Raw genomic sequence first — 62,162 nt, forward strand, 5'->3', positions numbered from 1 at the left:
CACCATATCGCCTGCCACAGTGACTGCGCGTGTTTACATGCCCATCAGCAGTGGATAAGGGTTCCTATCGTACCACACCCTCTCCAACATTTGCTGTTCTCCATTTTTTTAAGTTGGGCTACAATTATGGGTGTTAGGTGATACTTCATTGTGGTTTTGACTTGTATTTATTTCCTGGATGGCTAGTGACCAGCATCTTTCTTGTTTTTTTAATGACCTTTTGCTTTCTTCATGAATGATGTTCTTGATGTCCTCCCACAGCTCAGGTTTTCTGTCATTAGTGTTTAATGTCTGTTCTTGAGATGTTCTCAAAGTTCAGGTGGGATAAACTCAAGGTCTTATTTTGGCTATTGTGGGCTAATTTTCATTTTCTTTAGCCTCAACCTAAACTTACCTATGAGAAATTGATAGTCTGTTCCACAGTCAGCCCCTAGCCCCTTATTCAATCTGTATGCTGAAAACAAATACTGTACATACTTGTGTATAAGCCGAGTTTTTCAGCACAAAAAATATCCTGAAAAACTGGGGTTAGGCTTATACATGGGTCAGTGGTACCCCAGCGAGGTGTAACATCTCGCTGCCCCCTCCAACCCCCCCAGGTAAAGGGACAAGCACCCGTTATCTCACGGATGATTGCCGTTTCTCTGCTGTTCATTCAAAGCCCCACTGACACTGCAGGGTTTTGAATGTTTGTTTACTCACATCTAACCAATCAGAGCCGTCCTATGATGTGGACGGCTCCAATTCACAGAAGCACCTGTAGTGATTCTTACGCTGGCAGCTGAACTGGTTAAAGATGTGTCTGTGGCTGTGCTCCATCTCTCCCTTCAGGTCTCTGTGTTAATTCACATCCTGCATCCCCCACCCGCACGGACTCCCCTGCCTCCTCCCGGCTAACACGTCATGGGGGGGTGGGCGTTGGGGGGTGGGGCATTACCATGAAAGTTCTTTTTCAAAGTCTTGTTTTTTTATCCTATTAGAAATGGATACTCGAACCAAAACAAAAATGCCAGTCATATGAAGCTGGTTTCAAAATGAAAGTTGTGTTAAGAGCAGAAGAGAGCAATAACAGTATTGCAAGTAGGGAATTCTGTGTTGACGAAAAGCAAGTGAGGGAGTGCTGGAAAATGAAGGCTGACTTGGAACAGATTCCAAAAGCTAAAAAAGCTCGTTGTGGTTTGATGTCTTTTTATGGGGCTCTAGAGAGTGAATTGCATAAGTGAGTTATGGAGTGTCATCAAAAGGGTTACTGCGTAACACACATGGGAATCTGCATGCGTGCTCTACAAATGGCTAAGGATGACAAATATAAAGCACCAGGCATTGAAAAATTTGCTGCATCAGCAGGATGGTGTACCCGCTTCATGAATAGGTTTGGCCTACTATGTTTGAGACAAAGAACAAAGATTTCCCAGAAATTGCCACAAGACCTTGAAGAAAAAAGCATGTCATTCCAGTCATTTACTATAAAACAAAGAAGGATTTATAATTATGACCTGGCAGATATTGGGAATATGGATGAAACTGCCATGATTTTGATCTTCCAAGCACAGAACTGTAGCAAGTTTAGGAGAATAAAACCATTTTTCTCAAAACCACAGGAAATGAAAAAACAAATAAACCACTTTATAGTTGTTCTATCATGTTTGGCTAATGGAACTAAGCTGCGTCCTATCATTATTTTTAACAGAAAGACCTTGCCTAAAAAGATCAATTTCCCACCAAGAATTACTGTGCGTGCACATGTTAAAGGCTGGATGGATGAAGACGGGACAAAAAAATGTCTGGAAGAAATTTGGAACCAATGACTAGGAGCAGCCTTAAAGAAAAAGCCATCATTACTTGTTGGGATATGTTCAGAGACCACCTATTGGATGACATAAAAAAATTGGCAAAATCTAATAAAGTTACTGTAGCCGTTATTCCAGGTGGGCTTACATCTGTACTGCAGCCTCTGGATGTATCTTTGAATAAGCCTATTAAAGACCGTGTGTAAAGGATGTGGCATGAATGGCTGTCATCTGGTCAAGCCCGACTAACAAAAGGAGGAAATCTCATGAAGCCTGACATAGAGTTAACAGCAAAGTGGGTCCGAGATGGCAGAATGGGAAGACATTCCCGAAGACATGATGCAACATGCCTTCCAGAAATGTAGTATTAGTAATGCTATAGATGGCAGTGAAAATGTGCTTTATATGAAAATGACAGCAGTGATGGTGATGACGGCGATCTCAGTGAGGACAGCGCCTATGATGACCTCACACCAGCTCACGCTCTGCATTGGGATATGGATGATGATGATGAGTCCAGTTTTGAAGGATTTTAACTCTTTACATTTTAGCTTGGTTGCTGATTGAGCTCAGGGAATAGTACTCTTAAGGTATCATTGTTGATAACTTATTGTTTTTGTTGAACCTATTTTCTACTTACTGTGCTGGTTTACTAATGTTAAATGACTTGTCCTTTTATTTATGTTTTTTATTTAAAATAAACATTTAAATACATTACCCCACTGATGTCTCAATTTTTAGTAATTTTATTTTCATTTGTTTTGATTAGTGAAACTCACCAATAGCTTCTGCATTTTCCAGCCTAGGCTTATTATACTGGAGTCAATCAGTTTTTCTGGTTTCCCAGGTAATAATTAGGTACCTCAGCTTATACTCGAGTCGGCTTATATTTGAGTACACATGGTAACTAGAGAAGCTAGATTATTTGAAGAAAAAAGTGCCATTAGATTGGAGCAAAGTTTATTAAGAACATGTAATATGCAAATGACACCACCTTGCTCGCTGAAATTGAGGATTGAAGCCCTTGCTGATGAAGATCAAGGACTGCAGCCTTCCGTGTGGATTACGACTCAATGTAAAGAAGACCGATGCCTGCACAACTGGACCAACAGGTAACCTCAAGACAAGTGGAGAAAGATTGACGTGGTCAAGGATTTCATTTTGCTTGGACCCACAGTCAATGTTTATGGAAACAACAGCCAAGAGATAAAAAAATATGATGCATTAGGTAAATCTGCTGCACGAGACCTCTTTAAAGTGTTGAAAAGCAAGGCTATTACTTCAAGGACTAAGGTCTGTCTGACCAAGCGGTGGTATTTTCAATGTTTTCATTGTATGTGGAAGTTGGACATTGACTAAGTAAGGCCCAAGAAGAATCAGTGCATTTGAATTTTGGTGCTGGTAAAGAGTATCAAAAGTACAATGAACTGCCAGAAGAAGCAGCAACTTTGTCTTGGAAGAAGTGCAGCCAGAATGCGCCTTAGAAGCAAAGATGGCAAGACATTGTTTTGAATACTTTGTACGTGTTGTCAGGAGAGACCAGTCCCTAGAGAAGAACATCATGTTTTGTAACATAGAGCAGCAGCTGAAGAGAGGAAGACCCTTGACAAGACAGATTGACACAGTGGCTATAACAATGGGCTCGGACATCAGAACACTAGTGCGGTCGGTGCTACAGGACCAGGGCAAACGATTGTTCTGCAGCAAGTAGGTTTGCTATGAGTTGGAACCAATTCAAGTGACTTGAAAACAACAGCAATTATGTGAGCCATTTCCTTGAGATCTCTCTCTCTCTCTCTCTTTCTTTCACTGGTTTTGTTTCTTCAGAGAGCCCAGCATAAGGCATCATATGAAAAACCCTTTTTTCTATACTTTCTGAATTTTCAAGAGAAATAATAGATCCAATTTTAAAATTCCATCTTCTAATCTTGGTTGCAAGAATAAAAAAATCTTTATAATTCTGTACTAGTTAGAGAAGTCATAACTCTGGGATTGTTTGTCCTACTAGCTTCCAGCTTAGGTGTCTGCTCTACACTCCTAGAAGATACTATACTGAAAAGGTGTACTGTAAATAGGTGTAAACAGGAGGACTGTATCAGAGGTTTGAGAGAGAGAGGGTAGGACTTTGGGGATGCAATGGAAGGGAGGGGGGTCGTTTTCCCGGGGAGGGGAGTAATGGTCATAGCACCCTCTAAGAGTGGGAAGCCCTGCTCCTCTCCCTGTCTTTGAGGACATGCCCAGTTGGTAGCTAGGGTGGCAAAGTCCCACACCCCAGAAGGGCTGGGACTCACACCCCCTTCCCAGTTTGCATCAAAGTCCCAGTGAAGTTGCATTTGAAGGGATCTTACAGAGTAGGAGTGGGGAACATCCGGCTCCCATCAGATAGAAGTCTTGTCAACTCAACAACCTCAGCTCCTACTGCATACGTCTCCAAAGGGAAGCAGTTGCCGCCATCAGGCTAATTTTAAAGTGGACCATTTGGATGGCCTGCAAATGATATTATAAATATCAAATGACCCCTGGCAGGAAAAGGATCCCCCGCCCCTAATGGAGAGTCACACTGCAGGAACCCATGTGGACTGCAGAGACTTCCCAAATATCCTGGCGACCACAGTGCTGAAGGCTATAGACACCAATGGATTGCCCACCAACCTGGAGGGCGGGGGGCGCACAGTCACATTGCTTTTAAAGTAAATAAAGCGTGATGACAATTTTCATAAATCAAGCTTGTGTATTAATACTCTCTAATATTACTCAACCTTTAGTTTTGTCAGACAGGGAAGGGCTGCTGGAAAGAGTGGAGAGGGACATATAATGCCCAGACTTCACACCAATCCAGGCATCCCGGGTCCAGGTCTCCTTCCACTCTCCTGGCAGTGTCTCAGGTGACCCCATGCATGGTGAGAGTCCAGCTTGTCCCTCTTCCCTAGGAATTTTTCAGCCACAGTGCTTGCCACCTGTGCTTCTTCAGAAGCGATGAGGGAGGGACTCGGAGCCCTCAGAGGCTCAGGTGAAGGTCAAACCAAAGGCCCAACCTGTGTTGTGGAGTTGATTCTACCTCAGCGCTGTAAAGAGTGGAGCCGCCCCCCTAGGGTTTCCAAGGCTGTCGTCTCTGCAGAAGCAGAGGGTTACTTCTGCTTCCTCCAGCCGAGTCCCTGATGGGCTTAAACTGGCAACCTTTCAATCAGCAGTGGAGTGGACGTCCCAGATCTCTGCACATGGGAGGCAATCAAGACCAACTTTATTGCTAGGTCCCTGGCTGCGTCCTCAACAGCACTGGCTCATGAAGGGGAATTCCTCGGCACTGCTGACTTGGTCCTTTTTTGGAAAAGAAGAAGTAAATGCTTTCTGACTGTGTCCACTCTCAGCTCCTTTCTGGTCCCCAGCCATCTTCCCCCACTTCCCTCCCTGGAGAAGGCCCAGAGAGAAGGGAGCCAGCTGCCCGAAACTGGCAATCAGGGGCAGATTTTTGTGTGTGTGCACAGAAATTCCCACCAAGCAAGTGAGAGCCAGATGCAAGAGGTGGGATGGATGCCGCCACCCAGGAAGCTGACAGTTTCTTTTTGGCAGAGGTTTAAAGGGGCAGCTTCGAGGCGTACAGAAATGCCCACTGCCTGTGAGTTACAAGGGCGAAGGACTCATCCTGGGGGCGGGGTTTGCCTTATGTTTTCCATCTTCCCAAGGGAAGAACAAAGAGCTTCCTGCTTTTTTCGTGAAGACTGGCAAAAGTATAACATACACTGTCTCCTCGAGGGGTAGAAGGAAAAATATCCCCACAAGGGAATTCTGGCTCGTCCCTTCCTTCACAGCTCACCACCCTCTATCACCTCTTCTCTGTGAGTGCAAGCGTGAGGGGAGGGGTTAGGACAGAGAGACTAGGAAGAGAGAGGAGACATGTTAGAAGGGAGTTTAGAAGTGGGTTGGGGAGGAAAGGGGTGCGAGATTGGCCTCATGGGGACTTGAGATTTGGTCATGTCAGTCACTAGAGTGTTGTTGTTAAGTGCTGTGGATTTGGTTCTGACTCTTAGCAACGCTACGAAAACAGAACCAAACACTGCCCAGTCCACATCATCCTCATGACTGTTGTAATGTGTCAATCCGTCTCTTTGAGGATCGTCACTTTACCAAGCATGATGTCCTTTTCCAGGGACTCGTTTCTCCTGCTAACGTGTCCAAAGGACGAAAGGCCAAGTCTCACCATCCTTCTTTCTGAGGAAGGGTTTGGCTGTACTTCATCCCAAACAGATGGATGTGTTCTTTAGGCAGTCCACTTCAACATTCTTCGCCTGCACTGTAATCCATTCAAATGCATCAGGTCTTCTCTGGTCTTCCTTATTTATAAGGTAGGCTGTACCCAACCATAGAATTCAGCTATGCTACTAAACTGGCCCAGTCAGCCAGACAGGGATCCAGGAGCATCCAAGAAGAAAGATGGAAGCAGGAACCAAGCTTCACAATCTTGTCCTGGTGACGGTCCTAGACAATCCAGGGGGGAGATGATGGCACGAACCCAATGGCTGCCCCGCAGTTCTGTCCCAGCCCTGGCCCCATGCCTGAGGGAGAGAGGGCCTGGCTGTAAGCAGACACCAGGCTAACTCTTATCATGTAAAGTCCCCAAGGCAGACTCTAGCTCTTGCCAAAGATTCACACGCACTGGTTGCTATCAAACATTGGTGGATCCAGTCCACCCAGAGGCACGTTTTAGGGAAAACCTGGAGATCGCCTTCTAGATGGTGCCAGCGCATGAAAAGTGGGAGAACACTGTCATCCTGGGAACCATTAACAGCCAAGTGTTTTTGTGGCTGATGCAGATGGGCTCTGATCCAGTGTCAGAGGAACCCATGTAAGTGAGCTTCTGAGGACCCAGAATATTTGGGTAGAATTACAATAGACACATACTGGATGGGCCTTATATTCACATACACGTGCTCACTTGTCCCTCCGGCTATTGTTACTGTTAGGTGCCAGTGCCTCTGCTCTGACTCACAGTGACCCTGTGTTGAACAGAGCGAACCACTGCCCAGCCCGGAGCCATCCTCACAGCTGTTCTGTGTTTGAGTTCGTAGCTGTGGTCATCTTGTCGACCCAGCTGGAGGAGGGTCTTGCTCTTTTTCATGCCCCTTGACTTTACAAAGCATGATAACCTTCTCCAGGGACTGGTCTCTGCTGACAAAGCACACGAGACGAAGTCTTCTCTTCTCCCAGAGAGCAGGAGGATGTATAATAATCCTCCTTGGTACCAAGAGGAGTGGGGCAAGGCGACCTCTAAGACACCTCAGCACGGCCATTCCATGGTTCCTATGAGCTGTCTAAGGGCTCGCATGACAATTCCTTAGGTAGAGACACTTTAAAAGCTGTGGACTTACGGCTCTCTGTCTGTCTCTCTCTCTTTCTCTGTCTGTCTGTCTGTCTCTCTCTAGCTGCCATGGAGTTGAAGCTGACTACCCTACAGGACAGGGTAGAACTTTCCCTGTGAGTTTCCGAGACTAATTAATTACAAGAGTAGAAAGCCCCATCTTTCTCCCACAGAGAGGCTGGTGTTTTCAAACTACCGACCTTTCGGATAACAACCCAGTGTGTTTGACTGCTAACAGAACACAAACATGGGCAGATTCGCCTTCCCTGCCACGTGCACAGCCGGACATCAGAGCAAACCCGGGTCTGCTTGAGACTGTGAACAGACAGGGAGGACTGAGAGGAATAGGAAAAACAGGAGGGAAGAGCTGGACACGTCTGGTCACTCCAAATAATTTGACAAGCGGATGACTGAAGGATGGAGTCAGAGGTGTCCCACTCAGGGATGTCCCTCCAGGTAAAAGGAAGACAAGGGCTTGAGAAAAAGTGTCTCCGTGTGAGCATCCTGACGACACTGCGCTGACACCCCAGGCCAGGGGCTCTACACTGCCATGGCAGGGCCGGCTTGCCTCTCTGACTTGGTGGGGTTTGATCGCCTTTCTCTTTCTGCTCTGACGAAAGTCAGTATTTCACATAGATTTTTCATAGAGGGAAGTCAACTAATACTGCCACTTAGTGCAAACAGCTAGCTCCAAAGCCCCAATTTAAGATTTCTATGCAACTCTATATCTTAAAAAAAATCACATAATTTTACTTTTTGATTTATAATGCACCTGTCTTGCCTCATGAGAAACTTCAGAGGAAAACTGATATTTCAGGGAGAACTGTGGGGTGCCAGGTGAGCCGTGGACTCTTCTCCCGGGACACTGCAAGCTATGTGTGTGGGATTTGCACCCGGTTGAGACACGCAGGAAAAGGCCACAACAAAAAAGTGCAAGCCAGAAGGAGGCAAAGAACTGGCATTTTGTCGACCAGTTTACCCTCTCCGAACAGTCCCTGCAGAGGGTCAAGGGGGGGAGAGGGAGGGAAAAGGCAACGAAACCGAAACCCCGCATATCCATTTGTCTTGCTGTTGGCAAAAATGAAAGGGTTCCATTCAGAACCTTTTGTTTGGGCTTAAGCTTAAACAACCAAACCAAATCCAACCCCACTGCCATCTCCTCCATGCCAACTCATAGCGACTCGATGCGACAGGGACAGGGCAGAGCTGCCACCGGGGGTTTCTGAGACTGTACCTCTTTATAGGAAAAGAAAGTCTCATCTTCCCCCCAGAGGGCAGCTGGTGGTTTTGAACTGCTGGCCATGAAGATCACAGCCCAACAACTGGTAACCATTAGGCCTCCTTGAAGCTTAATGGAAGGACAATAATCATAACATTTCACCATTACTTTGTCGTTAGCCACTGTGGCGGTGTTCCCTGAATCCTGTGACTCCGTGTCCAATGGAGCCAAAGGGGCCTGCTCTAGAACCATCTCACGGTCACGGCAAACTAGCCCCCTGCAGTGCACAGGCTCATCGATGGCTGACTTTTGGAAGGAGGTTTCCAGCTCTTGCTTTCTAGTCACTTTTCCTCTGGAAGTTCTACTGAACATGGTCAACACCCGAGCCACGTGCAAGCCACCTCTAACCGATAGAGAGAGGCTGCTCACAAGGTTCGCTGGCCAGGAAGCAGACTGCGTCTCTGGGTCTCCAGGTCTCACCGCTGAGCTCCCACTGTCTCGCCTTTAGAGAGCACCTCCATATGACAAGGACTATCGGATGACTTATTTTGTCATTTAACTCACCCGAGCCTTATAACAACATGAAAGGTAAGGGATTTTAAAAATATCACATCCCGTTATATAGGGAGGACAACTGAGGCATACGCACAACTTGCTCAAGTCACACAACTAGTGACTTGAGTGTCGATAGTATGGCTTCAGGGTCCATGCTCTGAAGCGCAGTCACACAGGCTCCCCAGTGAGCTTACTATTTTGTAGGAAGCAAGGCTCCACAGACCTGGACCAAATGCCACAAGAGCCATCTGTGAACGTACTGAGCACGCCTCTGTGGTTCTGAGTGTGAGTTAGGACAGGGGACGGAGGCCTGGCCAAGTCTGCTTAGAGACCTGGGCATCGTCTGGATGCTACGCGTGGCACTGGGAAATAGACTGGAGCCCGCTGATGTCCCATCTCCTTGACTCTGGCCCGTGATTGAAAACAGCTCTGAGAAACAAAAGCACACCAGCGAAATGGAGAAAGACGATTCTCACACATTGGTCATTAGGAAACATGTGTACAAAGAAGTCAAGCAAAGGGCAGGTGTCAACATTTAGCTGCATTTGAAAATGCACTGCTTTGCCTTATTTTTGAGTACCGAGGGAATCAGACACTGTGGAGAAAACCCGAGATGATATATTTGCATTGGACAGGGCTGTGGCTTAGGAGAACAACCTTGGATGGCTGACTGCCGTGTGCCCTGAGACCGGGAGCCATGTCCCACGCTAGGGAGCTTGTGGGCTGAATACACAGCACCTGTCCCACAACGCACATGAATGGAGCAGTGTGGGAGAGGGCGAGGCTGGGTGTGGGGTGATGGGAGTCAGAAAACTGGTGGCTTAGAAGTCAGTGACTTGTATGTTCATATTTTGACCTTGGCTCTTAAAACAGGAGTGCAAAGGAACCTAGGTCAGTTGTAGGAGAGGAGCCAGCCTCGCAGTGACTTGCCCTGCCGATCTGCTTGGAGGAATCGGTCCCTCTTAAGCAAGTAATATAGTTGCTGTTCAGTATCATCAGTCAGTTCCAACCCATAGCGACCTCTGCACAGCAGAACGAAACACTGTCCTGCCTGAGCCCGCGGTGGTGACCACGGTGTCCGTCCATCTTGTCGAGGGCCTTGCTCTTCTTCACTGCCCCTCCTTTTTATTCATATCTGCACATCGCAAATTTTGACCTTAGCAGGTATTTGCAGCTGTTTCTTCTTATCTTCAGTCGTCCCTTATCAGCAAACAAAGATCTCAAAGACTCCCCTCCCAAAGGCTTTTCTCCACTCACGTCCCCAGGGTGGACTCCACTCTGAGAAAGCAGCACCTCACATGTCGCGGGCCTTCCAACCTGTCACCATCTCTGACAACGTTCTGCTTCCACCCATTAGGCCTTCAGTATCTGACAATGTGTCAAAGCTCTGCATACGATTTTCACCCCAAAGTGAGGGGCTGCGTCCTTCATCCTTCGTTGTCTCTGCTTGGTCTGGAAGCTCTGCTGAAACTTGTCCACTCTGGGTGACCCTGCTGACATTTGAAATACCCCTGACACAGCTTCCAGCATCGCAGCCACACACCAGCAAATAGCAAGTCTCTATTTCCCTTGTGGGGCCGAAGGATGTGTGTGGTGGAAGATGAAAGGCATCAGACCTCAGATCACTGGAATAAAAAACACTCAGGAAAGTGACATTCAGTTCCTGTTTCTCCCGCTGGCCCTTGGCGGCATTCTCTGGGTGGTCTGTTCTTTTCTACTATCTTCCTGGGCTACAACCAAAGAAGGGATTGGAGACCACGTTCTCCTAGGAGACAGAGTAGGGCGGTTCTCAGCCTGCTTCCTGTCCGTGGGTGTTTGGGAGTGCAAGAGACAGCGGTACCCTTGAGAGATCATGGTCCTTTCTGGTGGTTACGCCAGGGCTGTTTAGTGCAAACCTCAGTCGGTGCCTGAGCTAGTTGGCTCAAGTCAGATGTCCATGACCACGTCTCTCACCGTGGCTCTCTCTTTAGACTTACTGGGCAGCATGTAGCCCATCTTTCCTGCAAGAGCCGCATTCTCCATCCCCCTCTCCTGAGCCAGGAACTTCCTGCCCTTCCAGTGAGACGGCTCCACGCAGGGGGTAAGGCAGACTTTCTTGGCTGGGCTTGCGCCTAGAGACTGGAGTTTTATTCGGCCATTGTTGGTCAAATCACTTCTTAATGTTAGCTCCTACTGATTGATGTTGAGAAGAAAGTTTCTTTTCCAGCTCTAGAAGTCCTGGAATTTCCGGACATGTTCCCTTTTATTCCTGCTTGCCAAATGACCAATTCTTTTCTGAGCTTATCTCTCTCTGAGCCCCTGGTTTCCGTTTCCAGTCTGCTGGAAGGAACCAACATGTAAACAATCAGCCACAGAAGAAAGATGAATGAAGTAAGCGCTAAAGCATGGGTCTAGGTGCAGTGTGGTAAACAAAACAAAACAAAAACACGGGCTTTGAGGACAGAGAAACCGGGATTTACATCTTGGTTCTGTCACCAACTGTAACATCGGGAAGTTATGTCCATTTTTGTGCCTCTGTTGCCTCCCGTACAAAGCAGGGGTGTTATAATTTCTACCTCTAACGAGTTGTGGGGAGTAGCAAAATATCAATGCGAGGGCTTCAAAAGTTCAGGGAAAAGTGAAGGAAAAGAGAATGGAATTTTCTGAAATATTTTTTAAAGCCCTCTCATCTGAAGCGCTGAGCACAGAGTAAGTGCTCAGTAAATAGCAGTCCGCCTTACTACACATTTCACCTCTCTGCAGAGTGGCTTTTTACTGTTTCCTCGGGAGAACAGTGAGCTGCGAGACTGGAGCCCGACCGTGGTGCATCTCATTTCTGCCCCTACAGAGGAATGTGGGATCGGTCAGCAGCGACATCCTTTGACCCTGATCAGTCCTGGCGATCAGGAAGACTGAGATGTGAGAGGCACTCCAATAAGGGAGGGGGAGACCCATGTCTGTTGATTCACAGACTAAAGCTAAATCATGGAGATTCACCTAAGGAAATGGATCTTTGCCCCAAGTAAGACCTCACAGCGATCTGGTATCTGTGATCTGGTATCTGTGATCTGGTATCTGTGATCTGGTATCTGTGATCTGGTATCTGTGGACCATTCACGGAGTCATGCTTCTTCCTCTTCTTTATGCTTTAGAACAAATCTTCAATTTATCTGAAGCAATTCCATTCTGAAAACTTTTAAGTTATAGCAGACACAGGAAAAAACAGGGAATAGTCAGCAACAATAACAAAAAATGACTGAGGGAGCACTAAGACTGCGTGTGATCGCACAACTCATCTCGGAGGCGATTTAACCATGGGGGGGGAATGCTGTAAGAGAGATGCGGTCGTGATTGTGCAATTCCCCTCGATGTGATCGAACGATTGAACCACCCAATTGTATGATATGTAAATTATGTGCCAATAAAACTGTTGTGAAAAAAATGATTGAGAGTACTGGATTTTGGTTTGTTGTTTTTTTAACACTGTTGTGCTTTATTAAAAGCACAGTTACACAAAAATATTAGTCAACAGGTTCTAGAGGAGAGATTCTTGAGGAACCTAACACACTACGCACACACTGCCATACAAAGAACTTTTAAATATCACCCTGAACTTCCACAGCATATAAAACATACCTTTACTTCTTTGCATGAAACATTACCCACAAAGCAAAGTTTTAAAAGTTATCTGGTGGTTCTAAGTGTTATCTCTGAACCAATGAACTCTGTTTTGATTGCACAATAAGATGATTGATAAGAAAGTCAATATACAGATTTATAAAATAATGTTTACAGTCCAGCATACTATGTGATGAGCATTCTTAGAGATGAAAACAAGGCATTTCAATATTCTTTTGAAGATTCCAAACCCTTCATTAGACTGATCCCAAGAACTTCCTTCCAGTGAGTTGTACGACTTTCTACTTTCTCTACAAATAGCTTCATAATGAACCTCCGCAAAGCCCATGAACTCGATTGCTGGACAGAGCCTGGCGAGTCTGCTTCTACTGTCTGAGCAACTCTCGTGGCAAAGCAGCACATCAGCTATGATGGGAAGCAAGGACTCTGTCTTCGCACAAAGATCTCTGAGGACCGCCAGGAAAATAACCAACTCACCCTTCAGGAGCTGATTCCTCGTTCATATTACAGCCAACTGGGATTTCAGTCAGTTTATTAATAACTTTAAAACCTTGTGCACTATACTAATGTGCTATACTATTCCTGTGTGCAAGCTATTATGCTTTAATTATGGGCCAATCATGACTGATGCAGAGAGCATGAATTAGAAACAAGGTTCCAAATACGTTTTTATGGAGTTTCACAATGAGGGGAGGGGGAGTGGCAGTAAAAACATTTCTCTACATACAATATAATCATTAACAGACTGATAAATCTTATTTGGAATGATAAAAAGGCAAAAATAGTAAAACTACACTTTTTATATGAAAACTAACAATTAGTTCCTGTAAGGATAACTATGTGACAAGAAGAAACAATGATTCCTGAGATCACTTGTGGTAGTTATATAATTGTTTGTCAGTTTGAAAGGATTAAGAGTGAAGGGGTGGAGTTTAGCCTGTCAATCAGGTCATAGCCAATGAGACCTCTGTGTGGGCATGGCCTTCTCCTGAGGATTCCGGGAACTCCGGTATTCCACCTTAGAGGAGGGAGACACTCTAGCTTGGCTCACTCCCTGAGAGAAGCTCTACTGAGAAGACACATGGAGAGAGGCTGATGAAGCCAGATGTCTGGAGCTAGAGAAGCCATGTGGAGACCCCAGTCCGTGCTGAGATGCTTACACCACCACTGGATCCATACAACTTCCCAACCACTGGCCTGTGACCTTTCTGCATTCGGCATCATTGCATGTATTTCGTGAGTCTGAAGAGGACTTTACAGATTGGTATCAGACATATGGGCTAATATCGGACTTATTGACTTGATCTGGATTGGTCTGGGGTGTTTTCTCAACATTCAACTGCTCTTGCATATAAAGCTCTTTCTTATACGCATATGAGCGTCTCTATGAATTTGTGTCTCTAGTCTGCCCAGACTAACACAGATGGGAAGTTGAGCCAGTGAACTTAGTTGCATATCAGCCATGCGCAGAGACTCCAGCTCTTTAAAGGCCTCCTTCAGGCCCTCAATTGCCCCACTGACAATTATCAAGGACCAACTCTGTCACTTCCTCCAGGAATTTGTTCCTTAATTCTGGGTTCATCCTCTTTTTCATCTCTAAATCCTCCAGCTCCTCTTCTGCCACCAGTCTCCTCCCTTCCTCTATCTGCCTTTCACCACCCCCTCCCCCAAGCCTAAAATTCAAAAAGGTTTGAAAGTCAATGAAAAGAGACGCCAATAGAATGCCCGCCACCACCAGTGAGGCGTGGAAGAAAGCAAATGGAGTCCAAGGAGTGGGTACCCTAACTTGGCTGCCCCCACCTCCTTGTGCACACACTCAGGCACGCTCAGGCATACACACACACTCACAGTCCCTTCCCCTTCAACGCCTGCTCAGACGGCCCCTGCTGCTTCCTACATGGTTCTTGTATTGAAATCAAGCTAAGAAAGGCTTGCTTTTCACGACTACGTGCCAAGTGTCTGCTGTGTGCTATGTCCTGTAGTGTGGCGACACAGTAAGGGGTGGCCATGACATTTGTCCTCTGGGAACTTCAGCTCCAGCTGCGGATGGCAGAGCATAATGTGGTGATGTCATTAAAAAGATTTAGTGAAAGTGTTGTTACGGTCCAGAAGAAGGTAGAGCTCCTTCTGACTTGGAGGCCGGAGAAGGCTCTTTGGGAAAAGCAACATTTAAACTGTACTTTGACATGTGCATTTCGACAGTCGGAAACTACGGGAAATACTGCAGGCTGTGTAGTGTCTGAGGCAAGCCGGATCTTTTTGGAGTGTATTCTGTCTGTGTTAGAAATGAACGTGACAGAGGGGCTGTAGAAGATGGTTGTCGGGCTGAGGAGCAGAAAGAAACAGCGGAAGAGAAAATTGATTCTGGCAACATTGGTTAGAGTTACCTGGGAAGGGCATCTAGTGCTGTGCCAAGGAGGTAGGACTTCCTACGGAGGGTAGTGGGGAGTCATTGGCTGTTCTTGAGGAAACAAGTAGGAACGTGTGGACTTTTGAAAGATTACTCTGGGAATGCATAAAGAATTCATTGGAAGGTGGTCAAAGACCAGCACAAGAGCTTTGTTAAGAGCCGGATGAGGACGGAGCCATTGCAGGAGCATTGGAGACGTTGGTGAGGGAGCTTCTTTGAGAGAAGGTTTTTGATTTTTTGAAAATCACTTTATTACATGCTCGTCCAACTCTTATCACGATCCATCCATCCATCTATTGTATCAAACACATTTGTACATTTGTTGTCCTCATCATTCTCAACGTTTGCTTTTACTTGAGCCCTGGTAGCAGCTCCTCATTTTTCCCCTTCCCTCCCTGCTCCCCCTTCCCTCATAAACCCTTGATAATTTATAAATTATTATTATTTTGTCATGCCTTACACTGTCCAGCGTCTCCCTTCACCCACTTTTCTGTTGTCCATCCCCCAGGGAGGAAGTTATATGTAGATCCTTGTGATCAGTTCTCCCTTTCTCCCCCACCCTCCAGCTTTGAGAAGTTTTAGAGGCAGAACTTGGTACCAGATAGAATTGGCTGTGGTTGGTGTGGGAGGTGGTGAACCACAAGTTTATCTGTTTGCCTCTATTCGAACTTTCCCACCTCCACCTTGTGTCAGACACTACTCTTTGTCTCCTGTTTCTCCTTTGGCCTGTGGTCTGAGGGCTCATGGAGGCGTTGCGTCTTTGGGGCACCTTCTACTTCAGCACAGAGCTCTGACCAGGTGACTGCAACCATGAAGTATTTGTGACAATGGAGTCCCTCTGCCATGCAAACCACACCCGAGAGCGCTAGGGTGTGGGGGTGGGACATCTGCCACCAGAAGTGAAACTATCTGGGTTAAGTACACACAGGGGCCCAGGGAATCATGTGGGGAGTCCCTGCCTGACATCCACGAGGGCCCACCTTGTCTGGTGGTAAGGAGGAAGCTTATAACGAACCTGCCATATGTAGGCGGCACCATGTTGCTCGCTGGAAGTAAAGACGGTTTGAAGCGCTTCCTGCTAAAGATGAAAGCATGCAGCTTTCAGGGTGGATTTCAAGTGACGGTGAAGAAAACCAAATTTTCACAAGCGGACGGCCATACACCATCATGATCAACAGAGGAAACACGGACGTTGTGAAGGATGTCCTTTTCCTTGGCTCCACAATCAACGCTCCTGGATGTCGCAGCCACTGAAGTCTCTGGTCTCGCAGGAGTCTGTCCTGTGGTCTCTAGCTTTATTTCTGTCACCAAACCATCTGTCCCGACGCTGGCTCCTTCTCTGCTTTCACCTTTCACATTCCCACTCCCAGCAGTGAGCCGTGCATCCCGATTGCGTGTTTGATCGATTCTACCTGGACGAAGTTGCAGAATTATTCAATATCTTCATCATGGATGATGCTGATTGTTTTGTAAACTTATATAGCAGTTGTATTACCTGGTCTTATTTGTATGCATGCAGATATCATCCTGCTACACAGACAACGGTGTATTTCCAGATAGATCTTGAAATGTTCTTTTTGGTGATGAACACAGCACCATTCCTTTTGGGTTTTCAATTCCCAACAGAGAAAGCCACAGGATTGTCTGATTCAAAACAACCATTACCCGTCCATGTCTGCTCACTAAAACCTGTGCTATTGATCTCCATGTGTTTCATCTCATTTCTAATTTTCCTACATTCGCCCACCACCCATTAAGATTATGACTGGATGCCTGCAGCTGCGTATTCCCATTGAGACGTGGTCCTTCAGTGCACGAAGGCCCTGAACGCTTGGTTCCTTTCAAAACCTTAAGGTCAATTCTACGTTGAAGACGCTGCTCTCCCCTGTTGTATTCTGGGTGCTCATGGGACTCATCCTCTGGCCCTGTGCCTGACAGTGCTTGGTTGCTATTCATGAGGATTCTAGTGGCTAATCTTTCAGAAGTGCACTGCCTATTTTTTTTCTCCCTGGGGAGCCGTGGTGGTGTCGTGGTTATGCATTAGGCTGCAAGGTCACGGTTTCAAAACTACCAGTTGTTTTGAGGGAGAAAGATGACACTTTCTATTCCAAGAAATAGTGACAACTTCAGAAACCCACAGGGACAGTACTACCCTGTCCTATCAGGTCTCCGCGAGTCATAATTGACTCAATGGTAGTGAGTGAGTGAGTGAGTCTGCTCTTGGTCTGAAAACGCCACTGAGACCTGTACACCATAGATGTCCCGGGTGGTATTGGAAATGTGGGAGAGCTTTCAGCATGGCAGTAACACCTAATCCACCTCAGTATGACAAAATGACATGAATGGGGCAGTAAATGACAGCCAATGCCAAATCTTCATGATTGTAAGGCACTCGGTTCTGTGGTATCAAATGTATGCTTTACAATCTTCCCTCCATTGATCACAGGTGTCTTCCTCTGCCCATACTTTCAGAAAGTTCCGGATCTCATCTTGAGGCTCTCTGGTCTTCCTTTGTCTGTGAATATCAGTCTCACTCCGTCCAAGGGAGCAAGTCTGGCTTTCAGGTGCCTGGAGGAGACAAGAGACCTGTGCTTGATCCACAGTGGCGTGTAGTTCTTGCTGCCACCAGGTGTCATGTGGAAAGCGAGTCCTGTGAGGTCTGATACTTTCCAGGTGTACATTCGCATGACTGCAGGGAGGGGCCCTGTGCTTGGACTCTCAGGCTGCGCCTCTGTAAGGTATCACTATCAGGCACAAGTCCTGAATTATTATCGTGAGGGGGTGCAAGGGCCTCCCTGTATGGGCCCACACTACCCCAGGACCAGAGCAGGCCCACCCACACACTGTAGGGGAGAGCGCTGAGCTCAGCTCTCCAGCGTGGTTGGCGTCCCTCTGACCTATTTTTCGATGGGCCTTTGGAGCATTTTGAATCTCCTGCAAACTTGGAGGGCTCGTTCTCTTTAAGTTTACATCTTGGGGAACTGTGCTGAAGAGTCTAGTCTGTAGCCTTTCCGGAAGACAATGGATCTTTTTGGCAGGTTGATCCTCCTCGTCTCCAGCTTGGCATCTCGCAGAGTAGTTGCCAGGGTAACAAGGGCTTGATTACATTGTTCTCTAAGGAGCATGTCTCCAAACCCACATCTCCTCCCGGAGGTGAAGTAGGACAAACTCAGCAGGTGCAGAATGAAAGGCTCCCTGGCATGCTTACCTTAGGAGAGAGGCAAGAGGTCACTTTGCAGTGATATCACATGGAAACTTCTTTTTTTGGACAAAGTAAAATCCATGTATCTCCTTACACTAATTCTGTCCTGGCTACTCAGACTCTCTACACTGACGGAGTCCGCTTCTCGTGCCAAATCTTGCCTTTCAGGGCACTGATGAAGTAGCCGCCTCAGCTTTTCCAATTATCTTTTTATTTTAATGTTAATGTTTCTAAATCTCAGAGCTGAGGAAAAGATCTGAATAATAATTATATCAGTGCCATTGAGGAAGGAAGAGAGCTGAACAGAAGATGCCAAAGGGCAGCTTGTTGAAGACAAAGTATTATCAGGACATGTGCAAAGGCCTGGAGTTGGAGGACCAAAGTCAAAGAACATGCTCAGCAGCTCTCAGGCTGAAAACCCTGACGAGGGAAGTAAGCCTTGAGTTGCAATATTAAAGGAGTCCAAGGGCAAGGTATGAAATGAGGTAGAAAGCATCCAACGAAGATAAAAGGAATTTACAGAATCGCTGTACCAAAAAGAATTGGTCAGCATCTACTCATTTCAAGAGGTAGCACATGATTAAGAGCTGATGGTATTGAAGGAAGAAGTCTGAGTTACACTGAAGGCATTAATAAGGTTCCAGGAACTGATAAAGAGCATCTGAAATGCTTCAATAAACTGAGGCAGCCCTGGAAGCACATACTTGTAGTGTTAGTCTGGGTACATTATGAAACGATTCCACAGAAACTCATATGTATATAAGAGAGGGTTTTATATAAAGGGTAAGTGTACATTAAGAAAGCATCCCAATCCAGTCCAGTCCAAGTTTGTAAGTCCAACATTAGCCCACATGTCCGACACCAATCCACAAAGTCCTCCTCCATCTCACAAAACAGATGCAATGATGCCAACTGCAGGAGGAAAGCCGAGTCAGTGAATGTGTAAACATCTCAGCGCTGGCAGGGGTCTCCACACAGCTGCTCCAGCACCCAGGGCTGCATTGGGGTAGGTCCATGTGGCTTCTCCTCTGGGATGTCTTGCAAGACATCCAGCTGATGCAGGGAACTGGCTAAGGCAGTTGCACCCTGGTCCAAACATCAGAGAGCAAGAGACCGGAGAACTAGAAAGGCCAAGTTTACTGAGCCATTTATCTCTCCTCCCTTCAATTAATCCCACATGTGTTTATCGGCCAGGTTGGCACAATAAATCTTAACTATCTCACTTGTCTATGCCAAGAAATCTGGAAGACAGCTACCTGGCCAACTGGCTGGAAGAGATCCATGTGTATGATCATTCCAAAGAAAGGTGACCCAACGGAATGTGAAATGTATCAAACAGTATCATTAATGTCATATGCAAGCAAAATTTTGCTAAAGAGAATTCAAAACTGTTGTAGCGGTACAGCATCAGAAAACTGCCAGGAATTCAAGCCCATCCATAAAAAGACGTAGGTATTATTGTTGATATCAGGTGGATTTAGGCTGAACACAGAGAATACCAGAAATAGGTTTACTAATTTTTACTGACTATGCAAAGGCATTCAATTATGTGGATCATAATAAACTGTGGGTAACATTGTTGAGAAGAGGAATTCTAGAACACTTAATTGTGCTGAAATGTCACCTTTTTAAAGAGGAATCTTTTAAAATAGACACTGGCCCCTGCACACACTCCCCCTCCCATTGCAATACTCTTTGTCCTGGTTGCATGTCATGTTCCTCACCATTCTTACCACTAACTCAAAATGGTATTAGATTGGGACACAGATTGAACTGTGTTCCCCTAAAATACGTGTCAATTTGATGGGGCCATGAATCTTGGTGGTTTGGTAGTTATGGAATGACATAAATTGGAAGTTTTGTAGTTTTGTAACCCCCCACCCACACACACACCCTATGTGTTCTGGTGTGATCAGTCAAGGTAAGAGAGTTCGGGTAGAAAGCAAGAGCACGCTTACTCAGGTTACAGTGCTAATATATTGCCAGGGGATTTTTTTCCTCTTGGAGTGTGACTGGTATCCTCTCTTACAAGAGATAGGCAGAAAAAGAGGAGCACAATGAGAGACTAGTTAGGAGTAGAACACATCCTTTGGACCCAGGGTCCCTTTGCGGAGAACCTCTTAGACCTAGCAGAGGATGATGCCAAAACACAGGGAGATCTCCAGGAGCATCTGCGTTCATAGACGTTTCAAGACGACAAGGACCTTCCCTAAAGCCCACAGAGAGAATGCCTCTCTCAGAGCTGGTGCCCTGAACTTAGACTTCTAACACCCTAAACTTATCATATTTCTTTTAGGGAAGCAGTAGAGGACGGACTCACACTGTGTTGCTTTTTTTGCTTTAATTTCTTGTCTGTCTTCTTTGCAATAAAGTTGCAGTTCTTTGGGCTAGAACCAGGCCTGGATTACAGCAGAGCCGAATGAATGTGCTTCATTTGAGCGTTTGCTTCAAATTTAGCGAGCACTCTTCCCAAATTTGAAGATGGAGCACAAGATACGGTGTCAGTGGCCTCCGATGGTAAGATGATTTCTGGCTGCCTTCTTAGCGCAGTAAACACAGTACCTGCTTTCATCGACACACATTGCAGAAATGAAATGAGTAAACAGAAGAAGAATTGGGGCTTCTTTTCTGAAATTCAAACTGCAGTGTGAGGCAGCTCTCAGAGCCAGAACCTGCTCTCTCCTTGGGCGTTTTTCAGCTTTACAAAGAGCCCCATCTGCCATCGTTCAGGTAGGTTCTTCAGCAAAGGCTGGCCTGGAGAAAGCAGTCCTAGTTTCCGGCTGACCCACATCCCTTAGGGAGCCACCTAAGTACCTCTAAACAAGAATGCTGAGGAATTCTGGTAGGATTTACTTGAGTAGTTCTTATGTTCCCTATGAATTAGCTGGGGCCATTCACCCATTTACATTCAACTTGTGCACAGGTTCCAAGAAGGCTACATTCACAGTCTTGTTCATTGCCGCTTCTTTACAAGGTGTCCCCCTCTCTCCCCTTGCTAGCTGGGTTTCCGCACAGTATGGCAGACACAGCATCCTTGGACTTGCTTCATGGTCGCTGTTTTCTAGAGAAATCACCCGTTCAAGCCCTACATTCTTACTGTGGACTATTATTTATTAGCTTTGTGAAACTGGGTGAATGATTTTAATTATTCAACCGTAAGCATTCTCATCTTAAAATAGAATACATAGAGAATTGCTTGTAAGGGTCTAAAGTGAAATATGCATAATAGGAGAATCAAATCCTAGAACCTCATGATTCAGTTCTCTAGGGATAGGTTAAGAACAACTTATCTATTTCCTTCCTTTCATTGTGCAATACTTATTGATGGGAGGGGTTCTTGGTACAATGCAATCTGGAGCTCCTGGGGGCGGGGCTGTGGGGGAGAAGCAATTTCAAAGTTACTGGTAGTCTTTGTGTTGTCTCGGGTAGAGCCCGGAGTAGAAACTCCCACTAACGGGCCCTTGGTGCTTGCTGAAGGCCAAGCGCCAGGAGGAAGGGTGAGGCAAAGGGCCTTGGAGAGTGTCCGTCATAGCAAAGCAACAGTAATTGTTAGCAACCTGGAACTCTTAGAGGGGCAAGAGTGGGAGAGGGCTCACACTGAGTGGTTGTGAGTTCACTTATACGGCTGTCCTAGGCCTGGCCTTGAGAAGAGGAAGCTAGCAAGCTTCTGTGTGACCTGACATGTACTACGAAAGCTGACATGTGACCTGACATGTGTTACGAAAGCTGACATGTGCTATGAAACTTTCATCTTCTTTTTTTTTTTTTAAATCCTGGACCTTCCAGACAAACGTGGTGGCACTGCGGGTGGAGGCCTAGTGAGGGCCATCCCCACCCTCCATTAGGTGGTCCATCTTCTCATTCGGGAAGGAGGTGGTAAGAGGTGAGCTGGCAGCAAGAATTGAAGACCATTCAAGCTGCCACAGAAATCTTTAGAAATACTGGAAAATCCGAGATGTCCCTCATTTAATAGGTTTGGCGAGGGCTCTGAGTACTTTAATGGAGGAGACTGGCTCCAGACAGCTGGACAAGTTGGGACATTCTGATTACTCACATAAAAATTTCTTTAGGTGGTAGCGTCTTGTATAATTTGGTGTCGAAGTCACTTGCTCAAGGATATAAAGGCTGGCCTGGCAATGGCATTTAGACTTAATTCTAAAAGTAAGGTTTTCACTCTTTCCCCTATCCCACGTTTCAGTAAAGTGCTGTACCCACCACTAGCTCTGTAGAGTGTCAGAGTCAGAGGAAAGATCCAGAGGCAACCAGGCGCCACATTACATGGTGACTCCCCTGAGTCACCCAAGGCAAGCAAGTCAGGGACCTTCTTGGGACTGGTCCAAATGTACTTTCGCTTAATTATTTTGGGGCCAAATCTCCAGGGATTAGCAAGTTCAAGTCCTTTTCTGCTCCAGTTCTTTTAAAATCTTGTTTATATGCTAATTTTACTCCACCCTTTGCTGGGGTTCTGTCATCTGTCAAGTAAACAGTGACCATAATGAGAAAAGAAACCAGAAATGCAAATGAGCAGAGACAAAGAGCGTGCGTTAAGCAGGAACCAGGTTAGCGGAAATATGAATTCCTGCTCAGAGCCACCTTGTCTCATATCTAAACCCACACCTTTAGTGTTTATTGACTCTGGCATCAGACGCTTTCCTTGCATTAGTAATGATACTGTGAATGTTTTATGGGGTGTAGAAGTCATGGTCACATTGAAACTCGCCCTCTGTGGATGGGGGATTCTTACACTTAATGAAATATGCAGTGAGTTTGAATCAGACTCTCATCTACTCCTACCAAGGACCTGAAGATTCTTGGGGGACGTTGGGGACTTTGGGCCTCTTTCTATTGCTAACAAACACTCCTCTTTATAGCTCCAAAGAAGTTTTAGAAAGTCCTCACCATTTCCAGTTTTGAATCCGTCTCCTCTGAGTCCCAGCCTCCTCTGGGGTGCCCAGGCATAGAGGTTGCTCCTTCTACATTGCACGCAGCATCTTCCCAGGAGAGGGGCTGACGTTCTCCTGGTGCTCACCTCCTGCTTCAGATCCCTGCTTGTTGGTGATCTAAGCATCCTCCCACACACACGGTGCTTGTCTAGTCGATTGGACTCAGGGGAACCCTGAGTGTGTCGGGGTGGAACTGTATTCCAGAGGGGTCTCGGGGGCTAGTGTCAGCAGTGGATCGTCCGGCCTTGCTTCCAAGGTTCCTCTGGAAGGATTCGGGCCTCTACGCTTTTGGCTAGCAGATGAACAGGAGCATCGTTGGCATCACACAGTGACACCAGTTTTCAGGTAGAGGTTCCTTTTCCTTCCAAGTGATGCCACTCACTAAAATCTTGTTCGCTTCCTCGCTGTCACTGATATCTGCCTAGCTCCTGGTTGGTCGCTTCCTTTTGTTGGTGATTTGGGGATGGCTCTCAGCTGTTGCCTCCGAGAGAGTCAGGCACAATCCTAGGATGCTGTGACACTTGTGGAGGTAATCACCTCAACATCCTGGTCTCCAAGGTCCCGGGCATTGCTACCTTTAATGTCCTTCACTCCCTCCCACTTCTATTGACCTCGATTTGAGCAATTGTCCTTAGTATCTTTCTTTACGACCAAATATCCAGTCCATGCAATCAGGCTCATGTGAAACAGGAAAAGGTAAGAAGTGGTTTATTAGGAGCTCAGGCTAACAGAGCATCTTAGAGCAATAAAGGCTGTTTGGTGGGTGCTCGCTTCATTTCAGTTTACAAGTAACATTTATACAATATTTTCTAATGATATCAATTATGCAATCCATCTAGGTGAGTAATAATTCTTAGGATACACGACAGGTCACAAAAAGCTATAAAATAGAGTTAGGACATAAAATGAATTCTATTATCTATTGTAGTGATATCCATTTTTTTTCCCAGATAACTACCCTTATCAATCTCAGACAAGGACAAGAAAAAAATGGAGAGGTCACCGTGACCCTGGGCCTGGTTCAAACAGTCCAAAATCTTGTTTGAACTCTTGGGAAGTAGCTAAAACATACAATGATAAAATATATGAAACACTCAATGAAATTAATTGATGCAAAATCAAAATGGCTACAGTCTTTCTCACACAATCTCTTTTTTCATAATTGCATTTTGATCTCACATGCACATTTTCTGCCTTGACTACTCCATTTTCTCATTTTTAGCTGCACTTTCCCGGCTCTGCCTTTTCCCTGCACAATCTCAAAGGTACATGAGATGACACGGAGATTTGAACTCCTCTTTAAGGAGCATCTTTGATTTCTTTCTAGTCTTGACATTGTCAGCATCTCCACTTGGTCAACTTAGAATCATTGTTATGGAACTTCTTTGCTACTGTACTTGAGTGGGGGAATATAGTGGGGAAAAATAATACAGTGGTACAGGTGTACATGTTGACAAGATCATGGTCTCCTATTTCAGCTGGTTTTCAATCTTTTGCCTTGAGTGAACATTCCCATTTTCTTCAGTGATTTTCAAGACTTATATATTTCTTCAAAATGTGTACTCTCACAGGACCATCACGAAAACTGAGGACATGAATCATAGATCAACGTTTTCTCATTTACCCTCATGTGGCAGATATTTTAGGGTATCTACCCAACAGCCAGCCTGCCCATTCTTCTTTGATAACAGATCCCAGATTTGGCTTAGGTAGTCTTCAGAGGGCGGCCTTCTGCCTAGGCCTTATGGAGAATGGTCATTGTTGCCATTGTGTCGACCAGCGGTTCTCAACCTGTGGGTCGTGAACCTTTTGGGGGACCAATGACCCTCTCATAGGGGTTGCCCAATTCATAACAGTAGCAACATTACAGTTATGAAGTAGCAAGAAAAACAATGTTATGGTTGGGGGGTCCCCACAACCCGAGGCACTGTGGCATGAGGAAGGCTGAGAACTACTGGGGTTGACTCTGGAGCATGGTGCCCCACAGGTGCAGCGGAGAGAGGAGAACTGCTCCCTGGGGCTTCGAGGCTGTAACCTTTGGATAAATCTCCAGGTTTGTTCTTGGGGCACTTTTGTGTGTGTGCAAGGACCTTTCGGAGAAATATAATTCCATAGCTTAATCCTATTATGACCATTTTCACTTTCCTTGCTAGTAATGATTTAGCCAGGGGAAGCGATTCTGACCATGGAGGTGCGTTGAGGGACTTGTGGAAACATTTGCTCCCTCTCAGAATTGTGTCATCTCTCCTGCTCTTCTGTGTACAGCCTGAGGCTGCTATAGCGATCCTTGGACCATGAGGGAACAGCGACAGGCTGAGGTTCTCAGCACAAGGATAGAGAAATGAGTCTGCATCCTTGAGGACATTGTGAAACCACTTATTTAACCAATGTTCTGACTATCCTACTTCTTAACTTCTTGATACATCTTATACATTGTATAAGATCATAAAGTTTATTTATTATTTCAGCTTCTCTCGTTTGAAAGTTCTGTTACTTGCAGACAAAAGCACTACCAATGCTATACTAACCTTTTCTTGTAATCCGAGATGTCCTCTTTGCTTTATGATCAATCATTTTTAATCTGTGCTCTTGATTGTGTTGAAACCCACCCTGCCACCATTTATTACCCCATCTGCCCTGCATTTTCTGCCTCTCCTGCTCTAGGTCTATCAACTTGCTTAAATGTTTTCCCAGGTTCAAAACTAACCTTGATGCCACAATTCAGTTGACTTCTAAATAAACCGCTCTGCTTCCTTTTGATGCAAACTTTTTAGAGTAGCCTGTACTTTCTGTTTTCACTTCCCGTTTGCTTTTAGAGTCCTTCAGAATGGTGACAGTGAGTGATCTCCTAACTGCTATATCCCATGGCATGTTTAAAATCGTATCTTACTTTTGGCTGTACCTCTGGCTGCATTTGATCCAAGTTACTGAAGCTCTACTATTTTCCTTTCACGCAGCCGCAATCTTCTGGTTCTCCTTACTTCCATGACCCTTTCCCTAAGTATCTTATAGATGGACACACCTAGATCTTCTTGCATCTTACATCTCGATGCCCTTCAAGGTTCCCCCGTTGACTCAGCTCGCTTCTCTTTTATATATTCTCTCTGAGTCATTACATTCATTTTCACAGTCCAAATGGTCACCTTTCAGTTAATGACATGCCAAACTCAGACCTCTTACCTGACCTTCAGATCCTTTTATTGAATGATTTACGAGAAATTTGGAAGCCAGGGTTGGACAGTGATGAAGGACTTGGGTGCTAACTGAAAGGTGGGTGGTTCAAGCCTGCCAGCCTCTCTAAGGGAGAAGGATATGTGGCAGTCTGCTTTGTTAAGAAGATGCCCAGCTTTATGGGACAGCGAAACTCTCTCCTGTAGGGTCACCATGAGTCAGGTTTGACTTACAAGCAGTGTTTTGTTTTGTTTTAACTAGAAATCTATATCATCTACTAATCACCAAGAAACACCCTTAAAGAATGCATTAAAGATCGCCTTTCCTTCCCCTCTCATTTAATCTATCACCAAAATGCAATTGGTTTTGCCTCCCACGTAGTTCTCAGTTCTATTTCTGCTTCTTTCTCTCCACAGTAACTTCCCACTGTGAGCCCTGATCACCTCCCTTCTCACTGCTACAATAGTCTCCTAATTGGGCTGCTAACTATAAGGTTAGCAACTCAAACTCATCAGGGCTCTGAGAGAAAAAGACGAGGTTCTCTGCCCCCATAAATCTTTGCAGCCTCAAAAATTCTAGGGAGCAGCTCTACGGTCTGCTTTGTAGGGCCACTATGGACCAGAATAAACTCCATGGCAGCGGGTAATTGCTCTTTCCATCACCATAACTTATTTTTAAAGCAGTTCTAGTGTCATACAGTTTACATATCATACAATTCAATAGTTCAATCACATCGAGAAGAGTTGTACAATCATCACCACAATCAGATTTAGCACATTTTCTTCAAGCTTGTACTCATTGTTATTAGCTCCCCATTTTCCCCCAACCACCCCTGCCATCCTCCCAAGGACCCATTAATCCGGTTACTGTCCCTATAGATTTACATATCCTGGATTTCATATATAGAAAAATATTAAAAAACTAAATAACAATTAACAACAAAGTTAACAGATACAAATCTCAATTGGAAAGTCTGGTAGATTATTATACGTCAACCAGACACTCCCAGCTAAGGGTGAGTCAAACCTATCAATCAGGTCATAGCCTGATGCAGCATCCTTGATGGTGTGGCCTTCTCACAAGAAGGACCCGGACTCTGCCCCTCTCTCTCTGCCATGGACTCTGAGAGCTGCACCCAACACACAACTCTGCACCCACCAGCCTGTGACCCTCCTACATCATTGCATGTGGCTGTGTGAGTCTGAAGAGGGATTTATGGACTGATATTAGACTTGTGGATTCAAGTTGAACTGGGCTGGGATGCTGTCCTGATATATAATTACTTCTTGATATTGAGTTCTTTGTGATACATATGTGAGTGTCACTGGATTTGTTTCTCTCGTAAATCTGGCCTAACACAACAAGAATGAAGAAAATATTAAAAATGAACAGATTTAAATGGGTCACAAGGGAGATCAAATGATAGGGTGCTAAATGTTAACCTAACTCCATCTGCAACAATCCACTTTCCAGGGCATTCTGCATGTAACAAGGCCATTCACAGCCCTGGCCCAAGGTCAGAGGGGACATCCAGGTGTATGTCCTGTTAATTAAAAAACAAACCCCAAACCGAAACAAAATTGAAACAGTTTTAAACTGGGTCAGAAGGGAGACCATATGATATTACATTTTCCCTGTCTCTGCCCTAATTCTCTTTGTAATGCTCTCTGTCACATCCCTCAACTGCGATCAGAGGGGCTTCACCCAAGGCTTAATTCATGTGTGAAAATGGATTTTGGGCTTCCACGGTTATCCATAGCCTTCTGCACACCACGTGCTCATAATTTAATCTCTGACACCACTCCCTCCTTTAGATTTGGATTAGAATATTTATAATCCTTGAATCACACAGGCTGGTGTGCTTTTCCATGTGGACTTAGTTGATGTCTTACTTGGATGGTTGCTTGTTTGAAAACAAGTCTTTTAGACTCCAGATGCTATTCTTTCTGATTGCTGGGCACCATCTAGTTTCTTCACCACACTTTGCTATAGCACCCGCATCTTTAGTGATATCTTCCTGAGGGCATCAATTTCTACTTAATCTCCTTTAGCTCACCCTTCTGAGAGTCTGCAGAAGATGGTATCTTCATGCAAGTTTGACCAAGATCTGTCACTGACTGAATGCTTTCCATGGCTAAGTGATTTCCCCACCACACCCCAATGGGATGAAGTCTGTGTTCCTTAATATAGCATATGTTTTGATACAGAACAGATAGAAGATACAGAACAATTTCTTCATGATCGACCCCTACTTATCTTCTTGTATTCCACCCTGCAATTTATTCTCCAATACATATTGTTGCTAGTTCTCTATATGTCTTTAGGATCTATCAGCATGCACAGTACACACTTTACCTAATTAATTCTCTAAAAGTAGAGTCCATTTCTATCACGTCTACAGTAAGATTGCCATTTCTAGCAGGGCACTACCATATTCCATTGTAGTTTCTGGGCTGCCAATGATTAGCCCATAGTACAGTGGTCCTCAACCTTCCTAATGCCGCGACCTTTTAATACAGTTCCTTATGTAGTGGTGACCCGCAACCATAAAATTATTTTTGCTGTTACTTCATAACTGTCATTTTGCTACTGTTATGAATTGGGCGACCCCTGTGAAAGGGTCACTAGATCCCCAATGGGGCCGCGACCCACAGTTGAGAACTGCTGTCATAGTAGATATTCCTGGCCCATAGTCATATTTCCTCATTGCTTGGGGCATTTAATCTCCTGGATCTGAGAACTGCTTGTGTAGCTGCCCCGTCCCTCTCTTCCCATTCACCCTCTAGTTTTTCAACTCAAGGCTGGAAGCATGAACTAAGAAATGTGCCTCTCACTGACCCACCCAAGGGGAGGGTATTGTTTATGTCTCCACAGGGAAAGAGGGACCAGACTTCAACCCAGTGCTCCAAGATGTGAATGCAACATGTAGGCATGGAGTAGGGAACCAATGGCCCCAATCCCAACTATGTGGACACATGCCCCTCTCACCAGAAGAATTTACTTAAGAGGATGGCACTGAATCTGCAGCTCGGGAAAGGGACATATCTAATCAGAGAACATGGGAGCAGATGAAGGGAAAGGAAGACAGAGTGGAACACATCCTGGCCCACCAGACCTTGAGGATGATGTTCCAACTCAGAGCAGCCAGTCCATAGAGAAGACCACATGGCTGACCCCACTATGAGACACGACAACCCTTAGTGACCCAAAGCCCTACAGGGACCAACACTGGAGACAGTGTGGGAATTGCGAGTGATCTGATCCCACCACACCGAGACAAAACACTAAAGGGGTGCAACAGAACAGCAAGGGAATGGAGCAGTGATGTCCTCAGGGAATGCTGAATGGGACTTTGGGGCCAGGGCTTGGTGCCCCAACAGACTGGACTGGAAAACACCTCTAAAGGCCAACAAACAGTCCTTGAACTAACTATAAGCTTTTCTTTCTTATTGTGTTTTTTTTTGTCATTAGTTTGTTGTTGTTATATATTATTGCTTGGTTTTGCTCTGTCTTGTTTTTGTGCATGTTATTATCTCCGCAGGTCTGTCTAAATAAGATAGGCTGGGTGAACAATCTGGAAGAGATATCAATGGGACCGACAGCCCCGGGGGGATATGGGAGATGGGGAAGTGGGGGGAAAGGTAGTGGTGTTAACAAACCAAGGGACAAGGGAACAACAAGTGATCCAAATCAGTGGTGAGGAGTGTGTGAGAGGCTTGGTAGGGCTTAATCAAGGGTAAGGTAACCAAGAGGAATTACTGAAACCCAAATGAAGACTGAGCATGGTAGTGAGACAAGAGGAAAGTCAAAGGAAATAGAGGACAGAGCTAGGAGGCAAAGGGCATTTATAGAGGTCTAAATAAAGGCATGTACATATGTAAATATATTTATAAATGAAGATGGGGAAATAGATCTATATGCATATATTTATAGGTTTAACATTAAGGTAGGAGAAGGACACTGGGCCTCCACTCAAGTATTCCCTCAATGCAAGAATAATTTTTTCTATTAAACTGGCATGCTATAATGCTCACCTTCCTGACACAACCGCTGAAGACAAATGGGTGCATAAGCAAATGTGGTGAAGAAAGCTGATGGTGCCCAGCTATCAAAAGATATAGCTTCTGGGGTCTTAAAGGCTGGAAGGTAAACAAGCGGCCATCTAGCTCAGAAGCAACAAAGCCCACATGGAAGAAGTCCACCAGCCTGTGCGATCACAAGGGGTTGAAGGGATCAGGTATCAGGCATCATCAGAACAAAAAAATCGTATAATTGTGAATGAGGGGGGGAGTGCAGAGTGGAGACCCAAAGCCCATTTGTAGGCCACTGGACATCCCCTTATGGATGGGTTTCTGGGAGGAGAAGAGTCAGTCAGAGTGCGATATAGCAACGATGAAATATACAACTTTCCTCTAGTTCCTAAATGTTTTCTTCTCTACACCCCACCCCCTGCCCCACTATTATGATTCCAATTCTACCTTGCAAATCTGGCTAGACCAGAGGATGGGCACTGGTACAGATAGGAACTGGAAATATAGGGAATCCAGGGCAGATGATCCCTTCAGGACCAGAGGTGTGAGTGGTGATACTGGGAGGGTGGAGGAGGGTGTGTTGGAAAGGGGGAACCGATTATAAGGATCTACATATAACCTCCTCCCTGGGTGGGTGAAGGGAGACATCAGACAGTGCAAAATATGACAAAATAATAATTTATAAATTATCAAGGGTTCATGAGGGAGGGGGACTGAGGAGGAAGGGAAAAATGAGGAACTGATGCTAGGGGGTTGGGTGGAGAGCGGATGTTTTGAGAATGATGAGGACAATGAATGTACAAATGTGCTTTACACAACTGATGTATGTATGAATTGTGATAAGAGTTGTATGAGCCCCCAATAAAATGATAAAGAAAAGTAGAAATGTGCCTCTGAGACCACATTATCTTAGTTCCCACAGTTCCTACCCTTCTGTAGTCCTCACACTGCTTCATCTCTCCTCTGGTATTAGAATAACAGGAGGGTTTCTACATCAATACACACATAGGAAATCATGAAAGCTATGTATGATTCTGGGATTATTTGCATAAAATTTGCATGTACATAAGTAAACTATTATGTTTATTTTTCAATTACTACAGAAGGTTTGTTTTCTGCTTTTCTTTATTTGCCTACTTTCATTGCCTCAGAGTTTCTGATAAGACAAGAAAGAAGGTAATTAGTGGAACTGGAAGAGGTTGAGGAACGAGACAGCTCCCATCGAAAATTCTGCTTCTCCCGGGTGTTTGCAAGAGCCCCGGTGGCATAGTGGGTCAGCTAAGGCTCTTTCATAAACTTTCGATATAGTCTTTGACTTCATCTAACCAAAAAGAGTTCGCAGAGAAATTCAAGGGGAGGGCTTTGTTGTTGTTAGGTATTTTTTTCTTTCCTTTTTTTAGCCCAGTGCCCAGAAAACTAAATGCAGACATCCCTGAGTGAAATGGCAACACTAACCTGAGAAAGGCAGCACGCAAGGACAAGGGCAGAGGAGCACTTCCAGACTCCGTGCTTCCTCCCAACATTGCTGCAGCGACGGGAATCATGAGCACACCTCTCGGGAGGGGCAGGGAGCTCCGAGTCACCCTGCGTTGCTCCCGGGTATGCTGACACGTGCCGCCTCACATGGACCCAGTGTGACTGTGAGCTGTCCAAATGTGCGTCTCCACGTGGAAGCGAATGGAATGCACCATTCCACGGCTGTGCTGCAGCAGGGTCCTGGCCCTTTGGTACCAGAGGAAAGGAGGCGGGGGACTGCTAATGGCAGTGTGGGGTACAGGCAATGGGTAGGTGAAGGGCCTTGCAGATACCTGGAGCCTGACGCTGTAGGATGGGGAGCAGGGGGCTGAAAGGTCTGATGGGGGCATATTTTCCTATCTCTAACCCCAACCTTTTCTTACCCCATCCTGCTCCAGGGGCACCCAAAGTCTCACCGAGTGCAAATGTGGCTCCCTTTGTCTAAGAAAATCTTATTCTGTTTTTGATTTTAGGAAAGTATGTTGCTGCAAACTAGATTATCACCTAAAATCGTACAAATTACATATGAGCCACCAAATCCTTCACACAGGAGATTTAAAGTCTTAAAGTTAACAGCAAAACGCCTCAGTTCACTTCATGACGTAACCAAAATTACAACCCCCAAGTCCATCTACAGGATCTCCTGGAAAGGTGGCGGCTCCTGCTTTACAGGGACACACGATAGAGACACTCTCTTTTCTGCCTCTGCACTTGGCTGATTCCATGCAGTGGCTGGGCGCATGGAAGATCTTGGCAGCACACGCGGAGAGGGGCGGCACAGCGGGGGTAGTTGAAGATAACAAAGAAAAGACCCCGAGTCTGAGGAATGGCCCTGAACTGTTGAATCGACCATGCCCAGGACTGTTTTTCTGTTGAACTTTTAGCTGAGATTGCTTTTTCTTTTAACCTATTTTGGGGTCACACGGCAAAATGCAACACATGGGTGGGGGTTAGGCTGTGCAGAAAGAATAAAGAGCCATTCTTTCCCGGGAGCAGCACCTCATGGTTTCTTGAGTCTTGTGGGTGGACCTCGCTCAGTGCCCTGAGGGATTCTCTTGGGGAAGGTGTGCAGCAGCGGCCAGTCTATGTCCAGTTTCACAGTCAGCAAGGGTTGGGTAAGACTCCCGAGCAAGAAGGCTTTGGCAGAAATTCCAAGTAAAGAAGGTCATGTGAGGCTAAGGGCTTCCGTGGTTTGTGCACACCAGTACTTACCGTGAGCACGGCAGGCACAGAGCTGCGTAGACTCCTCGGCACGCTCCTTTCCCAACAGCTGACTTCCTCAATGGGACCGGGAGAGTGGCCCCTTCATAGGTGGGTCCATCTGTCTGTTCTGCAGCTCTCTGTCCACATAGATTTGTCCCTCTGTAACACAGCCAGTCAAGTCAGGAATGGGGTGAGGGACATCATCATTAGGCGTGGTAAGAATCTACCTTCTACTCAGCCAGGACATTCATACATTGTGGCTAGATCTGAATACATGTAACCTGGGAAACCGTGTGGACCAGGAGCTTCTCTGGCAGTTGAAACCTCTAAAGTGCTTCAGCATAAGATCTCATGTCTGGGAGCACAAGCACCCCACGCTTCTCATATAAGTAAGCAAGGGACTTGGCTGTGGTCAGAGCCAGGTGAGGAGTGATGATTCACTCGATGGTTGGCTCATTAGCCAAATTCCAAATGAGGCCCACAGTGTCCAGGGAGCACTTTTTTTCAAAGCCGGACTTGCAGAATCAGGCAGCTTCCATGTTTATACCCATAGCAGAAATATAATTGCAAAAATGTCTTCACTATAATCTACTACATATTTGGATTTCTTTACCAAACCAACCTGCCAACACATTTGAGCTGAAATTTCATTGTGTGGTAAATCAGCTACAGAAATGTTAAGAATTTTCTGCCACCCCCCCCCCCGTGCCCCCACCCAAGCAATGTTGTTCATGCCTGAGGTAGTTAGTTTATGGTGCCAACCTGGCTGATAAACTCATGTGGGGATAACTGAAGGGTGGAGAGATAAATGGCTCAGTGAGTCCCTTGCCTTTCTAGTTCTCGGGTCTCTTGCTTTCTGATGGTTGGACGAGGGTGCAGCTGCCTTGGCCAGTTCCCTGCTTTAGCTGGCAAAGCTCACTTCCTGCAAGATATCCCTGAGGAGAAGCCACATGGACCTACCTCGATGCAACCCTGGGTGCTGGAGCAGCCATGTGGAGACCCCTGCCAGTGCTGAGATGCTTACACATCTACTGACTCGGCTTTCCTTCTACAGTCAGCATCATTATGTGTGTTTTGTGAGATGGAAGGAGATTTTGTGGAGTGGTGTTGGATATATTGGTGAGTGTTGGACTTGTGGGCTTGGGCAGCACTGGGTTGCAATGTTTTCTTGAGAACACAGCTTTCCCCCAGATCCTGGATGCTTCCTCCTCCCAACTACCATGATCTGAATTCTAGCTTGCAGGCCTGGATAGGACAGAGGCTGTACACTGGTACATATGAGGGCTGGAGGTACAGGGAATCCAGGGTGGATGATACCTTCAGGACCAAGGGTGTGAGGGACGATGTTGGAAAGGGGGAACTGATTACAAGGATCCACATGTGACCTCTTCCCTGGGAGAGGGACAGCAGAGAAGGGGGGAAGGGAGACTCCGGATAGGGCAAGATATGACAAAATAACAATGTATAAATTACCAAGGGCACATGAAGGAGGGGGGGAAGGGGAGGGAGGGGAAAAAAAAAGAGGACCTGATGCAAGGGGCTTAAGTGGAGAGCAAATGCCTTGAGAATGATTGGGGCAGGGAATGTATGGATGTGCTTTATACAATTGATGTATGTATATGTATGGATTGTGATAAGAGTTGTATGAGGCCCTAATAAAATGTAAAAAAAGAAAAGAGAAAAAAATGATTAGGGCAAAGACTGTACAGATGTGCTTTATACAATTGATGTATGTATATGTATGAACTGTGATAAGAATTGTATGAGCCCCAATAAATTGTTAAAAAAAAACAAAAAGAATTGTACGAGCCCCAATAAAATGATTTTAAAATTTTTAAATTAATAAAAAAAACAACTTTCTCTTATACACGAGTTTCTGTGGCTTTGTTTCTCTAAAGTACCCAGACTAACACAATGTCCTCTGTGGGTGAAATGCCAGTCTGAATCATCTCCTCCTGGTAGATTCAACACTGAGGATTGACAGGCTGACACGTGATGGCAAGAAAGTCTTTAGCCAGCACAATAGGGCCTCCTGTTAATGAGTTTTCCAGATCCATTGAATACCAGACCAATCATGCCCTCAGACAGTGGTGTTCAGAAGCTTCATAGGACGTGTTGTTGGCATTTGTACCTGAAACATTGCTCTACAGTCACTAGCTTCTAGCACTTGCTCGCTTCTCTTTGTGTCATCTGCAGAGTCAATAGAGCAATCCCTGTACACTGGGGAAACTTAGCACAGTATAACATCACTAACGGATCCTTGACTCCTGATGCTGTCTTGTGTATGAGGGGAGCTAAGGAGAGGTAGTTCTGGCTAACTGCCAAGACCTGCTCCCAAGCACCTACCAGAAGCTGGTGCCCCTGGGTAGCTCAGGTGTGGCCCCATCTAGAATCCCCCGCATCACCTGCAGTGTCACCTTGTCTCTTCTTTCCCAAATGACCACCTGGGATTTCTTTCCTATGCATTCAAAAGCATCCCAGTGGACACAGAGTGACTGGCTGTTAGCCCTGCTCTACGTGGCCTCGAACAACCGAGGCTGGCATCCCTGCTGGATTAGCAACTAACTGTATGACTTTGGGCATGGCATGTTATCTCCAAGAGCTGAATTCCTTCAAAATATAGAGATCATAAAATACCTGACTTCACAAGGCGAAAGTTCTAACATCAGGTGTGAAAATATCTTCAAGTTCCTATTATTATTGTTGTTGTTGTTGTTATTAACATGACAACAATAGCATTAGGGACAGGTTGTATTGTAATCAGACAGCAGTGAGAAGACCCTAAAATCTTTCGATGTTTCCAGAACGGTCCCCGAATTTTGAGACATTTGTACCTCCCTTTCTCCTAAGAATGCAGGAGGAAAACCCTGTCTGATGAGTCTTGGGGCGGGGGGAGGTGTGGTATACAGACTATAAAGGCAACATCTTATGATGAACACAACGTGGCTTACCAGTTGGTGCTTCCGGGGCTAGTATTACAGTGTGCAGGGATGCGGATGCACATGGGGAGGTCAACCCCCAGCGTGATTTTCCTCCTCACTTTCCTTTGCATTGAGAAGTGGAGAACTCTGGGAGTTTCCGGGGAAAGGTCATGTATCTGATGTAGGGAAAAGAAATCCCACTGGGAGCCTGGCTGCACTACAGGAGTGAGAATGCAAGTGGGCCCACTGGAGATGTGTAAAAGGCCTCCTTCCATTCCATCATTTCCTAACCCCTCACTCTACCACTAAAACCACTTCTTCAAAAGTCCTCCACCACTGCAAGACTTTTTACAGCTCTAGCTACTTCAATTGTCTAGTTTGCTACAAGGATGAAGGCCAGGGAAGTTCTGCAGTTGAGCGTGTATGAGTGTGTGTGTGTGTGTGAAGAACTGCCTTTGCTTCGGCTGTGATCTGAGCTCTGGAGAGGAGCTGCCATCGGCTCGGCTGCATAATGAAGAGAAAGAACCCGGGGATTATTGCTTGGCACAGTTACAGCTCAGGGCTCACGATTTTTGCTGGGGAGGGGAGGTGGGCAGGTCAAGAAATGCGAAGCTGAGTCTATGGACATACGCCTGGAATGGTATATTCAAGTCCATCTTTCTCCTCTGGAGGCTTCGTCTTAAATTTAATTAACTAAGTAATGATGGTAAATTATCATAATTAATTGATGAATGCTACAGTGCTTTGGCTATACAAAACACTATATATGATCTCCAGGGCAGTTAGTGTCTAGTCTTACTTTGAGGACTAATCTAAACGAGAGTCATATATAATAACAATAATAATAATATTGTTCTTCTCATTACAAAAGTCCCTCACCTAGATTGTAATTCTCACTATCATTATTTTAAAATGGTTTGGATTGAGACCTTCCATTGGTCTGGACACTGCCTCAGGCAACCATTGCTCCTTTTCCACTGAGTGACAAGACTTCCTCTTTTGCCACAGGCCTCCCTGCAGGAAGAAGGCTTCGTGAGAGACCTGAGTGTTTTTACAGTCCAATGACCAAGGTAAACAGATAAACAAGCAAGTGTTACCTGGGAATATAAGCACTGTGGCTAAACCTGGAACTATGGGATCGGGGTGCCTGGCAGTTGGGAGTGCCTGGTGAAGAATGGGAAAGAGCTTCTCAGGCAGAGCTGGGGTAGGGATGTGGAATGGCCATCCAGGCTGAGGAAGCAGCATGTGAACGTGCGTGTGCGTGTGTGTGTGTGTGTGTGTGTGTGCGTGCGTGCCTGGGGGAGAGAGAGAATGTGTCTCATCTGTACATTTGAGGGCACATACGTGTATATATGCTGCTCTCTCTGCTTGGATTCTCATTCCGCTTTCCTACCATGCAAGAGTGGCAAACAAAGGGCTCAGACATAACAAGAACTGTGAGGGTGGAGCAGGACTGGGCGGTTATTTGTTCTGATGTACACGGGGATGCTGTGCGTTGAAACCAAGTCAACGGCACCTACCAACAACAAGCACGGTGAAAGAGTAGCAAGAGTGTAGTTAAAAGGCCATGCGTTTATATTTCCTCATTGACAACACTCCTAAAGGGGAATTAATGGGATGACGCCTAACAACAGCAACAGGACATTTCAATAAACCATGAGAATGGACCAAGAGACAATAGTAACAAAACCTTGGAATTTAGGCAGTAGATGGAAGAGTGAGTGGCTTTAGAAATACAGACTGGAGAAAGTCGAACTGTAGTCCAACGTAAGCAGTGAGAAGAACTATTTAGGAAGCTGGTCTGACCCAGCGACTGCCTCTCAAAGCCCCAGGAATTGGAGGTATCAGGCAATCAGGGTCTAGAGGTAAAAGAGGATTTAAAGCCAGGAGTTTTGGTTCAAATGCTTTTCAAGAAACAGTCGGACTCTCTCTTTCTGTCATTCCACATTTCCTCTTTAGTAACAGCAGATGGTGGCCCGGGTCTATTCTGGCAGAAGAATGGAGGTCATTCTTTCATGAGGTTAAACCAAGCAAGATGTAGAGCTGATCCTGGGGACACTCGTCTGGAGAATAAAATGACTCTGTGAAAGTTTGCATACTAAGCTTGAGCTGTTTTCCGTTTGCATGTCCTGCCAGGTTCTCTGAAGTTTTACAGCTGGGTATTTACCCCTTTCTGGAAGTCTTACCACACCAAGAGAAGGAACCTCAGGCCAGCGACGACAGGGTTTCCTCCAAGAGCTCAGGCAGGTTACCCAATAATAAAGACCAGCTTATCAACAGACTCAGAACGCCTCACCCTCTTCTCAGGTGCCAAGGATAATGAGATATCTGAGAGACAGCTATAAAGATAAGCAGACATATACGAACAAACAGAAACAAGCAACTTAGAAGAGACAGAGGCTATCATGGGAGAGAAAACCTTCAAAGCAGAAACTGTGTATCTCCCTGGAGAGATAAGCTATTACGTCCAAGAACAGGAATGTGATGCTATAAAAACATAAGCCCAGAGAAGAAAATGAGCACTTTCAGAAATGAGAATTTAGGAGGTATAAATTAAAATGACAATAAAAGGTTAGAAGATAAAGAAAAGAAAAAGAAGACGAAGGAAATAGATAAGAACACATTTTTGAAAAGTTATCTGACATCCAAACAATCAGAAATCCAGAAAGAGATCTAAGATGAATGGAGCGAAATGGTCCACAACTAAATGGAGAGAATTTCTCAGAATTGTGGGGCTGGAGTTGTAAGTTGCCAGGTTCCCATATAATGACCTATACAACTGAACCCATCATAGCTCACTGTGACGGTTCAGAATCGTAGGAACCAAAATGAGAGTGCGCACGCGTTGAGAGTTGGGAGGTATTACACAGAGGGGCAAGCATCAGAATGGCATCAGACTTGTTATAAACTCCAGAAGCTGGAAAGCAGAGGGATTATGCTTTCAAACTAGCGAGGGGATATGATACAACTTAGCACTTTGTTCTAGCCAAATTCCTAGTGAGAGTAAAGCAAAGACATGCTCAGGCTTGAAAGGTCTCTAAAATGTATCTGCCCTGCCTCCAGCACGAGGGATTAAATGCTGTGGCAGAGGAAGCCATGCCCTGCTGAAGACAAGGGTCCAGCACCAGAGGGAAGTGACTGGACCATCCCAGGGATGCGATGAGCACAGTTACCAGGAGCAGCCTGGTAGCAGACCCTGAGAGCCGCAATCCCAGTGGGAAGTAGATAAGGTGGCTTCAGGAAGTTTTCTTCAGAAAGGTGAAACGGATAGACTGTCTAATACATCAAAGGGTCTTCACAACTGATGTGGAGTTTGCAGCTGAACCATTTGGTAAAAATGAAACCACAGAAAAATATTAATGGTATGTGTTTACAGAGTCTAAGCAAATAAAATAACAAATGCAGGGCAACTTTTAACTCCAGAGAAAACAGAACATTGCACAGGAAAGGAAAATCCATTCTAGCATAGGCGTATCCACGGTTCAGTTATGAAATATGGTCACTTAGTCATAATAATATAAACTTGGAGTAGTTATGCTACCAAAATTACAAATTGCAAGTGGAGTGGGGTATGGTTAAGTGTATGTTGTAGGCAGGGACGCATTAGTGAGAGAACACTCTACTTTCATCTTCTGCATAGAAAAACCAAGAGAATATGCTTTGAAATTGAAAACTTCAAAATTAAAAACAAAAGAGGAAGTAGCAGTATAATGATTCATTATATCATGAAAGGAATTAGAAGAACAAATAGTAAGTTTGATTATGGAAATGTGATTTTTGAGACACCCGTGAGACAGTCAAATGCAGAATAGGCCATTGGCTCTAGGGATCCAATGCCAACCAGTCACGACAGGGGTTCTTAAGTGGGGAAAAAGTAAGTCCTACAGATAATTATTGAAATAATAACGTTATAAATTCTTCCCTGGAATGGTGGATAGGTACTACCACTTAAGATATATAGGTGGGAAGCTAGTCAATTACTTGCAATGGATGCTGTGTTAGACAGCGTTCTCTAGAGAAACAAAACCAGGACACTTATGATTACATATATACAACATAAAAAATAAGCAGCTAATTAGTCCACAGAGCAGTACAAATAGCTCAGTTCAACTCACTTCCATGAGACAGTTAATACACTGGCAGTTCTTCAACTCACGAGGGCTTCTGGATGCAAGTCAAGGAAGCAGACAGCTGAGTCTTCTATAGAGCAATACAGGCAGTCTGGCCACAGGCAGCAAACAGCAGGGCAGGTCACCAATAGTCAGCCAGATGACAGGGTCCAACAGACCCCAGCTCAAGTGATATATACACCAGCAGTGTGGTGAAGCAGGTCTCGAAGGAACCTCAAACTATAGCGACACAGTCCATGGGTTGGGTGTCCCACAGGTAGTGTAGCTTGTGAGTTGAGGCAGAGAACTAGCTAAGGTAACCACCACACCCTGGTCACCAGAGAGCAAGAGACAGAAGGCTCACCGAGCCATTTATCTCTTTGCCTTTCAATTAAACTACAACCTTATTAACCTCACATGTGCTTATTGGCCAGGTTGGCACAATAATCCTATCTATCACAGATGCCTTTGGGCACTAGCTTGATTCCCTTTTTACAAAGTAGCTGGGACGGACAGGGTCAGTGAAAGCAAAAGAGATTTGAAGTCAGTGTCAAGTGAACAGATGCAATCGAAGAGGGCCAAGGACGACCACCAGTGGGCACTGACAGTGTCGGGATGAGCCGGTCATAGAGAAGGACAGAAGAGCAAGATCACCAGTAGGAAGGCCATAGGAATATGGCACCTAGCAGCTGTAAGTCCTACAGGAGAGGAGAAGGGTTTTTGCAGGACAAGTTACACGTGAGGAGCAGAGTATGGGAAACGAGGGCTAACGAGGCCATTGATTCTACTGATACACAAGCTGTTGGTGACCTTAGCCAGAATCGTTTAGTGAAGTAGTTATTTCTTATTGCCTGCCTCCCTAACCCTCACAAGAACTTCCGTCATGCGCCACATCACATCTCTTAAGAGGCAACTGTTTTCCCCCACAAGACTACTTAGATACACAACATTGGGTTTCCATAACGACTTTGAGAGAACATTTCTTGGCATTCATGGGCCCTGGCCAATTCTATTATTGCATTCTTTAGATTAGTTATTTTTATGCTTTGTTTTTTTTATGTGAAACCTTAAATGAATAAAATGTTGAAACTGACCAAGGGAGTGTGTTGAATGACCTTGTCCTTCCAGTAATTTCACAACATGAGCCAAGAACTTTTCATTTGGAAAAATAAGAACCTACTCTAATGTAAAAGAAGACCCTGCTGCCTCGATCAGGGACCTGTGTGTCAAGTATCAGGCTGCTCACTTCAAGAACAATTCAAACCCGCCAGCCTCTCCGTAGGAAAAAGACAAGACTCTGTGCTCAGAAACCCTACAGAGGACTGCTACTCTACACTCTATGGAACCCCAGTGGTGTAGTAGTTACGAGTTGGGCTGTGATCCTCAGAGTCAGCAGTTCAAAGCCACCAGCTGCTCCTTGGAGAAGGATGAGGCTTCCCACTTCTGTAAGGGTCCCAGTCTCAGAAACTCACTGAGGCAGTTCTACTCTGTCCTATGGTCGCTATTGCCATCAACTTGATGGCAGTGAGTTTGGTTTTAAAGGAAGAAAGAAAACCTGATTTTCTTCCAAGGAAGGAGCTCATACTGCACCAGCTGCAGCAGTTTGTCATGCAAACCAACAGAGCAACCTTTTTGCTCCCAATTATGCCCAGTGTGGAAATGGTAAGAAATTTAAGACTTAATTCCGAGGGAAGAAAAGTGATGGCTCTTCTGAGGAACACTGACTGTTACAGAGAAAAACAAAACCGAAAAACCAAAGCTTTTTCACTTTATCATTATTTTTCCATTTACTGTGTTGTCCCCAGGAAATACGACACCCATGGATAACCAGAGCCCCACTGTGCTTCGAGACTACGCTGGTTAGAACACGGGGCTGAGAAAGGCACAGGTGTAAATCCTCATTTAAATTTCTGTTCAATGAGGACAGGATTTGTTTTCTGGTGTTTGCCTCCCACCCCCCGTTTTTGGTGCTGTATTCCCAGAATGTAGGGGAGCTGCACTATGAATATTTGTTGAATTGATGAAATCTGTCTTCTTAGCAAAGACGTAGTTTTGCTGGGCCTCACAGGCAGCCACTGAGCCTCTAATCAGCCCCTCAGCCTGGAAGACCGGTTGGTGTCTGTGTGAGCATGGAGGCAATTACACTCATATCTCTCCAAGTCCTCTTTGACAAATCATCCAGCCATACACTTGCTTTGTCTAGTTGAGTAGGAATTTGCTCTCGGTTGACTCATGATGGGCTTTTGTTGCTATGCTTGTTATCTCCGTGCTGTAACATACATGTTCAGAAAAATGCATAGCTGTTTCTGACAAGCCGATGGGTAGGAAACTCTGTTAGCCTTGTGGGCTACATGCTGAGGTGCTGACCTCAAGGTCAGTAGTTTGAACCCACCAGCTGCTCCTCAGGAGAAAGATGATGTTTTCTACTCCTGTAAAGAGACACAGTCTCAGAAACCCATGGGGCAGTTCTACTCGGCTCTATAGGGTCACTATGCACTGGAATCTACTTGGGGGCAGTGATTTTGTCTTTTAGAAGGTACCTGGAACAACAAAAATATGCTATTTCACATTTGATTTTAAATAATATTCTTGAAATCATAAAGGGGCTGGTAAAGTATAATAGCAAGGACTTACCAGGGAAATATCTTAAGAAAGGTAGGAACTAAGTGACATAAACAAAGCCCTGAAACTTTTTGCCCTGAGGACTGTTGATAAACTTAATGAACTTCAGCATCAATTTTTATTTTAATTAATTAATTTAAAATACTTTTATTGGGAGTTCTGATAGATATTATAACAATCTATAACTCAATTAGATCAAACATTGTAAAATTGCTGCCACCATAATTTTCAAAACATTTTTTACTTCTTGAATTTCTTGATATCAGCCTCTCTTTATCCCCTCCCTCCCTCACCCTATGTCCCAGGAACCCTTGCTACTATATTATTATTGTTGTTATTTTTCTCACTGTATCTTACACCATCTAATGTATCCATTCACCTCCCATTATGTTATTCATCCCCCTCCAGTGGGGTTATACAATCATCATTGCTATCTAGTCCCCCTCCCCCCTTCTCTCCCTTCCTTTCTCTACCCTCAGGGAATCATTACTCCCATTACGATTTCTGAAGGGTTTGCCTATATTGGATTTCCTGCATCGAACAACCATAATTATACACAAGAACATAGGCAGGTCTAACAGATTAATGAGATAAAACTAAGACCAAAATAGTAAGGCAAGGAAATATTAAAGAACTAGAGGGTTGTTATGTGTCTCATCAGTACTATATAGCATCAATTTTTATAGTTTTCAACACAATTGTCTGTACCATTGCATGTTTTCATGTGTGTGAAAGCAAAATCTCATGTTTATCCCCCAAACTTAAATGGTCACACATTCGATCTAAGTGTGGGAACCATGACTAAACCCCACTCTACGCCTTTTGTGGTGGTTAGATTTTATGTCAACTTGTTTCTAAATGGCGGTATGGTGGTGGAGATCAACCTATGAATCAGATCACAGCCTGATGAGCCGGATTGGGCGTTGGGTGGGGGGAGGAGCCTTTATAAGAGAGACACTGGGACTCTCTCTCTTTTGCTCGTCACCTTAGTGTTTGCTTGGATTCTGTGGCTGTGTTCTGGAGTAACCCATGGGAGCTGCCAAACCTGAGAGCTGACAGTGCTCCGCCACCATATTCCCACCAACGTTGGATTCACGTGACTCTACACCCACTGGCCTATGATCTCCCTGTTTCCCACTTCACCTTCCTGTTCATCATCCTGAAGCTATGTGAGTCAGAAGAGGGCTCTGGCTACTCTCAGATCCATTGACTTGAGCTGGCCTGGGCTAAGATTCCCGTTTATATAAAATTAGTTCTTGATATAAAGTCATAGCTTATACATATATGAATGTAACTGGTTTTGTTTCTCTCGACAACCCAGCCTCGCATAATTTGTACACAGAGGACATGGTCATAGAGGCCTCACCAGAGGCTCAATCCATGTGTATTTCCCCTTAATTTCATTTTTCAAAACAGAAACAGCTTTAAAATGGGTCAAAAAGAACACCAAATATTACATTTTGACCTAACTGTGGCAGTTATATAATCTGATGTCAACTTAAGAATATTAAGAGTGAAGGGGTGGTTTCAGCCATCAGCTCACAGCTTGATGGCTTCATTTGGATGCCCGACAGAGATAAAATAGCTCACTAGAAGCCAGATACCTACTCTCTCTGAGACACAGTCCTGATGACTAGCCAGATGGACCTATGCTGATGGAGTCAGTGCCCTGAAGCTGGAGGCGCCATGTAGAGACCCACGCAAGTGCTGAGATGCTTCTACCGCCTCTGATTCTACAAGACTTTCCACCCACAGGCCTGTGATCTTCCTGCATTCTGCATCATTGCATGTGTTGCTTGAGTCTGATGAGGAATTTATAGACTTATATTGGACACAAAGGATAATATTGAACTTATGGACTTGATTTGGACCAGGCTGGGATGGTTTTATTTTTTAATTTAATTTTATTGGGGTCTCTTAATATACAATTACTCTTTAATATAAAGCTGTTTCTTAGACACATATGAATGTCTCTGGATTTGTTTCTCTAGTCAACCCAGACTAACACACTATGTTTGCCATAATTAACTTTACAATACTCTCTGTCTGATATTAGGACTATCTACACCCCTCAATTATGTATGATCAGAGGGGCTTGTGTGAACCCTGTAAATTGACTTGGGGGTTTAACTGTCATCCAGAGCCTTCTGAAAACCAGGTGTTCATAATTTAAGCTCTGATAGTATTCCCTCCTTCAGATTTGCATTATATTATTTCCAATCTTTGGATCAAATATCCTGGTGTGCTTCTTCCATGTGGACTTAGTTGATGCCTCACTTACATGTTTGCTTGTTTGAAAACAAGTCTTTAAGACCCCAGGCATTATTTTTTCTGACGGTTGGGCACCTTCTAGCTTCTTCACCACACTTTGCTCTATCACCCATATCTCATGAAGTCGAGTATCAAGCAGGGCCATATCATAAGAATGAATTGTTCTTAGATTGAGGTTACAATTAAGTACAAGTCATAAATCTATTAATACATCTATGGTTTATCTATGTCTCTGGTTAACTTTAGAGACATCATTGGCATTTTAGTTCAAGAACACTGTCCATCAAACCCCTGGGAGCATTATTTCCACCGACATCAAGTGGAATGTAGACTCAGAGTGACCCTATAGTGCAGGGACAAACTACTTCTGTGAGTCTCAGGGGGTGAAAACCTTCACAGGAGTAGAAAGCCTCTTCTCCCCCCTGCAGACCTGGCTGGCACTCACCCTGTACTTTATTAAGCACGATGTCTTTTCCCAGAGACTGAAACACGTTGAAAGTCTGTGAGACAAAGCCTCACCATCCTCACTTTTAAGGAGCATTCTGGCTACTCTTCCAAGACAGGTTTATTTGTTCTTAAGGCAGTGCATGCTCCTAAAGATGTCAAGTCAGATTTGAAGTATTCCCAGAACGGTAATGGCCCAAATATCTGGTAAAAGCAGACACAGGTACTCTGTGATGGGTTTTACTTACATCCAAGTCTTGAAACAATTTTCACAAGGAAAAGGAGCAGCTAACATTTAAAATCTCATAAATATATAGAAAGAAGAAACAGGTGTTAAATATATAGACAGAAGAAGCAGGTGTGCACAGACTCGGAACATTGCAATTATCAAGCTCCCAGTACAAAATAAATATAATTACTATGTTTAAAAAATAAAAGATGAGCTTAAAATGCCTCTCAGAACCATGAACATAATGAGAAATTAGATATATTTGAAGAAGAAATAAACAATCTCTAGAAATGAATTACAATAATAAAATTCATAAAAACATAGATGAGTTTTATGGCAGATTACAGCTGAAATGAAAGGGTCAACTGGAAGATTAAAAAAGAAAGAAAGAAAACCATCAAACTTATTGTCATGGAGTTGAGTCCAGGTATAGTGACCCTATATGACAGGGTTGAGCTGTCCAGGTATAGTGACCCTATATGACAGGGTCAAGCTGTCCAGGTGTAGTGACCCTATATGACAGGGTTGAACTGTCCAGGTGTAGTGACCCTATATGACAGGGTTGAACTGTCCAGGTGTAGTGACCCTATATGACAGGGTTGAACTGTCCAGGTGTAGTGACCCTATATGACAGGGTTGAACTGTCCAGGTGTAGTGACCCTATATGACAGGGTTGAACTGTCCAGGTGTAGTGACCCTATATGACAGGGTTGAACTGTCCAGGTGTAGTGACCCTATATGACAGGGTTGAACTGTCCAGGTGTAGTGACCCTATATGACAGGGTTGAGCTGTCCTGGGGGTTTCCAAGAGTAAGAAGTCTCGTCTTTCTCCCACGGAGTGGCTGGTGGTTTCAAACTGCTGACCTTGTGCTAGAAGCACAATACACACTCAGTGGAAGATAGGCCAAATAAATTGTCCCAAATGTTGCAGAGAGACACTATCAACAAGAAATATGAAAGATGACCAAGATCAATGGAACATAGAATAAGATCTAAAAACATTTCATTGGCATTCAGGAGGAGAGATGAAGAGATAATAGCTGAGCATTTTGGGGGGCAGGATATAGGCAAAACTCCACACATTCAAAGAGTGTCAAAACTTCTAAATAGGATAAATAAAAATAAATCCACATTGAAGCACTTTATAGGGAACTTCAGGACACTAACAATAAGGAAAATATCTTAAAAGCAAACAGGGGTGGGGGGCGCGGGGAGCAGATTATTGTCAAAGGAGCATTAGTTAAGCAGATCAGTGACTTAATTTTTTTTTCAACAGGAACAATAGAATCCTAGAATAAAATTTCCAATGTTCTGAAAACAACCAAACCAAAAACCACACTCTTTGCTAATACTTAAGAAAACATTTCAACAATAAAAACAAAATTTAAAAAGTCAGAAAAGAAGATTTTTTATAAGAGGTTCCACACCAAAGGAAACTCTAAATAATTGCCCAAAAGCAAAATAATCTTACATGGAAAGTTTGAAATAAAAAAGAATGAAGCATAAGAAAAATGATAAATATATGAGTAAATATAAGTATGCATTGACTATATAAAACAATAACAATACTATCTTGTGCTTACAAAAGAAAAAAAGGTAAACTACTTTAATTAAAATAGCATATTATTCCGGAGTATAATATAGGAAATTCCAGAGTATAATATAGGAAATCAGTGTTACAACATTGTTCAAAAGAATAAAGATACTGTTTACATTTGCACTTCAATAAATTAGTATGCATGTTGTAAAATGCATGTTCTATGGGAATCACCAAAAGAATAGAAAACAGTCAGTGACTTAAAAACTACTAGAAGAGAAAAATAGGAGTATTAAGAATTCGCCAATCAATCCAAAAGAAGGTAAAATGGTGAGTGGAAAAACACAGCACATTCAAATGGGAAAAAAAACCATAATGCATAAAATAGAATGGAAGAACCTACACATATACATATCAGTAATTTCATTAAGTTCTTACAAGAATAAGTAAAAATACAGAAATTGCTCTTAAAACTCAAGAAAAGAATTAAAGAAACACCCAGTTAAAAAAATTGGCCCAAGGCCTGAACCTCCCCAAAGAATGTAAATGAACATGCAGAAAGATAACCATCATCACCTGTCTCTGAGCAATTTCAAATTAAAATCACTATAAGATACCACCACACATGTACTAGAGAGACTAAAATCTGAGAAACTGCAATGACAAATGCAGGTGAGGACGCAGAGCTTCAGGAACCTCTTATTCACTGCTGTTAGAAATGCAAAATGGTACCGCCACTTGGCAATTCCTCTTAAAGCTAACCATAGTTTCACCATAAAATCCACTATCATACTTGTGGGTATCTACCCAATTAATTGAAAACTGATGCCTACACAAAATTCTGCTTGTGAATGTTTATTCATAATTTCCCCAAACTGGAAGTCACTAGGATGTTCTTCTGTTAGTAAATGGATAAACTGTAATACAACCACAAGTCCAAAAAATACACGCAAGATTATTCAGAAATACAAAGGAATAAGCTTTCAAGCTATAAAAAGAAACCGAGATCGTTTAAGTGAATCCACTTAAGTGAGAGAAGTCACTCTGTTAAAACTGCATACTGTATGATACCAATTATATGAGGTTATGGAATAGGCAAGACTATAACCTGTTACCAAACCTGTTGCCACTGAGTCAACTTTTATTCATAGCAATTCTGTAGAATTGTCCATGGCGTTTCCAAGATGTACATCTTTATAGACATAGACTGCCACATCTTTCCACTCTGGAGGGCTAGTGGGGTCCAGCTACTACCTTTTGGGTTAGCAGTTCAGAGCTCAGAGCTTAACCACTGCACCAACCGAGCTCCTTTGGTTAGAAACCTAACTAAACTCATTGCCATCATCAAGTTGATGCCAACTCATAGCAACCCCACAAGACAGGGTAGAACTGCCCTTGTGGGTTTCTGAGGCTATAAACTCTTGATGGAAGTAGGAAGCCTCATCAGCTGGTGGTTTTGAACTGCTGATCTTGTGGTTAGCAACACATTATGTAGCCATTATGCCACCAGGGCTCCTGGAAAAGCTATAGAGACAGTAAAAGGATCAGTGGTTGCTAGGGGTTGATGAGAAAGGCAAAAACCAAACCAAATTGAACCACCTATCAAAGAGAAGATTCTGACTCATAATTAGCCTATGGACAGAACAACGTTGCCCCATAGGATTTCCAAGATTGTAAATCTTTACAGAAGTAGATAGCTTTGTCTTTCTCCTGTGGAGTGTGAGGCAACTGGTGGGCTTGACCCACCATCCCCTCACTACTCACTGCCCTTGAGTTGATTGTGGTTAGCAGCCCATCATGTAACCCAACCACTACCAGAGGGATATATGCGTACAGCACAGGGCATTTTTAGGGCAGAGAAATGATTCTTCATGGGAATCTAGTGGTGGATGCATGACATCATGCATTTGTTATAAGTAATAGAATTTGACAACACAAAGAGTAAATCTGAAGGCATGCAAATTGAAAAACAAAGCAAACCACTTAGGAGATCAAGGAACCCCATGATGACATGCAAACTGTTACAGAGAATCTAACTGTGTCACTATGTATAAAACACCCTCACTAAGCGTGGTGGTGGAAAGATGTGCACCTTTGAAATGGAATGGATTCTATAAAACTAAAGGCAATGGGAACTGCACATAATTTCTATACTGTAGATGATAAGGTTGTTTTCTTTAACAAAGGTAGGAGTTAACAATTCTGATACTATTATAAATAAACATTGGATTGAATGATTAAGCAAACAGATGAAAAATGATGAGAGCCAGTTTTCTCACTGTTGGGATGGGAATGTGCAGATAAGCAAGGGGGAGATGGCTAGAATGATACACCAAAATCAATTAGAATTAGTGCAGCAATAATAACTAATGTCTAACTTAATATAGATCCCTTGAATATCTATATATAACACATATTGATAATATGTGTATATGTACAAGTTAATATACACACATCCTTCTTTGGCTGGGAGAGCTAAAAAGATATTATACCCTGGTAGCAATAAATATACTTAATTCCCAGATTGTAGTTCCTAATGCCATTATCCAATAAACAGTATCAGAGGTCCTTGGAAAAATGCTGGTTAAATGTGGAGGCAGGAACTAGATAGTGTCTTGAACATCTCATAGTGCCATAAAGTAAATAAGTACTAGAACAGCAATAAAATAAACAAACAAACCAAGAGTCAAATAAAAAAAGATCTTCTGTCCAATCCCACAAAGATAAGGGTATATTAAAGGGGCAAAGGAGTCACCGGAAAGAGCTCCCAGTGGCTAAAGTTGGAGCAATTTGAGTAAAGTCATAAGTAAAATAGTATTGGGTTAGAAGTCAAAGAATACAGCAAATATTCATGAGCCCATTCAGATATGAAGAAATCAATAGATGAGGGGGAATAGCCAAATCTCCTACACAAAAGAACTCTAAATAGTTTATGCAAGTATTCTTTCCTCATGGAAAACTCACTGCCAGAGTCCATTCTGACTTCCAGCAACCCTATAGGGCAGGGTAGAATTTCCCCCTGTGAGTTTTGATAACTTTTTATGGGAGTAGAAAGCTCTGAGGTAGCTAGAGCATAGATCTCATTTTCTTGAGTGTGACTGCACATAGACATCTCTCCAAACAGTAAAGTAAAAGGATAAGGGGACAAAGTAACATTCCTTTAGTCAAATGATCTGGGTCAGCATATTGATAGTCTGCACCCTTGAAACAGTGTAATGAAAATGGCATTTGATCTCTGTGGTCACTCTCCTCGAAACATATCATTCCAGTTTAATTATGAGAAAAACATCAGACAGATCCCAAATGAGGAGCGTTTCATAAAATTCCTGAGCATTACTCCACAAAACTGTCAAAGTTATTTTAAAAAATGAGCCTGTAAACTCTCAAAGACAGGAGGAGATTCAAGAGATATAATGACTATATATAATGTGGTATTATATAGGACAAAGGACATAAGACCTATGGTAAGTCAATTTGTGTCAAGTATGGGCTTTAGTAAATATATCAATATTGATTCATTAATTATAACCAATGTTCCATACTAATGTAAGAGGTTAATTATTGGGGGAAACGCTGTATGAACTCTTTGCACTATCTGCTCAATTTTTCTATAAAATCTAAAGTTGTTCTAAATATAAAGTCTACTAAAAAAGTGCTAAGCTAAGAGAATAGAAAAGGGTTGATTGGATAAAATACAAAATCCATATCCTCTGTGATGGTGTGAATCGTCAACTTGGCTAGGTTTGAGTCTCAGTATTATGTTACACCTTCCATTTTATGATCTAATGTCACGATCCCATAGATCTTTTATAGCAGCACTAGAAAACCAAGAAAGAATTTGGTACTGAGAGTGGGGTTCTGCTCAGTGTGGTTTTGGGATTGAATAATGGGTAGCACTGGAAGAGTTTTAGGGTACTTAATAGTAAAAACCTAGATTGTTGTGAAGAGACTGTTGGTGGAACGATGAATACCAAGGGAAATTCTATGAGGGCTCAGAAGGAAGTAAAGAGCTCTCACTCCAGAGAGAGACAGCGTAAACAACAAGAAGCCGGAGCAGAGAAAACGAGGCAGATGAACTAGGAGACCCGCATGTGATGGCAGAGCAGCCAACCCATGGCGCAACAGAGCTAACTGGTAGAGTGGGATGCCTCCAGTCACTTATCGGTAGAGCTTAACAGCTAACACTTTGTAACACTCGCCCAAGTAGGTCAGAGGTTGTGGAGCTCTAGGAGATCTAACAGCCCTTGGTGCTGAGAGGTTTAGGAACCAGGAAGCAGAAGCTAAGGAGGTGCGGATGAGGCAGAGCACAGGAGATAAAGTTTTCTTGGTTTCAAAGGATAGGGTGGGGCCACAGCCTCCCAGATTTTAAAAACTCAGACTTATTCCTACTGAGCTCTGGATTGTGGGGTTGCTATTCACAAGTGTCAGACGGATGGGGCTAGATCTGCTGTCCAAGCTGAGGGGGCGGGACCATCATGACAAACGACAGAGGAAGTAGAGCTGCTATGCACAGGGGCCAGAAGAATGGGGCTTTCCAAGGTCAAGGGAGTGAGGTGATTACTTAGTTGGATTGAATTGCATCCCCCACTCCCTCAAGTATTTGTCTACTTGGATATGGCATTAGTGTAAGTATTATGTAATTATCATCCATTTTGTGATTTGATGTAATTTTCCTATGTGTTATAAGTCTTCTATGATGTTAATGAAGCTGGGTTGGAGGTATTTATGTTAATGAGGCAAGGCACAATTTACAGGATTAGATTGTATCCTGAGTTAGTCTCTCTCTTCTATTTATTTCTTCTCTTTTTTCTAATAAAAAATTAACTGTTTTCTCTTTGATATGATTGAATGATTAAACTATTGAATTATATGATATGGAAACTACTAACCAATGAAACTGTTGAACAAATTAACTAGTTTATTGACATATATTTGAGATATAAAATGACCAAACAAGTTAGCAGAGACCACAGGGACTTCAAAACCACCATGCAGAGGAGCTGGGAGTGGAACTGTTCTTTGGACCTAGAGCCCGTGCTGAGAAACTCCTAGACCTGGGTAAGATTGCTACCAAGACACGTGGAGCTGTCCAACGGATGCTGGGGCACAAGGCGGAAAGGTAGCAAGGGCCTTTTCCTAGAGGGAAGAAAAAGAGAAAGCCTCTTCTGGAGCTGGTGTTCTGAATTCAGACGTCTACTCTCCTAAACTATGAAAAACTAAACTCTATTCGTGAAATCCACCCACTTCTGATATTTCTGTTATAGCAGCACTGGATAACTAAGATTACTGCTTACAAAAGAAACACTTGAAATATAAGGCTAGAAATATATCTGTGAAAAGTGAAAAGAGAGGAAAGGAAAAAAAAAAGAGAGATGCCAGGTGTGAGAGCTGGGTGATTTTACGTCAAGGAGACACTCCTGGCGAGGGGTGGATCACATCTGTCAATCAAGTTGTAGCCCACTGACACCTGCTCCTTGATGTCATAGCCTTTTGACATATGAGTGTGAGACACTAGGAACTGTTCTCTCTGCCACTTCACCTTTCTCCTCTCTGGGCCTTCACTGGCACTCTGCCAGCCTGGAGGAGTGGCCTCCTGGGGCCTACACTGTCTGAGAGCTGTCAGTGCCCTGCCATGCTTTTACCAACCTTGAATCTACAAGATTCTGCCCTGTATCACTGTCATGTGGCTACATGGGTCCGAAAAGGGTCTTAATTAGACTTCTGGACTTAAGTTGGACTGGGTTGGGCTGCCTTCTGGATATATAATTCCTTCTTGATATAAAGCTCTTTCTTATACTTAGATGAGTGTCACTAGATTTCTGTAGGAACCAAAGCAACATCTAACCAAAAGAAAGCTGGTAGAGTTATTTTAAAACCAGAAAAATATAGCCTCTCAGCCAGAAATCCTTATTAAAGTAAAGAGAGTCACTCGTAAAAACAAAAAGTTCAGTTCCCCCAAAAGATCTATACAATGAGCCCTGATACCACCATGAGTTAAACAATGGACTGCTAACTGCAAAGCTTGGTGGTTCAAATCACCATCTGCTTATGGGATAAAGATTTAGGGTCTCAGAAATCTGATGAAGCAAATCTACTCTGTCTTAGAGGGTTGCTATGAAATAGAATTAACTTGATAGCAGTGGACTTTTAGTCTTAATACATATTCAAGAAAAAAGTAGAAATTTGTTTTAAACAAATCCACATTCATAGTGGGTCATTTTAATACTTATTTCAGTAATTGAACATGTGGATGAAAATATCAGTAGAAATATAGAGTATTTGAATAACATAATGAACAAGCTTGATTTAGGAAATATCTCAATGCCCTTGATGAACATGGCATATATATTTCTTTTAAAACACACAGAGTATTTACAAATAATTATTTGTGTGCTGATTCATAAAACAAACCTCAACAAATTTAAGAAGACTGAAATGATGTAAGTTGAATCTTCTGATCACAAGGCAATGAATGTAGAAATTAATGATAAAACCATTTTTGGAAGAATATATTTGGAAATTGGTACACTTTTATGTAATCCTTGGTTCAAAAGAGAAATACTTCTGAAAGTTAGAAAAATTTTAAAGTAAATGATAAAATATACTACATTTCAAAATCTGTGGAATGCAGCTAGATGAATAGGATATTTTAAAATTAAAAAATAGTTTTAACAATTTCACTGAGATACAATTCATATATCATACATTTCAATAGTTCAACCATAGCCCTAAGAGGTGTGCAACCATCACCCCAACCAATTCCAGGACTTTTCTTCCTTCTTGTTCTCATAGTTATTAGTGCCCTGTTTCCTGCCAGCCTCCTCTGTCATGTGCCTTTGAATAGGCTGGTACAGTTGTCTCTAAAAGTTAACCTAATCTGGATTTCAAATACAGAAAATCAAGACAGAATACAAACAAATGGCTCAACAACAATGACACAATGAAACAACAACAACAAAAAAAACAACCCCTCAATCAATAACAAAGCAAAAAATATTACAAACTGGAGTAATTACATATTGGGTCAAGAGGGATATCAATGACAAGGTGTCACATTTCCACCTAACTACAATGGCAATAATCCCCCCTGAAATGTACTATATCTGGTAACAAAGCTCTAAACCAGTCCCTGCTCTCTGTGTAGATTTTATTATTTATAATTCTTGGATCACACATGCTGGTGCACTCCTGTGTCCTTCGCTGATGCCTCACTTCAGGCAACACTGTAAGACCCTAGACACTTCTTTTTGATAGCTGGGAACAATATGCTGAGAAACACGAAATTTTTATATTTTAAATGCCTACATATGAAAAGAGACTACCCAAATTCAGCAATGTATAAAAATGATAATACATGAAATACATCATGTCAAATATGAGTTTATTTCAAGAATGTAAAGTTGTTTTAACAGTCAAAAATTAAAAATTACTGGTTAAATAGATCCATATCATGTAATAATCTCAATAGATGCAGGGAAAATATCATCTATTTACTAGACACATTTAAAAACCTGAGAGTAAAAAGAAATTTAATAAAAGGCATCTCCAAAGAAAGTGAGAGAGGAAGAAAGTAAAGAAAGTTATAATTCATAATAGTGACACATTGAAAGCTTTCTCTTCGAAATGAATGAGATTTATCTCTCACCACTTCTTTAGACATTATTCTGAAGACTTTACCCAATGAAATAAAACAACAAGAAGAAAAAAGACCAAAATTTGTAATGTTTGGAACAAAAGAAACAAGATTCCATTGTTCAAAACAAAAATGATTCTGTATGTAAACAGCTCAATAAAATCCAAGGATAAATTATTAGAATGAATTAGTTTAGTAAGATTATTAGAGTCAACATGCAAAAGTCAATGTCATTTCTAAATACCAGAATCAACGGAAGATAAAAGTTTCACAAAGGTACAATTTATAAGTTTACATAAAGTACTATTAGGAGCTGCTTGTCCATGAGTCAGCTACACACCTACCAGGTATTGCTGATATGATAAGCATGCAGGGACCCACCACTGTTTACACAGGCCATTTCACAGGATTGTTCTTGTATCCAGAAACCCTGAAGAATGACATAATGTTAACCCCCGAGACAAGGAACAAGCTTCTTATTGCTTGCAATAAAATTAGGGGTTTCCCAATCTCAATGTTATCAGCTACAAGGCAAACCTATTGTATCCATCATAGCCATTGTGGATTCTAGCAGACTCTCACTTGAAACCGAGGATCAAGATCATTGCACACGCTGCTTGCTGAGTCATGAGTAATAGGGTGATGTCTCTGCAGGAGTCTCATATCTTCTGCCAACATTCATGATACAATAATAAGCTAACATATTAGCTTGTAAGTAGAATAATAATCAAACCTTAGGCCTGACAAGTAGTTGGCAGTAAATCTAACAAAAGATGTGCAACACCTCTTGGAAGAAAACGGTAAACCTTTATTGAGAGGCATTAAAGAAGACACAATAACTTGAGAGAGCCTCGCTCATTGACAGGAGGACTCAGATGAATGCCTAGAGTTACTGCAATTCCCATAAACATCCCAAACACTTCTTATTTTCTTGGTGGAATTTGACACAATGTTTCTATTATTTATTTGGAAATGCAAAGTCAAAAGTAGTCAAACATTGAAGGGGGAAAAAAAAGAAGGTGGGAAGGTTAGTACTATAGATAGAGAAAATTATTTTAAAGTCATAATAATTGAAATAGGGGTTAGGACAAACTCCTGTATTAAAAATATGGCAGTGCAGATCCCTTGGATAGGATGGACTTTCAGATAAACAGTACTGGAAAATATATAGTATTCATATGGAAAGAAATGAAAATATATCGCTGTCTCATATATGTATTATGTTGATCTATGTGGAATTGCCTTTTGTAGGTCAGAACAGTAAATTATAGACAACTTAATAGTGTAGAGCTCAACCAATAAAAACAATTCCAGGTAGATTAAGAACCTATATGTAAAAGATAAAAAACCATAAATCTTTGAAAGATACTACAGAATATTTAAACAGTATATTTATTTCTCAAGATCAGAAAATCAGCCCAAACAACTATCTGTCATGAGAAGCTAAGAACTTCTCTTTATCAAAGCCACACCATAAAGAGGGTGGGAGGATAAGCTACAGAATTCAATAATGTATTTTAAGCACACATAACAGTTAAATGCCTCCTACCCAGAATACTTAAAAATAACTGCTAGAATTAATAAAAAAAATGACAACCTTAGAGAAAAACGGTTCCATGAGTTATGCAATCCTCCAAATTTGACAGATTTTATTATATTTAAAAAATCACATTTGTTAATAGTACTACTGATAGCATTAGAAGAGTCCTGAAGTACTGGGAAGCTGCCTGTCAAGCTTGGGGTGGTAGAGACAGTTTTTTGAAATTCTAATTTTTCCCTTGAGATTTTGGATTTTATTACTGACAACAAAAACTGTCAATTGTTTCCCTTGATGTGACAAACTCACTTGGTTCATTATTGAGAAAATGGCTGCCAAATACCTAATCCTAAAAAAGAACAAACAAAAAACCCAACATTGTCTGTCAGCTATTCTTACAAGTTAAGATGGTGTTCCTTGAAAAACTGCAACTAAACTAGTTCAGCTGGCACCTCAAAACATTGTACACGTGTTCTTTTCCTCCAGATGAGCTTTGTACCTGGGAATGCAACAGAAGTGCTTTGAGAATTCTTCCCCTTTAAGAAGACATCCAGTTAGGTGAAGACTTAATAAAATTAATAGTCCTTATTGTCAAGGGCATTCTTAAGCTAAACTGGCTTTTCATTTTTAAACAGTGAGGAAGACAGGTACTCCAATGAGCATAGTTTTGTTGTCATTGGCTTATTTTGTGCTGAGTTGCCTGCGTTTCCCCCATCAGCAATGCAGCTGTCACCACAATGAAAAAAGCAAATACTATCTTAATGTTATTATCAAAATAGCTCAGGTTAACTGTTTTGTTCTGTTCTTTGTCAGTGGTTTGTTTTTGTTGTTTTGTTGCCTGGTTGTATACTGTTGCTTTGTTTTCCTCTGTCTTGTTTTCGTGCATGTTAGTGTCTCCACAGGTCTGTCTGAATAGGACAGGCTGGATGAACTATCTGGAGGAAAAACAACGGACCGACAGTTCCGGGGGGACTTGGGGTGGGGAGGTAGGGGGGTAAGGAAGTGGTGTTAACAAACACAGGGACAAGGGAAAAACATGGGACCCCAAATGGTAGAGAGGGGAGAGTGGCAGGCCTGGTGGGAAATGATCAAGGGTAAGGTTGCTTAGAGAAGAGGTATACTCTAGCCCAGGTGGCGATGAAGCATGGTAGTGGGGCAGGAGGAAAGTCAAGGGAGATGGAGGAAAGAGCTAGGAGTCAAAGGGCATTTATGGAGGTCTAGACAAAGACATGTACATGCAAATATATATAGGAGGATGGGGAAATAGATCTATGTGTCTATATTTATAGGTTAAGTAGTATTAAGGTGGCGGAAGGACCTTGGGCCTCTACTCAAGCACTCCCTCAATGCATGAATACTTTCTTTTATTAAATTGGAACTCTATGATGCTCACTCTCCCGACACAACTGCTGGAGCCAAAGTGGGTGAACAAGTAAATGTGGTGAAGAAAGCTGATGGTGCCCGGCTATCAAAAGAGATAGTGACTGGGGTCTTAAAGGCTTGAAGATAAACAAGTGGCCATCTAGCTCAGAAGCAAAAAAGTCCACATGGAAGAACACACCAGCCTGTGTGATTGAGTGGTCCCAAAGGGATCAGTTACCAGGCATCAAAGAACAAAAAATCATATCATTGACTGCACACCTCCATGATAGGATCGCTGAAGACAAATGGGTGCATAAGCAAATGTGGTGAAGAAAGCTGATGGTGCCCGGCTATCAAAAGAGATAGTGTCTGGGGTCTTAAAGGCTTGAAGGTGAACAAGCGGCCATCTAGCTCAGAAGCAAAAAAGCCCACATGGGAGAAGCACACCGGCCAGTGCGATCACGAGGTGCCAAGGGACCAGGTATAAGGCATCATGCAAAAAAAAAAAAAAGATATATGTGTGTGTGTATATATATATATATATATATACCATATTAAATGAAGGGGGAAGTGCAGAGTGGAGACCCAAGGCCCAAGTGTCGGCCAATGGAGATATCCCCTCATAGAGGGGTTTAGGAGAGGAGATGGGTTAATTAGGGTGCGAGGTAGTACCGATGAAGAACACAGCTTTCCCCCCGATCCTGGATGCTTCCTCCCCCCAACTACCATGATCCGAAGTCTACCTTGCAGGGCTGGATAGGACAGAGGCTGTACACTGATACATATGAGGGCTGGAGGCACAGGGAATCCAGGGTGGATGATAGCTTCAGGACCAAGGGTGTGAGGGGCGATGCTGGGAGAGTGGAGGGTGAGTGGGTTGGAAAGGGGGAACTGATTACAAGGATCCACATGTGACCTCTTCCCTGGGAGAGGGACAGCAGAGAAGGGGGGGAAGGGAGACTCCGGATAGGGCAAGATATGACAAAATAATGATGTATAAATTACCAAGGGCACATGAGGGAGGGGGGAGCGGGGAGGAAGGGAAAAAAAAAAAGAGGACCTGATGCAAAGGGCTTAAGTGGAGAGCAAATGCTTTGTGAATGATTGGGGCAGGGAATGTATGGATGTGCTTTATACAATTGATGTATGTATATGTATGGATTGTGTTAAGAGTTGTATGAGTCCCTAATAAAATGTAAAAAAAGAAAAGAGGAGAAAAAAATGATTAGGGCAAAGAATGTACAGATGTGCTTTATACAATTGATGTATGTATATGTATGAACTGTGATAAAAAGTTGTATGAGCCCCTAATAAATTGTTTTAAAAAAATAGCTCAGGTTGTGTGGGCTCACTGAAAGGACCTCCGTGGACCACAGTTCAATAGACAAACTGAATCTGTGACCATCGAGTAGATTCTGGCTTTAGACACCCTTTAGGGCAGGGTTTAACTGCCCCATAGGGTTTCCAAGACTGTAAATCTTTATGGACGCTGACCCCACAGTGTCTTTCCTGGGAGTGGCTCCTGGGTTTGAACTAACGGCTTCTCAGTTCACAGCCAAGCACTTTTACCAATGTGCCAGGGGGAGCCTCATCCATGTCCTAGCCAGGAAGCTTCTTCAATGTTAACAGCAAGCCAGGCACAGCAGTTCCTCTTAACCCCTTGCCAACAACCTCGAGTGCTTTGGAAACACAGCAGGCCGTTTGCCCTCCCCAGATGAGGGGCTCGCCTCTTGGGAGTGGGTCGGTTTGGAAGTGAACGAAACAGTGTGGAGACTCTGGTGTCATGGGAGAGACATGTTTTTGAGCTGCTTCTAATGAGTCTTGACCTGGAAGAAGATCCTGTGCTGAAAAGGCGGGAGCGCAAGGGCACCTCCGGCTCCTTTTGCAGCAAGATGGGAACCTCTGCTAGAGTCTCATGGCGTTGCCCGCTTTCGCAGGAAAGGCCTCACTCACCAGCTTGTCCGCAGACACTGACCGGTTCCGGTTCCGGAGAAGCAAGACGCAGGCCGGACTCAGGCTGATGCCCAATGGCCATCACGGGAACGTAATATGACGGGGGCCTCCCACTGGCGAGCCGTTTCTTAAGTCAAGTGGCCCAATCACTTGGCGAATACAATGGGGAGGAAGGATTAACCTGTGTCTTCTTTGAAAAAGCTGGGAGTGGCACCCGCCAAGCCCCGCCCCTCGCCAGCCAACCCGGAAGCGCTTGCTTGGGGGGCGAGTTGGGTAGAGTTTGGGAGGAGGACTTGATGTGGCTTCGTGGTGGATGCGCTTCTCTGCCACACGCTGACGCTGAAGGACGTTTCTTCCTTGCACACCCTCTGTTTCCCCCTTGTGCTCCATCTCTATGCTGGCGACACCTTCCTAGGTGCCCAAGGCTGGGAGTCTGGACAACGACTCACTTTCAATCATTTCAGAGCAGTCTGGGCCTGCAGCTCTGGTACCCACGTTTTCCTGGGGAGCACAGTCAGAGACACCGGTGGCCTTTCTTGCTCAGTTGACCGGAATGCTACCTAGGCCCTGGCATCATTCTTAGCTAGTATTTTGGGACAAAACCATCTTTTCCCTCTGACCTTAACTTACCCTTGATTTATTTCTTAAGAAATTTGAGATTGTGTAGTATTTTGAGGGATCTTAAAGAATCACTGTCACTTATTATTCTCCATTAGCAACAACACAGCTGTAGTAGTTTTATAATCATTTGTCAATTTGAGGATTAAGGGTGTAGGGGTGGAGTCTAGCCTGTTAATCAGATCATAGCCAATGAGGCCTCTGTGTGGGCATGGCCTTCTCTTGAGAATTACCTCCTTGGAATGGGAGACACCTCTCTCTGTTCACTCTCTGAGATGACAGTCTACTGACAAGACCTGACAAGACACGTGGCACTACATTGATAGATCCCCGTGCCCTGGGACCTGGAGAAGCCACGCGGAGGTCCCTGCCAACGCTGAGATGCTTACAACGCCACTGGATCCAAAGACATTCTATTCACTGGCCCGTGATCATTCTGCATTCAGCATCATTGCATGTGTTTCATGAGTCTGAAAAGGACTTTATAGATTGGTATCAAACATATGGGATAATATTGGACTTATGGGCTCGGACTGGACTGGGTTGGGATTCTTTCTTAATGTACAGTTATCCTTTATATAAAACTCTCTATTATACACATATGAGTGTGCACTAATTTGTTTCTCTAGTCTACCCAGACTAAGACAACAGTCAAATGTCTAATTTGTAAGTGACCAATGTGGACCCTAATTGATTCCTGGGGAGTCACGACAAACTGCACCACTGTCAGTCAAACACATGTTTTCTGTAAGTACCACCGTGGTGGAAATCCATTCCCTGTCTGGGACTCTAATCCCATAGCACAAATACGTCTCACGGGATGGCAGCAGAATGAAACTGAAACAAAACACGGCATCTGCTTCTGAAACATTTATAACACGCATGAATGGAAATACAATAGAAAAGCTGCATATCAGCGTTCCATTTGGGGTGCTCTCTTGTTTGCTTTTCAAATGAAATGAACTGACTGAAGCTCCTTAAAATGTTGCTTCAATGAAGGTTGAATTGGAGTCGTTCTCTTTTTCTGAGAAATCTTCCTATACAGGTGGCTTCCAACTGAGGGGAACACTTGGTGAAGTCCTGAGATATTTTTAGCTGTCACAGTTTGGGGGGAGGGTTGCTACCAGCATCTAGAGGGTAGAGGCCAAGCTGCTTGAAATTTAGGATGTTCATCCACAATGCACAGGCCTGACCCTCCCTCCACCCTGCATTCCTGACTACCAAAGAATTACCCTGCCCCCAATGTCAACAGTGCTTTGGCTGAGAAACTCTTCTTTGTAGCAAGCATGGATATTTCTAACGGAGTTAAAATTCAGGTCACTTCTTTGAAGAAATGGGTTGCAAACTAGATTTACCTGAATGTCTTTCAAAGTCTTTAAATGGTAAGTGATGGTTGAGGAGAAAGCGATAAAGAGAAGGCAGTTTCCATAGTGACTTTTCATTCAGGGATCTCTTGCTCTTCCATGTCAATAAGTCAACTGAGTTCCCTCTAATAGTCACCCAGGTTGTCGTTGCACCCGTTGTTTCAGTGTCGCTGTGGTTGTAAATAAAAGTTTTGGTCACGATTCTGTGAGCTTTATTTATAGGGAGAAAAAAGTCACAAAAAGTGAGTGTGGGTCACAAATCAAGTAATGCCTGCACACAGACATAATTGACACATTTCCTTCCGGTTTCCATGGTTCTCTTGCATCTTTGCATTTTCTGTACAGCTAGCATATTGGCTGTTCATAATGGCCGCGGCATTTCTTGTGATTTATACTCATTTCCCAGAAACCTCTAGAAAGCTCATTGTTTGGTGAAAAGAGCACACCCAAGGTTTTCGCAAAAGCTGTGAATGAGAGCTTCCCGGAGTGGTCGAACATCAGCCGTCCTGTTTAAGACTTTAAAGGCCATTGTCTTTAAGCACCTATAAC

The 62,162-nt window shown here is 43.7% G+C and overlaps 1 pseudogene; it reads right to left on the reverse strand.

Annotated features, from left to right (window-relative positions):
- Positions 1 to 33,089: 33,089 nt before the first annotated feature.
- Positions 33,090 to 59,713, reverse strand: LOC142439120 (V-type proton ATPase subunit B, brain isoform pseudogene; annotated as a pseudogene).
- Between the last annotated feature and the right edge of the window lie 2,449 nt (positions 59,714 to 62,162).

This window comes from Tenrec ecaudatus, chromosome 1 (genome assembly GCF_050624435.1).
Source record: "Tenrec ecaudatus isolate mTenEca1 chromosome 1, mTenEca1.hap1, whole genome shotgun sequence".
Taxonomy (NCBI): Eukaryota; Metazoa; Chordata; class Mammalia; order Afrosoricida; family Tenrecidae; genus Tenrec; species Tenrec ecaudatus.